This window comes from Dryobates pubescens, chromosome 43, assembly GCF_014839835.1.
Source record: "Dryobates pubescens isolate bDryPub1 chromosome 43, bDryPub1.pri, whole genome shotgun sequence".
Classification (NCBI taxonomy): Eukaryota; Metazoa; Chordata; class Aves; order Piciformes; family Picidae; genus Dryobates; species Dryobates pubescens.
This window is the reverse complement of record NC_071654.1, coordinates 1-71,092: the sequence shown is the minus strand read 5'-3', so window position 1 is coordinate 71,092 and position 71,092 is coordinate 1. Positions and strand designations below refer to the sequence as shown.

Below are 71,092 nucleotides of genomic sequence, written 5' to 3'. Positions count from 1 at the left end.
TAACCACTTCCTTGAACATACGTCGAGAAGCCTTCCCCTCCTTCCAAAGGTGATACAGCCTCTTTTTTTCCCTTAAATCCTTCAGGAGCTGCTTGTCCATCCAGGCCCAGAGTCTTCCCCGCCAGCTCATCTTTCGGCACATGGGGACCGCCAGTTCCTGTGCCTTCAAGAGCTCCTGTTTGAAGTAGGTCCAACCCTCCTGGACCCCTCGGTTCATGAGGGTTGGTACCCAGGGAACTTTACAAATAAGTTTCTTAAAGAGGCTGAAGTTTGCCCTCCTGCAGTCCAAGGTGAAGGTTCTGTTGGTGCTCCTCCCTATCTCCCTGCAGATTGAAAACTTCACTATCTCGTGGTCACTGCACCCTAGGCAGCCTCCCACGGTCACATCTCCCACTAGCCCTTCCCTATTGGAGAGCAGCAAGTCAAGCAGAGCCTGTCCCCTGGTAGGCTCGCTTAACAGCTGCGTCAGGAAGCAATCCTCTATCCGCTCCAGGAATCTTCTGGACTGCCTTCTCTCTGCTGAATTAAGCTCCCAGCAGATATCCGGCAGGTTGAAGTCCCCCACGAGGACAAGATCTGATGATCTTGAAACAGCCTCCAGTTGTTTGTAGAATAATTCATCAGCCTCCTCATCCTGGTTGGGTGGTCTATAACAGACTCCAACCAGGATGTCAGATTTGTTGGGCTGCCCTCTGATTTTAACCCACAGGCTCTCAATTCCCTCATCTTCCACCTCAAGTTCTGAGGCAGAAAGTGTCTCCCTAATATACAAAGCCACCCCTCCTCCTCTCCTCCCTCGCCTATCCCTCCTAAAGAGCCTGTAGCCCCCCAGTGTAGCACTCCAATCGTGCCTGTTGTCCCACCATGTTTCTGAGATGGCAACTATATCATAGTTGCCCTGGTGGATTAGGACCTCCAGCTCATCTTGTTTATTGCCCAGGCTGCGTGCATTGGTGTACATGCACTGCAGCTGGGCTCCTGACCTCTCAATTGACCCTACCTTGTGCCCTACTCTTACCTCTGCAGAGGGACCGATGTCTTCACCCACCCCCTTCAGACCTAGTTTAAAGCCCTCCTAATGAGTCCTGCCAACTCTAGTGCTAGGACTCTCTTGCCCCTTCTAGATAAATGCACCCCATCAGGACCCAGCAGGTCGGGTGTCGTAAAAGTAGCCCCATGATCAAAGAAACCAAAGTTCCTCCACTCGCACCATTCCCTGAGCCACTTGTTGATGGTGTGGGTTCTCCCGTTCCTCTCAGTGTACTCCCCTGCCACTGAGGGAACTGAGCAGAACACCACTTGTGCGCCTGCCCCATCAATCAATTGTCCAAGGGCCCTGAACTCCTTCTTAATTGCCCTGGTGCCCTTCCTGTCGATCTCATCACTCCCAGCCTGTATTACCAGCAGAGGGTAATAGTCAGAGGGACTGATGAGCTCGGGGATTCCCCTTGCAATGTCCTGGTCCTCTTCCTTGTCCTCCTCTGCCTCATCTTTTTCCTGCTCTCCCTGGAGGCTGCCCTTAGACTCCTAGAATCCTGGAGTGGTTTGGGTTGGCAGGGAGCTGCAAAGGTGATGCAGTCCAAGCCCCTCTGCAGTCAGCAGGGACATCCTGCACTAGCTCAGGTTGCCCAGAGCCCTGTCCAGCCTGAGCTTGAACCTCTGCAGGGCTGGGACCTCAAGCCCCTCCCTTGGCAACCTGTTGTAGTGTTCCAGCAGCCTCCTGGTGCAGAACTTGTTCCTCCCCTCCAATCTCAATCTGCTCTGCTCTGGTTGGAAGCCATTGCCTCTGGTGCTGTCCCTGCAGGCTTTGCAAAGAGTCCCTCTGCAGCCTTCTTGTAGCCCCCTTCAGGCACGAGAAGGTCACTCTTAGGTCTCCCCAGAGCCTTCTCTTCTCTGCAGGCTGAACACCCCCAGCTCCCTCAGCTTGTCATGGTAGCAGAGCTGCTGCAAGCCGCTGCTCATTTTTGTGTCCCTCCTCTGGGCCCTCTCCATCAGGTCCCTGTCCTTCCTGTGTTGAGGGCTCCAGAGCTGGCTGCAGTGCTGCAGGGGAAGCCTCAGCAGAGCAGAGCCAAGTGCCAGGATGGCCTCTGTCCATCTCTGGCCCTTCTGCTGTTGGTGCAGCCCAGGCTGCCCTTGGCCTTCTGGGCTGCAGGCTCCCCCTGTCTGTTCCTGTGCAGCTTCTTGTCCAGCAGCCCCCCCCAGTCCTTCTGTGCAGGGCTGCTTCCTATGCCCTCCTCCCCCAGCCTGTGCTGCTTGTGAGGATTGTGCCAGGCCAGAGGCAGGACCATGGCAGGAGTCACCTGAGGTCTCACTCCCACTCTGTCCCCCTTGCTCTCCTCAGTTGCTGCCTGAGGTGTCTACAGGGTCCCTCCCCAGCCCTCATCTGTAACCCCCCCTTGGCTTGGTGCTGTTCTTTCAGCCCTCCAGCTGATCCCAGGCTTTAGTCTCAGGCCCCTTCCATTCTTGTGCTGCTGCTTCCAGCCCAGTTCCTTAGAGGCTTCCTCAACCACAGCATTTCCCACTCCACCCTTCCAGGGGCAGTGGCAGTGGAGGTGGGGGACACAGGGCCATGGGACAGCCAATGCAGCAGGGCCATGGATGGGCTGGGACTGAGGGAAGGGCCTGGGAATGGCCAGGCAGGAATTAGGCCTTGTCCCCCCCAAAAAGGGGAGAGGATGCAGGGCCCAGGTGGCAAATGTGTGTGCAGGGAATGGCAGAATCTGGCAGCATTTGAGGAGGTGAAAGGAGTGAATTGTGCTGCAGCTCTGCATGTGTCAGCTAGGAGATAAACAGCAGCCCCTGGGCACTGTGCCCTCCCATCCAACCTCATTTTCTCTTGGGGCTGTGGAGCGGCAGCTCCAGGACAGGTGCAAGGAGAAAGCTGAGAGAAATGGTCAGGGAGAGAAGGAAGCCAAACCCTTTCCAGTGAGTGTCTTTGGGCTGCAGGTGTGTGAAGGGTGCTGGAGGTGTGAGGTTTGGGCAGGAGGCAGAGACTCCTCCAGCATCCCAGTGAGGGCTGAAGAGGTTTGGCAAGAAGCTGCCCAAGTCCCTTCCCCTTTTGCTGCATCTCCAGAGATCATGAGCTCCCTTTGTGTGTGTCCTGAGGGCTGCTCTGATCTTCTCTTGGGGAGTGGGCAGCAGAAAGGTGTGTGCAGGGCAGAGCTGGGCACAGAGTGGGTGTGTTGGGGGCAGGACCATGGAGGAGAGGTGGGACCAGAGCAAGATGTGCTGTCAAATGCAGCTGCAGGCAGCAGAGCCCTGGGCAGGCACTAAGGGCTGGGAGAGGCTGTGTGGAGGCAGCTGTGTTGTGGTGCTGGCCTGCAGCTGTGTGCTGGAGGCTGTGTGCTGGGCAAGGAGCTGAGTCTGCACTTGTTGAGGCCTCCCATCTTGATCAGCCCTGGCTGTGTGCTGTGACTGTGCTGCTGGGCTTGGGAGCTGCCCCCAGCAAGGCTGAGCTGTGCTGCCTGGTTGTGGGCAGTGCTGAGCCATTCCTTACAGGTCAGTGCTCTCCTCTGAGCCTTTTGCTTCTCTCTGTCAGGGGCTGTGTCCCTCTCTCTATAAGCCTTGCCTGTGTGTGCTGGGGAAGAGCAGAGTTTTCAGATCTGCCCCTTGGACCAGGCCATTAAGGAACTCAGAGTTGGGCAACATCAGGACCCCGGCTCCCAGGGCAGCTCCCAACAGCTGTGGTGGGAGTAGGGGACCCCTCACATGGTTGGGGGTCTGATGTGTGGCAGGAGGCTTGGGATGTGGAGGGTGGTGAGAGAAGGTGGAGGTGGTTTGGTGTTCCTTGTTCCCAGCCCCCAGGGTACCTCTTAACCTCTTCCAGCTCCTCCTGCCCACCACATTTCACCCCTCCAGGGGCTCTGAGGGACATCAGCTGTAGTGGGTGTCTGGGAATTCCCCAGGCTAGTGGGGGTCAGTTGTGTGGCAGGAGGAGATGTTTGGGGTTGGGATGTGGAGGGTGGTAGGAGAAGGTTGGAGGTGGTTTGGTCTTTCATTGGTCAGTGCTGCTACCTCTGTTGTTTGAGCCAGGAGAGATCAAAGGACAGGGCCTGGGCCAGGAACCACCCTGCCTATTGTGCCAGGCTTGAGCTGTGTAGGACAAAACCCCTTGTAAATCCCAGGGTACCTCAGGCTACTGATCACAGGAACCTGGGGTCTCAGCACAGGTATTGGAGGTCTGAGCCCACACTGTGGCAGAAACTGAAGGTTTGAGGTCCCCTCTGCATTCTCTCCTCCAGCTGGGTGTTGGGAGGTGTTGGGAGTCAGGGACTGTTATGACCCACACAGGATCTCAGGGTTTGAGGTCCTGGGCTCAGGTGCTTCCATCTTCCGTATTGCAGAGCTGTGATCCCTTCCTGCCACAGTATGGCCTCACAGAAGGACCCAGACAAGAGCTGGGAGGAGAAGCAGCACCCAGAGATCAAGTTGGAGCAGCCAAAGTTCAGCCTGAAGGGAGAGGAGGAGGAAGAGGAAAAAGAGGACAAGATGGAGGATGATGCTGTGAAGAATGATGACTATGAAGAGGAGGATAATGATGATGATGAAGGTGACCAGGATGAGGGGGAGGAATGTATGGAGGAGGATGAAGTCAGAGCAGGTCCCTCCGTGTCACCGAAACAGCTGAATCAGTGCCTTGAGTGTGGGCAGAGCTTCCCACCTGGCTCAGAGCCAGTGAAGCACCACTGCCCACAGCCTGGCTCCCGGCCCTTCGTCTGTGGTGACTGTGGCAAGAGGTTCAGCTGGAACTCAAACCTCATCCGGCACCGCCGCACCCACACTGGAGAGAAACCAGTCACCTGTGCTGCCTGCGGGGAGAGCTTCACCCAGCGCTCCAATCTCATCCGGCACTGCCGCACCCACACTGGAGAGAAACCATTCACCTGTGCAGACTGCGGCCAGAGCTTCACCCAGCGCGGCCATCTCACCCAGCACTTCCGCACCCACACTGGAGAGAGGCCCTTCTCTTGTGACAGCTGTGGCAAGCGCTTCAGGCACATGGCTCATCTTAGGCAACACCACCTCACCCACACCAATGAGAAGTCCTTCACCTGCAGAGACTGCGGCAAGAGCTTCAAACACAGCTCCACTCTCACCATCCATCGCCGCATCCACACCGGAGAGCATCTGTTCCCCTGTGCTGAGTGCGGCAAGAGCTTCACCACGAGCACTCGACTCATCCGGCACCAACTCATCCACAGCGCTGAGAAGCCCTACAGCTGTGCCGACTGCGGCAAGAGCTTCACCCAGAAGGTACAGCTCACAGAGCACCGTCGTGTGCACACTGGCGAGAAGGCTTTCAGCTGTGCTGAGTGCGGCAAGGCCTTCAGCCATAGGGGCACTCTCATTCACCACCGCCGCACCCACACCGGTGAGAAACCGTTCACCTCACTGTGGCAAGAGCTTCAGCCGCAGGGACACTCTCATTGGTCACCGCCGCACCCACACTGGTGAGAAGTCTTACACCTGTGCTGATTATGGTAAGAGCTACACCCAGACGGTAACCCTCAACAAGCACCGCTGCACCCACACCAGAGAGCAGCCTGCACTGTAGGGGGCATAAATCCACCTAGACTCGGCTGGGTAATCGTGACCCCTCTGAGAGAGCTTTTCCAGCACCAAAATCATCCCTTTTTCCCTTGCAGTTCTCAGGGGCTGGGGACACCAGCAGCAGCAAACACCTCCTGCCCTTCTGAACACCAATTATTGCTAATGAGAACAATTACAGTGCTGAGTCGGCACAGCTGGAGCTCCCAGTGAAGCTGGGCAGGGCTTTGCCAGAGTCTGTCTGGTTCTTCCCCAATGCTTTTTGTCTCCATGGGGTAAGAACCTCCCTGTACATTGACCAATTGTGTCAATAAAACCCAAAAGTTACCCAAATCCTCTCTGTTTGCTTTTACTTCAGATATCCCTGCCTCAATTCCCCAAATTTGGGGGCATCTGCTCTGAAGGGTTGGGGTGGAGATGTGTGCCCAGTTCAAGGAGGGGAAAATGAGGTTCTCAGAGGAGTCTTGAGGTGCATCTCAGAGTCTTTCTTCAGGGGCTTTCAGGTGATCTCAGGTGTTTGGGATTTGGATGGTCCTAGGATTGACTTTAGGGATCTTTGGAGGGTGTAGGGGGAAGCTGATGGAGGTCTTTGGAAGAACTCTGGAAGCTTCTGTTGGCTTTCTACTATGGGGCTGGAACAGGTTGAAGAGCTGAGAAGAGGTTAAGCTGCCTGTTCCCCCCAAAAACAGAAGGGAGGGAAAAATAACACACACACAAATCAAAAAACCCTCTGGGTTGAGATAAGGACTTGAGACAGCATCAAGAGAGCTGAATCCAAAGGAGATCCCATAACGCACACTGACCTGAGGCTGGTTGCAGAAAGCACAGCAGTGAGCAGCAGCAGCCAGGAGTTCGATCCCTACAGCCCTCCCCCTCAGCAAAGAGCCAGCACCTGACAGCCAGGACCCAACAGCAGCAACCAGAACAGGAAGCCTCTGATGTTGCAATCTGAGCTTCAGGTCCTGTAGTACTTGGCTCCAGCCAGCACTGTCCCTGTGAAGGTGGCATGAGGCAGGGTGGAGTAATGGCAGCAAATTTTCAACTTAACCTTTGATATTCCCAAGCCCTCATTCTGTGCCATCTGCACCATGCCCAGCAGCAATCAGCAGCACACCTCAGGCACTGTCCATTCTCACTCCACAGGAGGTGGCTTTGCAGTACCGAGGGCTGCTCACTGCAGGTGCTCTGCAGCTCCACTCTGTTCCATGCCCAGTCCAAATGCTGCACCACCTCTGGGGCAATCGAGTCCAGTGACTCCTTCTACACCTCCAAGTGAAAGCAAACTGTGGCTTGCATCCCAGTACTCAGCTTCCAACACATCCAGGTGTGGGGATCTTCCTGTCACACCAGAAACACAGATGGGTTCCACCCCTCGTGGTTTGATGGTGTCAGAGCACTCTGGGCACCTGTATCTACTAAAGCTTTATCCTCTCATGGGATCAACTTGCCAGGCCATTGCTTCTGTGTGGTCCAACAAACCAATTTGTCTCTCCCCTCCATCTGGTTGGAAGCAGAGCTCCTCTACTGCTGCCTGGGGTCCCTTGCATCTTGTGAAGATGCTTTGGGAGTCCCTTCAGGAGGACCAGAAGCAGTTTCAGCTTCCCTGCTCTTCTTAGGTCATTTCCCACTGGAAACTGAGGCAGCATCTCTGGAGGGACAATTCCCCTGTAAGTCACAGACTCCTGCAGCCAGGACTGGATTGGGTTTTCCCTTCCACTTCCTCACGTCCTCCCCATGGTCACACAAGTAAAGCAGAGGGTGTGCTGTGGTGTGTGCCTCCCAGATTCTCTCCCTTGGACAGGGGAGCAGCTGTTCCTCATGGCTGAAACACAGGGCTGTAAAGGTGGGGAATAAAAGCTTCTTCTAGAGCTGATGGAACTCCTGGGACAGTTCCTTCTCAGCTGAAACACAGGCCTGGAGAGAGGAGCAGAGATTTCCTTTGCCTTGCTGGGGCCTGCTGCTTGTTTCATCCACTGTTTGTCCTTGGCCATCTTCCAAAGCCAGAGATAAGAACCAAGCCAGCAGCCCAGGCTCTTTCTCCTGTTCCCATGGGGACCCTGATCCCTCCTGGTCCTTTGCAGGATCAGCTGCTTTCCTTGTAGGCTTCTTTGTCCCTCCAGGAGTGTTGTAGATGTGCCCTCGGGAATGAGCAGCAAGGAGATCAATGAATAGATATATTGGCAGTCTATTGATATCCAAACTCTGCAGCAGGGGATTCAGTTTCCATTCACAGGCAGCAGGATTGGGTTGGTGGAACCACCTCTACAGAACGTTTGTGCCTGGGCACTTCAGACGACCCAAATGAGTTCTAGAATTTAGAATGGAAACTGATTGGAACAGCAGTGGGGGAGGGGTTGGTCGGTGCCCAGCAAACCCTCAACCCAGGACAGTTTCAGCACTCCCTGAACCAAAATTCTCTAAAGCAAAGGTTTAGCTTCCTCACGAGCTAGGAACATCAGGAAATCTTTCCCTGGTGCTGTGTTTAGAGCCCTGACAGCGCGGCACGGCTGTGCCCTGATCAGGAAATAGAGACCGGCACCGACCGCCTGGCTGTGCCGCGGGGTTGCTGCTTCTCCCAGAGCACAAAGGTCCTGGAGCCTCCCAGGGGAAGCTTCAGAGGCTTTTGCCGCTGGCTCCACGCAGCGCAGCCCCTGGCAAAGGTTCCCCGCTCCGGGGGCTGCGGCGCTTCAGGACTGGCGGTGTGCAGGGGCCGCCATGGTTCCCTCCCGTGGCGATGGCTCACGCGGCAGTTGCCCCCACGCTCCGCGGCACCGCCCCCAGCCGGGCAGCAGTGGCAGTGTGCGGCGAGGCCTTCTGCAGCGCTGCTTCAAGGCCCGGGCGAGGCGGAGCGGAGCGGCACAGAGACGCACACAGGCATAGGCACCGACACCAGCGTGGGGGGCACTTGTGTACCAAACAGCTCCTGTTTCCCATCTGCCCCAAAGAATGCTGCTCCAGTGAGCATCCCCTGCTGACACAATAATTAACCAAGGAGCTGATCCTTTGCCAAATAAGCACAAGCACACGCCCTAAACAGGGCAAACAAACATGTAGCCTGGGCCTTGTTTGCCACAGGGGTGCAAACATGCCCAGGCAGATTGTTTACCTGGACTCAGTGGCACCAAGGTCCCCCTCCAGCGACTCCAGAAGGGAGGGGGGACACAGGGGGGTTGAGTCACACACAGAGAAGCATGTTCTGGTAATATTTGGGGCACAATCCTGGTCATAAGCACCATTCACTATGAGGGGCAGCTGATCCTGGCACAGGCTGCTTCTCTGACACAGCTGCCATGCCTGGGGCACTGTCTGTAGGTCCAGAGACCTTCTCTTGCCCCTGAGCCCTCTGCACAGTGATGAGAAGGGCTCGAGAGGCATGGGCCAGGCCCAAGCACATTGCAGTGATTTCTGTCTCTCAGGAACTCCCAGGCTGACAACAGACTTTGCCCAAAACTTTCCCCAGCTGGGGAGGATTTTGCACGTGCTCAGGGCTGAAATTCCAAAGCACCAGAGGTGACCACCAGCCTAAGAATTTGCCCCTTCCCCCCCCACCCCCTGCCACTCCTCAGTATCCAGCATCTGGGCAGATCTCACAGTGGTTTCCTTGGCAGTGTCCTGTATTGCTCTGGATGAAATCAGAGCAAGCTACCCAGCAGTGGGCAGCACAGCTCTGAGCCATTGCTCTAAGGTAACACTCAGCACCATCAGCAGCACAAACAGGACTGCAGCTCATCAGCCCCCAGAACACACCACAGGAAAGAAAACTTCTGTCAAACTCTGTTGACAAGCCTCAAGCCTTAATTCAATCCTCTTCTCCTCTCTTTTTGTTACCACAATCCTTTTGTCTCCTGCCAAAATCTGTCCTCATTAAGGCAGCTGCTTTCCTGCCCCACACTGGGCTCGAGAAAAGGAATGTACTGGGTTCAGCTGAGCCAGCAGCTTAACCTCTCTGCCTCCCCCAACACAGAACTGAGGGGAAGAGAACACCACACAAAACCTCTTTGTGTTGATACAGAAACAAATGAGAGAAGAGTTTCCTGAGCAAATCAGATCATCAGAATACAAAAGTACAGTGACCTCAGCCTGTGTGCAGAACAGGCACGGTGGAAAGCAGCAGCAAGCAAGGCAAAAGCCCAAAGCAGGGAGCTGCTCCCCTATCCCTCCCTGTCCCACTGCCATAGCATCAGGGCAGCCAACAACAAAAAACCCCAGAACCCAGAAGCAGCAACTGGAACAGGTAGCCTCCCATGTTGCAACCTGAACTTCAAGCCCCATCATCCTTTGCTCCAGCCAGCACTTCCATTTCTGAGGCTGGCATGGCTGCAGCATGGTCTGGATAACAGCAGCAGAATCAACTCGACCCAGGACAATCAGGAGCCCCTCCAAGCAAAATGGAAAGAGCCTCTCAGCTTCTGTGAACAACTTACAGTGCTTTGAAGGCAGCTGGACTTGCCACATGGATGCATTAGCTGAGAGCCCAGAAGAGCCCAAGGGGGCAGTGGAAGGTGACTTCAGAAGAATCCTTGAAGATGAAGCTCAGACTTCATGGTTTGTAGCTGGAACCTTGGTATTTCCTACTGGGATCTCCTTTGGATTCAGAGCCCTGTGACAACTCACAGGGTCACAGGTGACAGGATGTTAGGGGTTGGAAGGGGCCTCTGGAGATCTTTGAGTCCCCCTGCCAGAATAGGACCATAGAATCCAGTGCAGGTCTCACAGGAACACATCCAGACAGGGCTGGAAATCCTCCAGAGAAGACTTCACAACCTCTCTGGGCATCCTGCTCCAGGGCTCTGTCTCCCTTACAGTCAAGAAGTTCTTCCTGCTGTTGAAGTGGAACTTCCTGTGCTGCAGTTTCCATCCATTGCCCCTTGTCCTCTCCCAGAGCACAAGTGAGCAGAGGCTGTCCCTGTCTCTTGCTTCCTGATCCCCAGCGCTCAGATATTGATAGACATTGATCAGATCCCTTCTCAGACTTCTCCTCTCCAGACTAAACAACCCCACGCCTCTCAGTCTCTCCTCATCAGGCAGTGCTGCAGTCCCTTCAACATCTTCACAGCTTCTGCAGCAGATCCTTGTCCCTTTTGAGCCCAGAGCTGGATGCAATATTCCAGGTGGGGTGTCCCCAGGGCAGAGTAGAGGGGGAGGAGAACCTCCCTGGATCTGCTGGCCATACTCTTCCAAATGCACCCCAGGATCTGTGGTAATGGTTGTAATAAGCAGCGTGAGCAATCTGGCAGTGTAGGCCTGGTGGTAGGCCGTGTCCAGCACGGGTGCAGAAGTAGCTAGCAGCACAGCAGAATAGTGCTGTGCCTGCACCGTGTAACCAAAGCAGGACACCAGTAGCTATAAACACAGAGTTATCTCAGAATAACAGGACACACATGTGCATCAACAATCTTGCATGTTATTACTGGTTTAACCAATAATCTATAGCAATAGTGTGTCGTCACTCGTGAGGGGCCAATGAAGCCATGCCAGCAATGCCCTCCGAGTTGATATAAGTTCTAAGGGTTTTCTTACTGCACACTTTCCTCCATGCTTTTCTTGCTAGCCTGTCAGCTCTACTGTCTGCTCTGTACCATGCTTTCACCATAGGCCTAAGCCATGGGCCTGCAATACTGAAGCAATAAAGGACAATACTAGATTACATTGATCAGATGTATTGACTCCATTCTCCATCGTCGCTAAATGTGGCGCCCAATGTGGATTGGGACCCTCAGTCCTGAAGGTGTTGCACGATTCAGCATAAAGAGGTACGTCCGAGGGATACGGAAAGCCGGTCGCATAGCACTGCCCCGGTGCTAAAAAAATAAGCAGCGTGTGCGCTCAAAAAGGAAGTGAATCTCGCCCTGATCTGGTGAGCGGCTGGAGGAGGACATGGGGGTGGCACTTAGCAAAGAAGAAGAGGCTGTGCTGAAGGTCCTCCAAGATATCCTCTCCATGAGAGGTATTACTTATGATTCTGGGACTTTAAAAGGGCTATTAGCCTGGGCCCGGGATCATGGTCTAATCCCCACAGTAAATGAAGCTTTTACTTCCGAAGCTTGGGACAAAATTGGAACCCAACTGTGGGATGAGGTGTCTCGGGGCTCGAAAAGGGCTTTTCGCTATGGCACCTTGTGGCGAATGGTTACAGACGCATTGCAATTGCTGAAAGCAGAAAAATCTGCTCTCGATTCGGCTGCAGCAGCGCTGATTGAACCCGGGACAAAAAAGGGAGACGCAGAATGCTCTGCACCCCCCCCGTTCCCCCTCCCTACACCGTCCGCTGTCGCATCAGCCTCCTTGCCACAAATACAAGCAAAATCACTAGCTATTTCTTCTCCTGCACAAGTTGCGACCTCTTTATTACCGTCCGTTTGCACGGCAAAATCTGCATTACTAGCAACAAATTCCGACCCGACAAATTCCGACCCGACCGCAGAAACACCCACAGACAAGATGGCGGTCACTACGCAGTTAGAATTACAACAAGACTCCTCGTCTGCCATCTTGGTGCACACATCGCGTTCAGCAGATGCTACACCTGCTGTCCATCCCAAACGGTGGAAAAGCAATTCAAAGTCATCGAAGTCCGTGGCTCGGCGTGCTCGATCCCCATCGTTGTCGTCTTCTCCCAACACTGCCAGCAACAGCTCAGATTCAGGAGACGAACGCACTGATGCCAGGACGCGGAACAGCGTCGGCGTTATTCTACAGCTCCTTCTAGAGAAGATGGACTGCTTGGAGGCTCGTGGCTACGGCGTTGCCGCAACCCTAGTGGCCCGGGCAGGCCCTGCTGCCCCCGCAGTTCCGGCTGCTCCCGCGGCCCCCGCAGCTCGGGCTGTCCCCGTGGTCTCAGTGGTCCTGGCGGTCCCGGCCCCAGCGGTCCCAGCAGTCCCGAGCGACGTGATCCGGATCGGTGCACCACAGATGCCAGCATCGACCATGGTGGCGGCGTCGGCGTCAGTGGTCTCCGCCCCGGCAGCTGTGAAGGCCGTCCCCGCCCCGGTAGTGGTCACAGCAGCAGCGACCTCTCTGGCCCCAGCATTTCCAGCAACGGTCGCTCCAGCAACAGCTTCTCCAGCAACGGCCGCTTCAGCGTCTTTGGCTGTTGTACCCTTCTCACCTCGTACATCTCAGTCATTATCGGGAGACGACACCGTCGTGACCAAAAACCAGCTTGTATTACGATGGGCCGATAATGTATGGGATGGGGAGGTGGGAGGATTGGGGGTCGACCCAATATTGAGTCAGTGGAGAGCTATTGTGCAAAGTGCAGCTAAAGAGGGATTAATTGTAGATTTCCCTGTATGTGCATATCCTGTATCACTGCAAGGTCAAGGCAGAGCATGGCAAACTCTGGATTGGAAGCTGCTAAAAGAAGCTAGGCAGGCTATAACCACCTATGGTCTGAAGTCAGGCTACACCTCTGCTTTAATCGATCAATTGTTTTCAACACACTTGTTAACGCCTTTCGACACACGTATGTTGGCAAACACCTTATTAACACCACATCAACGCTTACAATTTCTCGATAAGTGGCAAACTGCCTGCACTGCCACGGAAGCCACGCCCTGGCAGCCAGCAGACCCTTTACACGGTGTTACTCTTCATCAACTCATTGGGTCAGGAGACTTCATTAGACCAGATCAGCAAGTACGACTTCCTGATCAGGTCCTACAGTTAAGTCAGGACCTAGCGGTCAGAGCGTGGTAGAAAATCCAGGACGATAAGTCTGGCCCTACATTTTTCTCCATTCGACAGGGCCCCACAGAGTCGTTTGGCTCCTTTGTGGATAGGTTGCATACAGCATTAGACTCTAATCCGGATTTGAGTGTTGACATGAAGAATAAAATGATGGACATTCTGGCATTTGATAATGCTAATGACAAAACTAAACAGGTTCTAAGCACTGTGCCAAGAGGCGCTTCTACTGCACAGCTGCTGGATGCAGCAGAACGAATGATGCACCAGCACACAGCTACCTATTTAGCCACAGCTGTACAGGCAGCCACAAACCTAGTGTCAAAACCACCTAAAAGAGGAAAGCACCATGGTACCAGGCAACATAATTCTGGGAAATTTAGGCACCCTAAATCTAATTACTCGACTGCTGTGCAGCCTCGAAGGTGCTGTGCTCATTGCCACAGTCCTACTCATTCTACCCAAGACTGTCATCGGCAGGGAAACTTCTCCCGCAGCACGAATGCACCCCGCGCGACTACAGCAAATCAGGGTGCTTGGACCACCACCCCGCGGCCACCTCCGGCAGTGGCAGAGTGGACTTGGCAACAGCAGTAGATGTTACCCTTGAGACCACAGATGTTGCTGTTGTCGAGTCAGACCAACGTGGTCCTCTGGGTCATGGACTTTGTGCTCTGTTAATTGGCAGATCGTCTACCTCTAGACAGGGCATCTTTATAGTCCCTGGTCTAATCGATTCTGATTATGAAGGTGTTATAAAAATTATGCTCTATACTATTGCCCCTCCTGTTAGTATTCCTGCTGGAACAAAAATCGCTCAACTAATTCCATTTGAGTCTCGAGTGGCCGTAGCTTCAGACAGGGTTCGAGGACAAGGAGGCTTTGGTTCCACTGGCATGCCTAATATCTTATGGGCCTTAGATATCCAAAAGGGTAAACCTGAAGAGGTTGTAACATTCAGACACCCTTATGAGCAAACTGTACAACTTTCAATGCTTGTGGATACTGGAGCTGATGTTACCATCATACCTCGTCATAGGTGGAACAGTCAGTGGCCATTGTTGATGGCAAATTCTGGAGTTATGGGTGTAGGAGGTGTGCAAACAACTTGGGTCAGCAAAGAGCCTCTGCAATTTACTTTTCAGGATGGCAAGTCAATCACTCTAAGACCATATGTGTTAACCCTTCCAGTTGCTCTATTGGGCAGAGATGCCTTAAGTCAGCTGGGAGCACGACTTGTTACTGATCCTTTTTTGTAGCGGCCGCTGGTGAGCAGCCAGCCCTCAAATTAAAATGGAAAACAGATGAACCACTATGGGTGGAGCAGTGGCCGCTTAAACAGGATACGCTGCAAATTGTTAAGACCCTAGTGCAGGAACAATTGCAATTAGGGTATATAATTCCATCCACCAGTCCATGGAACACTCCAATCTTTACCATTCCCAAAAAGTCTGGAAAATGGCATTTATTACATGATCTGAGAGCAATCAACTCGATCATGGAGGAGATGGGTGCTTTACAGCCTGGCCTCCCCACTCCTACTATGATCCCCCAAAATTGGGATCTAATCATTATTGATCTGAAGAACTGCTTCTTCACAATTTATTTGCACCCGGAGGATTCAGATAGGTTCGCATTTACTGTGCCATCAATTAATAAGGCAGAACCCGCCCAGCGATGTCAATGGGTAACCTTGCCGTAAGGCATGAAGAATTCTCCCACCCTGTGCCAAATGTATGTGGCTTGGGCTTTATCCCCATTCAGACAGGCATATCATGACTTTCTTGTCTACCACTACATGGATGACATCTTAATTGCAGGAAAAGAGCTAGACTCTAAGACAATATTCCCTGAGCTTCAATCCATGTTAGAAACTAGAGGCTTGAAGATAGCACCTGAAAAAATTCAGCAAAGAGCCCCCTGGAAATATCTGGGGTGGATCATTAATCAAGCCACCAGCCAGCCGCAAAAAGTCACGCTAACTACTAAAATTTCTACTCTAGCGGATGTTCAGAAACTGCTAGGTGACATTCAGTGGCTACGACCTGTCTGTGGTATAACTAATGATGACATAGCGCCTTTAATGCCTCTTTTAGGATCTTCAGTGTATGCAAATGATAGCAGACACCTTGATGAGTGTCAGTGAAATGCACTACAACAAATACTTGACAAAGTGCTGCACGCTTCTACCTGTCGTATCCTAGAAGATAAGGCATTATCCTTACTAATAATCAACCGTAGCAATGGGCGAAAACACATGGCAGGAGTTATTTGTCAAGCCTGCAAGGACTCATTGAACATCATTGAATGGATATTTTTGCCCTATAGACCAGACAAAACCGTACTTTCTCAAGATGCAATTTTTGCTCCGTTGGTTATTAAGGGCAGGCGTCGTATTGTTGAGATCAGTGGAAATGATCCTGACTCAATCTTTCTACCTGTAGCTCAAGAATATCTTTGTTGGTTGCTGGAAACCTCCACTCCTTTTCAAATTGCAATTTCTGACTACTTGGGTCGCATTAGTGTACATCTACCTGCTAGTAAGTTATTACCCTTTTTGCAGAACCAAGAAATTTCTTGTAAACCCCTAATATCTGCAAGACCTGTAGATGGTGATACGGTATTCACAGATGCGGGCCGAAAATCTCAGCGTGCCGCAATTACCTGGAATGTATCAGGCTGTGGTGGTTTGGCATTCACGGCTTATACAAGGCCAGCCAGGAGATTCTCTCCAAACATTAGAGTTAGCGGCTGTCGTTCAGGTATTTCATGACTGGAAATCACTACCAGTTAACATTGTTTCTGATTCTCTTTATGTGGTAGGGATCGTTACTAGGTTAGAAGGCGGTATGGTGAAATCTTTAAAAAATGAACGTCTGTATCGCCTGCTAGTGCAACTCCTATCACTATTGAACCATCGCGCGCACTCATATTTTATCACGCTTATCCGTAGTCACCAGCAATGCGGTGGCTTAGCCATTGGGAATAATAGAGCGGATATGTTGGTGGCTCTGGCCTGGGCTGGTCCACCCACCAATATTTTTCAACAGGCAGTCTTATCCCATGGATTTTTTCATCAGTCTGCTAAGATGCTAGTATGTCAGTTTGGCATTTCTCATTCTGATGTGCAAGGTATCGTTCAATCTTGCTCGTCTTGCCAACAGGCCACTTGTGGTATGGGCCTCGGAGTGAATCCAAGAGGACTACAAGCCCTCCAATTATGGCAAATGGACGTCACTCATATTTCAGAATTTGGTCGTCTACGCTTTGTGCATGTGGTCATAGATACTTTTTCCCATGCCATGTGGGCCACAGTGCAGTCTGGGGAAACTGCAAAACATGTTATCAAGCATATGCACGCAGCTATTGCAGCCTTGGGGGTTCCACAAACCCTTAAGAGTGACAATGGCCCTGGCTACACTTCTTGCCGCTTCAATCGCTTTTGTGCAAATTGGGGTATCAAGATAATCACAGGCATCCCACACTCTCCTACTGGACAGGCCATTGTTGAGCGTGTTCATGGGGTGTTGAAATCGCTGTTGCAGAAACAGAAAGGTGGAGAGGAACCTGACAGCCCTCATGAACGCTTAGCAAAAGCAGTATATGTTATGAATTTCCTGTGGCTCACACAAAATCGACAGGACCCCCCCCATAGTAATTCATAGCAATTCCCTTCGTTTAGGCCTCAAACCTTTACCATCAAAGGTTTTAGTTCGATATCGCAATCTGGCGACAGGAACCTGGGAAGGTCCAGTCGAACTCTTAACAATGGGTCGTGGTTATGCTTGTGTACTAACAGATGGTGGCAGCCAGTGGATCCCCAGCAAGTGGATTCGACCATGGAAGGAGGAATTGCCAGAAGCAGCTCATACTTCTGCCACTTGAGTGCAGTTACAGCATCAGTTGGTTCAAACCCATTTTTCCTTTTATGCCTGCGTGGATTGCCACTTGGCTAATTTAGGCCGATGCATTAGGTAACAAAGCAATGACCTTAGGTCTCCCAAAGATTTTCCTTTGGTTTATGGTTTTCTCTTTTTTTATAGTTTTTTTTGGTGTGCCATGGCATTTTAGGAGATCTCCATAGAACATAGAACATAGATGCATATTGTGTTAAATGGTTTTTCATTTTAAGGGGTATTCCTTCGTTAGCCTACCATTTGTCTTATTGTCCCTTTAGATATTGAAGTCTTAAGGATTTTTGGTAGTAGCATAAGTTAAGAGGTTGATATAAGGGATGTTATAGAATGTAAGTTCTTTTTAGATGTACTCTTTGTGCTCATAGTAGTGATAGGATAAGGATTACCAGGTATTATTGAAAACATGATGAAGACAAACAAGAATTATTAACAAAACACATAAGAGTTACTAACAAAGCTAAGAGTTATTAATAGATATGTAAGGATTACTAACACAAGAAATATAGTTAACCATAAGGATAATTAGCACACATGGACAAAGATTGTTTAGATAGGTATGATTAAGTAAAATAATAGGTATGATTAAGTAAAATACAACATAGATAAGGATTGTTAAGGTAGATATGACTAAGTAGAATATAAAATAGAAAAATAAGAAAATAACAGAAAATAGACCAAAAAAAATTGAAAAATAAGTAAAGAAAATTAACAAAACAAAGAAAAGTTAACAAAAAAATAGATAAAAATTAACAAAAATATTTATGTGGTAAAGTTGACAACAAAGTATATATTGAAGTTTAAAATAAGCGAATATATATAGTAAGAAGCATAAACAGAAATAATACTAATAACAACAAAATAAAACCTAACAAATTATATAGAACATCCAATGCAGCACACATGATTCAAATAAGCAGTTGCAAGAATTGAAGTAGCAACCACTTTACTCAGCTACCACCATTAAACATGAATAAATAGCAGTAAGATTACAACAAAGTGACAGTACAATAATGATCGGCAAAGAATATGCAACAAACCAGCATGAAAACTTCACACAGCCGACAACACAGCTGTTATGAAAATGACAGGCAGCAAACCCACCTAGCACTAACCTCAATAACCCTAATGATAATCCAAGATGTCAACAGGAAGCATCTAGCTCAGAATTGAATGTAGTATTTGAGAGATTTGTATTGTTAGGATGAGTAAAAAGGCATCATTGTGGTTAGTCCAGTTTTAAAATAATGAGTACTCAGAATGTCATCTACAACCCACCAATGGAGCTTTTTCACTCTCATTGCTTGCCTGTAAGTAGTTTCCCTTATCTGTGGAGAAGGAGCCTGGCCAGCTTCATCTTCGTGGACTAAGGAGAGTCTTGCTAACCCTAAGTAGCTTGTGATTCTCAACCATCTTGGAAAAGTAAACATGTGACATACCTTTAGAGTGAATTGCAGAGGATCGTGCTGAGGATTAACTTGCTGTATTTGTGAACCATTTGTGCCTTGATTTTTGTATGCAATGTGTTTAGACCTGACTGGGTCTTCATTGCTGATGTTTCTCTCGTTTTCATTATTTACTCTAAGTCTGTTTAAGTGTTTTTGTGCCTTATAGCTGACAGTGCTGTTAATGTTGTTCTCAGTAATGCACGCAATGATTGATCCATCCCGTATGGGACGGGAACAACTCCCGTGACCAGATTGCTCACAAAAACAAAAAAGGGGGATTTGTGGTAATGGTTGCAATAAGCAGCATGAGCAATCTGGCAGTGTAGGCCTGGTGGTAGGCCGTGTCCAGCACGGGTGCAGAAGTAGCTAGCAGCATAGCAGAATAGTGCTGTGCCTGCACCGTGTAACCAAAGCAGGACACCAGTAGCTATAAACACAGAGAGTTATCTCAGAATAACAGGCCACACATGTGCATCAACAATCTTGCATGTTATTACTGGTTTAACCAATAATCTATAGCAATAGTGTGTGGTCACTCGTGAGGGGCCAATGAAGCCATGCCAGCAATGCCCTCCGAGTTGATATAAGTTCTAAGGGTTTTCTTACTGCACACTTTCCTCCATGCTTTTCTTGCTAGCCTGTCAGCTCTACTGTCTGCTCTGTACCATGCTTTCACCATAGGCCTAAGCCATGGGCCTGCAATACTGAAGCAATAAAGGACAATACTAGATCACATTGATCAGATTTATTGACTCCATTCTCTGTTGTCGCTAAATCTTCCAACCTGGTCTATTCTATTCTATTCTATTCTAAACCAAACAAATAGCTTACTGTGACCGTTTGAGGCTGTGCCTTTAAGACAAACAGTGCTGGGACACACTGGCTAAATGTTTTCAGTACTAGAACCAAAACATTCTGATATTCTAAACGAATTTCATTGGTGTATGGATAAAATGCAACTTTAGATTGTGAAGCAGTTGGATTTTTTTTTTTTTTTCCTCAGTTCAGTTCGGTTTGGGAGTTGGGGGAGTTTGGTGTTTCAGCCTGTTCTCCCTGCCTGCTTCTCTGCGAACTGCTGGAGTTGGCCTTCAGATAAGCAAACACTAATCCTGCATGGGCTTTTGAAGCTTACTAACAACTCTTTTCCTTAGTAACTTGCTTTTCTTTCTCTCTAAACACTTTTTGGGGAAAAAAGGGAGGTAGAGGGGGGAGAGAGGGGGTTACAGGAAGGGGATCCCTCCCTCGGGGAGGGATTTTTGTTGTGTTATTTCTCTTTGCTGTATATTTCTGTGTATATATTGTAAATACCTGTATATATTGTGTTATATATAACCTGCTTTCCATATATGCTTGTAAATATATAGCTTTGCTCTTCGACTGGGTTAGCTGTGGTTTCTTACTCTGTGGAGGAGGGAGAGCTAAGCCCTCTCTCAACCTACCACACTTACATACAATGTAGCTGCTGACCTGGTCAATCAGTGCAGAAACAAACCATTTATACAGCATCACACTTAAGACAGAATATAACAAATGCCACAAACCCCAGAATAGTTTCATTTTTGCTTCCTTAATCTGAGTACTAAATTACTCAACCAATGGAGCAATGCTCCTCGTTGGGTGCCACTTAAAGAATGTGATGGGTTGAAGTTCCCTCCCAACTAACTTGAGAGAATTATCCTCCCAAATAAAACTGCCATACTAGCTCAGTGAAAGCAAGTGAAGCTATATTCATAAGCAAAACTTCAATCTAGAAGTATGAAATGCAACAAATATGTACAAAATAGACAATATTTCCATGCATTTACAATTTATAAACAACACAAGAACTCCCCCAGACAAAACCAGGGGTTTACCTACAGCTTCCTCCTCTCTGCTCCCTTCCCCCTACCCTGTACAGGGGAAAAGAGTAAAAGGAAAAGCCAAGAGGAGCTTCTTAGTACTTAGCCACAAGAAGAACGCAGCCTAGGTCAGCAACAGCCAAGCAAAAGCACCAGCAAGGATCTGCAAGAGCAGAGAACAGAGAAAAAGAGAGAGAGTTAGTTTACACTAATAACTTTTAGTTATCAGAGCACTGGGATTATTTAGACCTCATCATTATTTTTCTTTTGCATCCCATGGTAATTTATTTACATTATACCACTTTCACTCAAGATCTGTGGAAAATATCCTAGGCATCAGACTTAAACTGCCACAGTGAGGCATAGCTGAGCCTTGGCAAGTCCATGCTCATGTTTCTGGAACAGATTCTCCTCTTTCAGGTGCACAGAAAAGCCACCCAAAAGGACTCCCAGGTAGTGGCTCTCATCACTCACCTAGCTGAGCTGGCATAGCCTGGGCTTTCCTGGGCTGCACTTTGGCCTCTCCCAAAGATGGGAGACATTAATTTGTCCTCTCTCACCAGACACCTCTGCCAATGCCAAGAACTTTCCAAAAGGATGTTCCAAAGAGATATTGATCTGCCCCTGGCACTTCCCTGCCACTCTTCTACCTCTTAGACCATCTGCTTAATTAAGCTTTCATGTACTGTCCTCTCCAGGACACAGTGACCATCTCTGGTGTCACCTTTCCAGGTGCAGACTGGACAAGAAAGGCCCTTTCCATTCTTCTCCAATTTGTTTCTGCACTTATTCTTTGTTCATTCAGCTTCCTCTCTCCTATGCTGCTTTGACCTGTAGGGAGGCAAAGCTGCAGTTGTCCCCTGGGCTACTTCTGTGTTTGTTTTTGCTCTCCATCTCTTGTATCTACTTGCCTAAAACTTTGCTTCTCAGGTCATGCCTTGGAGAGAGGCAACCTCCTGGGAGACAGCTTGTGCTGAGCAGCTGGTTCCAGAGGGGTTTGATTACCAATGCAACTTTATCAGACTTTACTTTTATTTCCTTCTAAACAGGAACAATTCTCCTGTGGCTGTGTGCAGACAGAGGTCTACGGAGAGCAGGGGGAATTTGGTGCCATGGAGCTGTGACCTGCAGATGCAGAGAGCAGTGGAGAAGTGATGCAAGCCCCAGGTGGCCAGTGACAGGTATGGGGAAGTTGTGGAGTGGGTGAGGAACAAAGTTGTTCATACAGTGTCAGCTCTTGAGGGAGAGTTTTTTGCCCTAGTCCAGGCCTCCTAAGGAGACTCTGTGGATCAAGATCACATGGAGAGTGCTGCTGCCAGCTCCCTTCTCTCAAATGCAGCTAATTAAAAACAGCCTTTAAAAACTACTCAGGGTTTTATGAGGCCCAGTGGGAACTCTTCCTCATTAACTGCACTGTGAAACAGCTTCAATGAGCTGTGAAAAAGCTCCAATGAGCTGGACAAGTCTTCAGTACCTGAAGGAAATCCCAGGCAGAGCCACAGCTCCTGAGGGACTTCTGTGTTCTAATGAGCCCCATGGAGTATTTGGGGCTGACTCCAGGTATCAGGGACTGAGAGAAGATTGAAGAAACTGCTCCAGAAGTCAGCAGCAAATGCCAAGGTAGCTTGAAGCACTGATTGGCCCCACTGAGGTTTGTTACTGACAAAGCCTCCCCAGGGGATCCTTAGAGTAGATAATTGGAGGCTGTGATTTATAGAGCAAAAAAAAAAAGGTAAAATGCAGGAGTCTGTGATGCTGAAAAACCCTGGGCTTGGTTTATGGAGCAGGAAGGCCAAGCCCTGAGCACAGTCCCTGGGGACAGTAGAGCCTGAAAGCCTCAAAAGAAAGGATCTTCTTCCAGGCCTGGGTGGCAGAGACAACAGCCAGAGCCCAGGGACCAAGACCTTGGTCCTGTTGGGCTTTCAGCCTTGCCAGAGCCCTTGGCCATGGTTTACCAGCAGACTTGTCCAGGGAGGTGGTTGAGTCCTCATCCCTGGAAGTGTTTAAGACCAGGCTGGATAAGGCTTTGGCCAGCCTCATCTAGTGTGGGGTGTCCCTGCCCATGCAGGGGAGTTGGAATTAGATAAGCCTTGTGGTCCTTTCCAACCCTGACTGGTACTATGATACTATGATATTTGGTAGGCTTAGGTAATGGCTGCCCTGGATGACCTTGAAGGTCTTTTCCAACCCCAACAGTTCTGTGATTCTATGTTTCTGTGTAGGAGAAGGATTGTTTTCAGATAGCTTTAGAAGCCTATAGGGAAGGTTTGCCTTTGCTTGAAGATAAGGATCATATATCTATATTAAAAGAAAAACCAAAGAGAGAGAAAAAGAGGGATGCATATTTTGCATATTTTATAACTAAGGCTTTGGTGATACCAGCAAGAAATAGCTAACCCAAGGCAACATCTGGAAACATCAGTTTTGTAGCGCAGTACTGCAATCACCTCAACAAATAACAGCAGAAGAACCAAGAGGATGGGACAAAGAGCACTTCCCATGAAGCTGAAGATCAGCAGCGCTACCTAACACCAATGACAATGACTGCTATGATAATCTGAGATCAAAAGCATCAATTTGAAGAATGTACCAAACCCCATCTGAATTAGGACTGAATATCATGATTTCTTAATTCTTGTGTGATTAGGGAGTATGTTCACATGGATTTATACAGTAACTCACCACTTTGTCCTAATTTTAAAGAGCTAAATTATAGCACAAAAGACATTTTCATTTTAGGTTATAAAAAAAAAAAAAACAAACAAAAAAAGGGGAAGTTACAGTATCACAGTATCATCAAAGTTGGAAGAGACCTCAAAGATCATCGAGTCCAACCTGTCACCACAGACCTCATGACTAGACCATGGCACCAAGTGCCACATCCAATCCCCTCTTGAACACCTCCAGGGATGGTGACTCCACCACCTCCCTGGGCAGCACATTCCAATGACGAATGACTCTCTCAGTGAAAAACTTCCTCCTCACCTCAAGCCTAACCTTCCCTTGGTGCAGATTGAGACTGTGTCCTCTTGTTCTGGTGCTGGTTGCTAGAGAGAGCTTTTGTTGTTGTTGTTGGTTTACTCTTTTTGATACTTTTGTTACCTTGTGTATTGCAATGCTTACAAGGCCTGCTTGATCGTTCTCTTAAGAGGATCCTTGTTGTACAACAGAAAGGGGGAAATGAAGGACTGAATTTAGGGAGCAGAACTTCAAGCACTACTCAGCTGATAGAAGGAAATGTTTTAGCTCTTGTGGGCCACAAACCCTGGGGACAAACTGCAGCTGTGTAGAGAGAAAAAGGCATTTATCTGATTACCAATGGCCATTGTGACTTGGGGAAGTTACACAAGGACCTGAAAATAGGAGCTGGTAAACATTGCAACAGAGTCTTTTGTCTTCTATCTGAACCTAAATAAGAGATGAGTGTTCATTTGTCTTTTGTCTGACACCTGTCTGAGCCTTGCCAAGGGATGTGTGTGCCCTGGCATTTCCTCGGCAGCCAATCACGAATCTGTACCTGTCGCAGGGACACATCTAATAACCAATCACAAGTTGCTTTTGATTATGTTAGCCTATATGAAGAAAAGACTTTGCACAATGAAGTAGACACTTTGCTTGCATCAAGCTTTGTCTCCATCTCTCAATCGCGGTATCTTGTGAGAGCCTTGCTCTCCTGGTGAAGGTGTTTTCCCTCTGGGAAACTGAGTTAGTCTGTTCTACTCCCCCTCCCTGTCCAACAAGCCTATAAACAGGAAGACACTGCAGCCATTTGCTCTCTTTTACTTCTGCCTTGCAGGGATGAAAGAGAGTTGCTGCTGGCTTCCTGGTTCTGTGTGGTCAGGCCTGGTCCTCCTCCTCCCTGCCATATCCATGCTTCTTCAAAGGACTTCAAAGGACTGGTTTTGTATATGTATTTTTTCCCCATCCATCCTTGTTCCTTACCCTTGTGAACCCTTCCTGTTATTGTTTTATGTATATATATAGTTTAAAAGAAAAATTTTACCTGTCTACATCAGACTGACTCCAAATTATTTCTCACTGGATTTGCTCCTTCCCTTTTTTCCTCTCTTTCAGGAAAGTCGAGTCGGGGGAGTGGGGAATGAAGTCTCAACCTTGCACCCCATCTGAGCTCTTAAATCCCAGTTAATGCTCAAACCACCACACTGGTGCAAAACCAGCACACTTCCCATGCAGGAAGAAAGCTGCCAGACACCAATGCCCTGTTCAAATGAAGGGAAATCTGTGGAATGCTTCTCTAAGACTATGTAGAGATAGGAGGAAGCAGGCCAGGGAGAGCCCAGGTTGTTCCTGCAGGTGTAAGCAGAACAGGAAAAACAACCAAGAGAGCAGGCAAAAGGCAACTGAGAGGAAGAGCCTCCCAAGCCCACTGCCAGGGGACACTGTCAGGTATGGCTGGGAGGAGCCAGGCAGAGATGAGTAGGAACTAACATGGATGTGGAGTAGCTAACTGCACAGGAACTGTGTAAAACTTGTGTTCAGATGCAGAGGTTAGGAGGGGAAGCCTCTCCTGTGCCCAGCACTGTGCCCAGCACTGTACAGAAAGGATTAAAGAATACCTCCTGCACAGCCTTAGCTGCTGAGTGTTTCCAGTTCTCTGAATCACTTCTTCCTGTTGTTTTTTTGGAGCACCTTGAGTTCCTCATTCCATCAGCTGGGCAGGAGATCTTCTCCTCACCTTTCACTACCTGTTCTGGAATCTCTTGGGTTTGTCACAGGCCATTGGTTTGGTCACCAGCTGTGTTGAGACTTTTCTCTTCACCTTCTAATCAACAGAGAGAGTTCAAGTGTGAAAACCGAGCACAGGTGAGAAAGAAAGGTTCTGGTACAGTTTGTTTGTCAGGAAATAAAGGTGAGTGAGAAAACCATCAAGGGTGTCCTTGGTGACCATCAAAGGTAATTTGAGGAGGGGGATTGGGAGACCCCAGACTGTTTGCTCAGGCACAGACACACAACTCTCTCAATGAACCATGTCCCATGAAGATGTAATAGGGAGGAGGAATACTTGCATGAGGCAGGGGTGAGTTGGTCACAGCTTAGGTCCAAACAGCCACAAGAGCTCTTCCCTGGGGCTCCTGGGTTCTGGAGCCATCCCCAGTGTGCCCAGTGCTAAGAACACAGAGATGCTGCTGCTTGTGCTCAGTGGTGCCTAAGGAGTGATTCGATTGCAGCATCCTTCTTACCCCTCCCAGTCAAACTGGGCCTGGCTGATGATAAACTTAATCCCCTGGGCCCCTCCCAGGACAGACTAGACCCTGTTCCAGTACAAGCTGGATTCCCTGGCCCCATTCCAATACAGTCTGGACCCCATCCAGCACACACTTGATCTTTGTAACTCCTCCCAGCACAGCCTGAGCCACCTGTTAGTATGACCTGGATCTCTTGAGCCTCACAGCACAGATGTGGTCTCGACCCAGTACCAGCAGCATCACCTCAGCATCTCCCAGTGCAGTCTGGGTCTCATCCCTGTGCCAAGTGCATCCCCTAGAATCTCTGATTCCATTCCAGTAGAGCCTAGGCCCCATTCCAGTGCACACAGGACACCTTGATGCTACCCCAGTTCACACTGGATTCTCCTCCCTACACAAACTGAATCTCTTTGCGCCCTCCTAGTACACACTGGGCTTTGTCCCAGCACAAAGTGAATCCCCAGGTACCCTCCCAGAACATAAACAGCCTCATTCCAGCACAAACTGGATCATCTTGCTCCACCCCAGGGGATGGGTCCCTTTCCAGCACAAAGTGCATTCCCTGGTTCCCTCCCAGTACCTACTGTGTCCCTCCACCTGTGAACTGGACACTCTGATGCCATCTCAGCACAGACTGGGCCACATCCCAGTACAAACTGCATACCCTGAGTCCCTCCCAGTACAAATCAGGCTCCATCCAAATACTAACTGGGGTCCCTGATCCCATCCCAGTATCGACTGGGCTCCATTCCACTACAAGCAGGGTGCCTTAAACACCTTCAAGTACAGCTTCGCCTTGTCCCAGTATAAAATGCTTCTCTTGATGCTACTCCAGTACAATTTCAGACCTGTTCCAGAATAAACTGCTTCCAATGGCATCACCAAGTACAGACAAGGGATTATCCCAGTGAAACCTGCATCTGCTGATTTCCTCCCAGCACAGAAATGGTTTTGTCCTAGAGCAAAGTCAAAGCCTCAACACCCTCACAGTTCCAAATGCAGCACTCCCAGTGCAAATCAGTGAACAGGACTCCTTCCTAGTACAGATTGTGCCCACTCCCAGGAAAGGCTACACCACCTGAAGCCCTCCAACCATTCATCTGGGAATGTGGTCGTTTGAGGCTGTGCCTTTAAGGACAAACACTGCTGGAACACACTGGCTAACGTTCTCGGTACTAGAACCAAAACATTCTGATATTCTAAAGGAATTTCATTGGTTGGTAGACAGAAATGTAGCTTTAGATTGTGAAGCAGTTGGCATTTTTTTTTTCCTCAGTTCAGTTCGGTTCAGGAGTTGGGGGAGTTTGGTGTTTCAGCCTGTTCTCCCTGCCTGCTTCTCTGCGAACTGCTGGAGTTGGCCTTCAGATAAGCAAACACTAATCCTGCATGGGCTTTTGAAGCTTACTAACAACTCTTTTCCTTAGTAACTTGTCTTTCTCTCTCTCTAACCCCTTTTTGGGGAAAAAGGGATGTAGGGGGGGAGAGAGGGGGTTCCAAGGAGGGGATCCCTCCCCGAGGGAGGGATTTTTGTTGTGTTATTTCTCTTTGCTGTGTATTTCTGTGTATATATTGTAAATACCTGTATATATTGTGTTATATATATAACCTGCTTTCCATATATGCTTGTAAATATATAGCTTGCTCTTTGACTGAGTTAGCTGTGGTTTCTTACTCTGTGGAGGAGAGAGAGCTAAGCCCTCTCTCAACCTACCACAGGGAATCATCCCAGTACAACCTGTATCCCCTTATCCACTCCATGACAGACTGAACCCCATGCCAGAACAAACTGGTTCCCTGTTGGTTTGGAGCTGGAGGTTCAGGTGTGTTCCAGCCCCAGGCAGAAAGGCACCACAGGGTCTGGGAGGAACCATTCAAAAGAAACTGGGATGGAGCAAACCCTGAAGAAGTGAAGAAGGCCAACTGCAGCTGGGCTGCCGCAGGAGGAGTGTGGCCACCCAGACACAGAAGTTGACCTCCCTGTGGGCTCAGCACTGCTGTGGTCACATCTGGATGCTTGGTGTCTGGATGCAGCATTCTCCAGTACAGAAGAGCAGGGAGGAACTGGGGAGGAAGCAGAGGAGATCTGCCAGTATGGGGGTTGACATCTCTAGGGGGGGGTGAGGGACCTGGGCTGCTTCAACCTGCTGAATGGAGGCTCAGGGCACTGCCAGAGCAGTGTGCACATGGCTGAAGGGTGGTTTCATAGAGGATGGAGCTCTTCCGGGGAGTGGGAAGAGACTAAAAACTCCACAAAGTGCAGCTTGGAAGATTCAGAGTTGAGATGAAGCCAAAGAAATGTCCCTCAAAGGGCAGAGCTGCTATGCATGAGGCCATCCAGAGGTGTCAGGAAATGACAGGGAGAGCTGAGACAATTCAGGGAAGGGAAGGAAATGGCAGGGGGAGAGCTGGCTGGGGAAGCAAGATTGGTGTCAGCAGCCTGAAAGGAAAGAGCTGCAGGCATGGGACAGTGTAGGACAGGCTGCAGTAGGGATGGCCAAGGGCTCTGGCAAGGATGAGAGGCCCAACAGGACCAAGGCCTTTGTGTCCTTGGCTCTGGCACTTGCCTCTGCCAACAAGGCCTGTGAGGAGGAACTTGGCTTTGAGGCTTTGAGGTTCTTCTATTGCAAGGGCAGTGGTCAGGGCTTGGCCTTTCTGCTTCACAGACCAAAGGCAAGTTTTTCTCCCCTCTACTTTGCCTTTGTCTCCCTGCAATCCTGGCCTCTAACAACCTGCTGTAACGAGTCCCTGGGGAGCCTTTGTCAGTGACAAGCCTCAGTGAGGCCAATCAGTGCTTCAAGGTACTTTGGAGTTTGCTTCTGACTTGGACTTGTTGAGAGGCTTCTTGGCAGTACCTTGGCAGAGTCTTCTGGCAGTACCTGAGGATGATGTAATCAGCCCCAAATCCTCCATGGGGCTCATTAAATACTGCTGAACCTCTAATTATTGCCAAGGTTTCTGCAGCTAATTGGAGAGGTTATTATTACACAAAGCATCAGATAGAAATGATTTCACAGGGTGAATCAGATCCCTGAGCCACAGGTGAGGGACAGGATCTAGCATGCCAGGGGCTGGGGGTCAGGGCATCCCTGGATGCTTTCAGAAGCAATAAACTCTGTCTTCTCCTGCAGAGCAGTTCTGATGTCACTCAGTGCAGGCCCAGCCTGGCTGCTGGGGTTCTGGATGCTGCTGGGGCTGTTCCCCTTGTGAGAATGTTGTTCCCCCACAAATGTCTTTCTTCAGAGCATTTCTGCTTCAGTGTTGTCCTGTCTGCTGTGACCCAGAAGCTGCAGAGATGCAGAGCTGTGCTCCCTGTGTGTTCAACACAATAAAGGACCTTGCCGGGAGTTGTTTCTCTGAGTTCCTTCCATGCTGGATACCCTGACCCCCTTCTAGTTTAGACTCAGTCCAAACATGTTTCCTTTAACCTCTCCCAGTACAGATGTGGCTTCATCCTAATACAAACTGGATCATACTGTCCTTTAGCACTTCAGCCTGGGTCCCATCCCAGCACAGAATGTATCCCCTGTCTCCCTTCCTAGTACTGAATGCATCCATTCCAGTACAAACCACACACCGTCATGCCTTGTCTCAATAATAACTGGATCCTCTTCTGCCCTCCCAGTACATCCTGGACCCTTTTCAGTACAAAGTGGATTCCCTGGGCACATTCCAGTACAGTCTGGTCCCCACATAGTACAATTGGGAACCATTTAACACATCCCTGTACAGACCTGGGCACATCTCAGTACAAACTGCATCTCCTCAACCCCTCCCAGCTCAGTCGTGGTCTTATCCCAGGACAACCTGCATCACTTTGCCATCTCCCATCTCCCATATCCCATACAGTTTCCTGTGCCAGGACAAAGTTCATCCCTTGGACCCCTTCCCAGCCCCAGCTGCACCCAGCACAGCACAAAGTGCATATCCTGATCCCAGTGCAGCTGTGGCCTGATCCTGGTCCAAATGGGATCCCATTGCCATCTCCCAGCACAGTCTGAGTCTCATCCCAGTACAAAGTGCATCTCCTGAAACCCTGATTCCATCCCAGCACAGACCAGGGCCCATCCCTGTGTGGGGAATATATTAGTTATTTGTGTTAAAAGTATAAAATTCAGAGTGCACCAATATTAAGCCTCAGAAGTTTGCAAGTTTTGAGGATGAAGGGAAAGCTGCATATTTTACAGACTTGAACAGAGACTTTGTGTTTGGCTAATTGGAGACACCAAGGCTAAGGAGAAGTTGTATTAAGATAAACACCAGGACTGGGAATTTGTTTTCGTTAGATAAGAAGCCTGGACAACTGAGCCTCGGGAAGACCCTTACCATGCAGAGAGCTCATGAGCAGGGATTTGCCCACCTATTCTGAGAACTCGTTATCATATACCTGCCTTCTAATTAGCATAAGTTCCTTTATGTAGATGATGTAGCTATATAAGAGAAAGCAAGCTATTGTAAAAGTGCTGTGGGGGTGAAGTTTGGTACCCTTGCAAGCCCAGCTCGCTGCTTTGCTTGCTTTTATTGACTACATACATAGAATACATAGAATACATACATAGAATACACCAGGTTGGAAGAGACCTTCAAGATCATCGCGTCCAACCCATCAACCAATCCAACACCACCCAAACAACTAACCCACGGCACCAAGCACCCCATCAAGTCTTCTCCTGAAAACCTCCAGTGATGGCGACTCCACCACCTCCCCAGGCAGCCCATTCCAATGGCTTTTATTGCCTTTTTATGCTCTTCTATTGCCAATAAAATTGTTACCAGAAACCTTTACCTGGAGTCATCTATAACACCTGCAAACTTATCCCCTGATGCCATCCCAGTTCAGACTGGGGCCCCCTCCATCTACAAATGGAACCTCTCTGAGCTCTCCCAGTACAGTTTTGGGCCTTGGTCCAAAACAAGCTGAATCCTCTGGTCCCCTCCCAGAGCAGACATGGCCTCATTCTAGCACAAACTGCATCATCTTGCTCCATCCCTCTATACTCTGGGTCCCATCCCAGTACAATGTAGATTCCCTGGTGCCTTCCCTGTATCTACTGCATCCTTCCACATGTTAACTGTGTATTCTGACTCCAACCCAGTACTGACTGGGCCCTGTCCAGGTACAAACTGGTCTCCCAATCCCATCCCAGTATAGTCCAAGGCCTGTCCCAGAAACCGTGGCAATGGTAGCAATAAGCAGTGTGAGCAATCTGGCAGTACAAGCTTAGAGCCTGACATGGTGGTAGGCCATGCCCAGCATAAGCTCAGAAGTAGCTAGCAGTGTAGCAAAACAGTGCTGTGCCTGCAGCATGTAACTAAAGAAGGGCACTGGTAGCTATAAAAACAGAGAGATATCTTGGAATAAGAGTATGCATATATTGATCAACAACCTCATGTGATATTAGCTTAACCAATGGTGTATAACAGTAGGACATGTGGACAGTTGTGGAGAGCCAATGAACTTGTGCCAACTATGCTCTGTGAGCTGTAGAGGTTCCTTAATTAATCTGAACAATACTTAGATCATATTGGTCGTCCACATTGATTCCATACTCAACAACTGGTACCCAAACTCATGGATGGGAACCTCAGACTACGATGCTGCTCAACCCAGCATAAGAGGTACGCTCCAAGAGGGGACGGAAAGCCGGTTGGATCAGCACTGCCCCGGTGGTGGAGAAATAAGCAGTGTGTGCTCAGAGAAGGAAGAGAATCTCACCAGGATCTGGTGAGCGGACAGGGAGGAAATGGGGGTACAACTCAGTAAAGAAGAAGAGGCTGTGCTAAAAGTCCTCCAAAGTATCCTCTCCATGAGAGGTATTACTTACGATTCTGGGATTTTAAAAGGGCTCTTAGCCTGGGCCCGGGATCAAGGTCTTATCCCCACAGTAAAAGAAGCTTTTACTTCCGAAGCCTGGGACAAAATTGGAGCCCGGCTGTGGGATGAGGTGTCTAAAGGCTCAAAAGGAGCTTTTCCCTATAGCACCCTGTGGCACATTGTCACATACACTGCAATCTATAATAGCAGAGCAGTCTACTCTCGATTCAGCTGCTGCGGCATTGATTCTAACCGAGATCAAAAAGGGAGATTTGGAAGGCTCCACACCCTCCACCCTCCACCTCCCCCCCACCCCTCTCCATACACATTGTCTGCCGCTCCGTCAGCATCCTCGTCACAATTTCAGTTACCCACTATTCCTCCTTCTACACGAATTGGAGGTCCCCAACCTGGTGGCCCCGGTGGCCATCCCCATGGCAGTGGCCCTGGTGGCAGTGTCCCTGGGGGCAGCCCTGGCAGCAGCCATGGCAGCGGCCCCAGAGGTGCCGGCAGCCATCCCCATAGCGGCAGCCCCGACGGTGGCCATGGCAGCGGCCCCAGCAGCCCCAGCTGGCCCCAGCAGCTCGGGCTCCACTTCCCTCCCTGTCTCTTAAATCCCAGACATTATCAGCAGATGCTATCACTGCAACAGGGAATACAATCAAATTCCGAAGGGACGATAGTGTAAGGGATTGGGAGGTTGGAGGACAGGGAACCGATCCGGTGCTGCATCAGTGGAGAGGTATCATGAAAGACATCCGGATGATTCAGATTACTGGGCCATCAATTAATAAGGCAGACCCCACCCAATGATATCAATGGGTAACCTTGCCTCAAGGCATGCAGAATTCTCCCACCCTGTGCCAAATGTATGTGGCTTGGGCTTTGTCCCCATTTAGACAGACTTGTCGTGACTTCTGCATCTATCATTATATGAATGATATTCTAATTGCAGGAAAAAAGTTAGATCCTAAGACAATACTCTCTGAGCTTCAACCCATGTTATAAAGCAGAGGGTTGAAAATAACACCACATCAGACCTTACAACTTCTTGATAAATGGCAAATCGTTTGCAATGCCGCGGAAGCCATGCCTCGGCAGTCAGCAGACCCTTTTAAATGGTGCCACTGCTGACCAACTCGTTGGAGCAGGACCTTTGCTAGATCAGATCAGCAAATACAATTTCCTGATGAGGTTTTACAATTAAGTCAGGATTTAGCGATCAAAGCATGGTCGAGAATCCAGGATGATAAATCTGATCCTGCGCTTCTCACTACTCATCAGGGTCTAACAGCCATTTGGTCCCTTTGTCGATACCTTACATACGGCATTCAATATTAGTCCAGATTTGACTCATGATATTATGGTAAAAATGCTGGATGTTCTGGCATTTGACAATGCTAACAACAAAACTGAACAGGTTCTCAGCATTTTACCAACAGGTGCCACTACCTCACGACTGCTGGATGCACGCAGAACGAATGAAGCACCGACAAACAGCAACATATCTAGCCACAGCCATAGAAGCAGTTCGTGAAACCACCAGTACTGACCACCTGCACAAGGGAAACAACCTGGGTGGAAATCATCATACTTCTGGAAACCTAGATACCTTAAATCAAACTGCCTGACTGCTGGACAGACTCGAAAGTGCTGTGCTTACTGTCGCAGACCTAATCATTTTACTCCAGGTTGTCATAGGCAGGGAAGCTGCTCCTGCAGTGTGAGTACATCCCACGCGACGACACCAAACCAGGGTGCTTGGACCGCCCCACCCATCGCAGCCACCTCTGGCAGCATAGAGTGGACCTGGAAACAGCAGTGGATGTCATTCTTGAGTCCACAAAATGCTGTTGTTGAGTCCAATCAGCACGGTCCTCTGGGTCACAGACCCTGTGCTCTGTTAACTGGCAGATCGTCTACTTCTAGACAGGGCATCCTTATAATTCCTGGTTCAATAGATTCTGATTATGACTGGGCTATGAAAATTATGCTCTAAACCATTACCCCTCCTGTTAGCACTCCTGTTGGGACAGAAATTGCTCAGCTAATACCATTTGAGTCCTAAGTGCCTAAGGCTTCTAACAGGATTTGAGGACAAGGCTTTGGATCCACCGATATGCCTAATATCTCATTGGCCCTAGAAATCCAAAAGGGAAAACTAGAACAGATTGTAACTATCAGACACTCTTGTGGACAAACTATACAACTTTCAATGATTGTGGATACTGGAGACGATGTCACTATTATACCTCACCACAAATGGAATGGTCAGTGGCCATTGCTGATGGCAAATTCTGGAGTCATGGGTTTAAAAGGTATTGAAACAACCTGGGTCAGCAAAGAGCCAGTGCAATTAGTTTTAAAGATGGCAAATCAATTACTGTGAGACCGTCCCTGTTAACCCTTCCAGTTCCTCTATTGGGCTGAGATGCCTTAAGTTAGCTAGGAGCAAAACTCGTTTCTGTTCCTTTTCTGCAGCAGCTACTAGTCAGCAACCCACCCTCAAATTAAACCCTCAAATTCCAGTATGGGTAGAACACTGGTCACTCAAGACAAGATAGGCTGCAAGTTGTTAAGACCCTAGTGCAGAAAAAATTGGAATTAGGGCACACCTTGCTAACCACCACCCCCCACCACTTGCCCCCCCGCCTGCCCCTCCCTTTTCTGGTAAGACACTAGTCTACCAAAGCTCTGCTCTGGTTTAAAGCTACAGTGCTAATTTCATCACTTCTGATTATAATGTCCTTAAGAGAGTTATTATTTAGAGTTTTGCTAAGTTTTCCTAGTAATAGTAAGCATTTGGTATTTACAGGTACTTAGTACCTAGTAATTGCAGTAAGGTGTAAGTACTTAGTAATGAGTTCACCTTGTAAGATTTTCTTTTGGTTCGAACCCTCTTAGTTGTGTGCCTCGGCATTGCAAAGGAGCTCCAGGTAATATAGTTAAGGTTTGTAGCAAATAGGAATTCATTTTAAAAAGTATTCCTTAGCTAATATAACATCTTTCTATTTCTTTCTTAGACATTGACTAGACAAAAATAGAAAATACAAAAAAACCCAAAAAAGTAAAAAAACTCACACACACAAAAATTAAAAAAAATCATAACAAAACAAAAAATTACAACTTAGATACAAAAAATACAATAAAAAACAAAATTTAAAAATTTAGATACAAAAAATAAAGTACAAAATAACAAAATAATAGCTAATAATAATAAGTTAAACAAAGAAAATAAAAAATTAAAATATAAACAACTCAACAAAATAATAATAAAAACCAACAACAATTTAAAAACAAACCCCAAAACATAAGGATTACTACCAAAAATAACTAGTAACAAAACCCATAAGGATTATTAGCAAAAAATAAAGGATTATTAAGATTGGGACTGCTAGATTAAAACAAAAAAAAGTAACAAAAATATTAACATGAAAACTAGAGGAAACAAAAAAGGTTAAAAAATAAAAAGTAAAAAAATAAAAATAAAATAAAAACAATTTAAAATAATGAAAAACTAAAAAAATTTTTAAATTTAAAAATTAGGTTAATTTTTTAAAAATAAAAATCATGAAAAATCATAAAAATAACAATAAATTAAATTTTTAAAATAATTAAAATAAATTTTAAAATTTTAATTAAAAATAACATTAAAAAATAAAAAATAGAAATGGTATAAAATTTAATTTTTAAAAAATGTAAAATAAGGAAAAAATAATATTAAAATTAGATTAAATTTTTTTAAATAATCAAAATTAAATTTTTAAAAAGTTAACATAAAAATAAATTTAAAATTTGTATTAAAAATAAAAATTAAATTAAAAAATAAAGAAATACTAAAAAAGTAAAATAATTTAAATAAATAATTAAAATTAAAAAAAAATTAAAATTAGTTTTAAAATATATCAAGAAAAAATAACCAAAAAAAAGGAGTATATTTTATAGCTAAGGGTTTTAGTGATACCAGCAAGAGATAACTAACTGCTTGTCAACTGCAATCCTCGCAATAAACAACAGCAGAAGAATCAAGAATCTGAAGGAACAGCATTGCCCATGCAGTTGAACATTGATCACAGTAACTGTTATGATAATCTGAGACCAAAAGCATCAATCAGAAGAATGTACCAAAAAAACCCATCTGAACTGGGACTGAATATTATGATTGTCTGATTGTTGTCTGATTGTTGAAAATGTTCATACGGGTTTCTGTGTCACCTCAGCAGCTTGCCATAATTTTAATCAGTTAAAGGGAAAGTCAAAATTAATTTTAACCCAACATGCATTCTCATCTTAGGTTAAAACCAACAACAACAAAACAAAGGGGGTGGTGGAATTTAGGTATGTGTGGAGTGAGAAACGTTCAGTTCTCCCCCCCACCCCAAACCCACAGCTAACTCAGTCAGAGAAGCAAAATGGAAGGGCTTTATTTACAAGCAGAATGAACTGCAATGACCATATACAGAGCATACAGTATTTACAGTATGTACAAAAATATACAGGAAAGACATGTAACACAGAAAAACTGCCCCCGCCAATAGAGGAGGGTCCCCCCCAAAACCCCTGTTCCCCTTCCTCCCTTTTTTCCCAAAAAGGGTTAGAGAGAAAAGTAATTATTAAGGGAAATTCTGTTAGTTCCAAGCGTATGCTAAGGGAAGAAAAGAATTAGTTTCTTATCTCATTAATCCAAGGCCAGCACCAAGCACAGAAGAAAGAAAAACAGCTGTCCAGACCGAGACTGAAACAGACTCGGACTGACTGCACAGAGCAAAACCTTAACGTTACATTCAACTGATCTACCAATGAAATTCGGTTAGAATTATCTTTGTTTTCCTTTTTACACCCAAACATTCAGCCAGAGTGTTCAGTAACTGTCTCTTCTGAAAGGCATAGCCTAAGACTGTCACAGGCAGGCAGGTGGCAAAGGCTTTGTGGCATCCCTGCTGAGAGGGGATCCTCAGCACAGCCCTGAAGCACATAGGACACCACCATGAACACAAAACAGACAAAACTGAGCAGACACCAACTTGCTTAAGGCCCAGGGGAAAGCTCCTGGCAGCAAGCACCTTGTAGCTGTTGTCTCTGCCAGGCCATCTGCCGCTGCAGAAGAGCTTGGCTCCACCACCTCTCCAGGCAGGTGCTGTCTGCCTTGAGACTGCCCTGTGCCTGCCCTTCATCAGGCCAGAGAGGCCCAGCTGCCTCCAGCTTGGCACACAGCTCCTGTGCTGTGGGCCCTAAGCCCTTCATGAGAGAATTTCTCTGCACTTCTCCAGGTTCTCCCCCCTCTTTTAGAAATGGGAACCTCACCATCTGATGTGGCTTCCATCATGACTCCCATGTCCCCCTCCCAGGGACACTGTCCAGCTGGTCACATCACAGCCTGTCCAGAGGCATGAGGTTGTTCTGCCCCAGTGCAGACCTTGCCTGCCTTGGCCTTGTCAAACTTCAGGAGGCCTTTGATGGCCAAATCCACTCACGTGTGGAGGTCCCTGTGGACTGGCATCCCAGCATGACAGCATTTAAGGTTAGAGGGCCAGTGCCTCAAACAAGTTAACAGTGTGGGGGAGTGCAGGAACCTACAGGCATAGAATGGAAACTGTTCCATGGAGTTGCCACCCAAGGGGGTAAATACCACAGGAACCTCAGCAATGCCATCAGAAGGTACAACCCCAGAAGTGCAAGGCCAGGAGGGTCAGAGGTTCTTTGTGGAGTGTATTACAACAGTAACAGAGAAGATCTTGAGTGAAGCAAAGGATGTGGTGAGTGCTGGCTGGGATAACCTGTGAGAAAGCTCTGCACTTGATGTGAATGAGTGCTGTGATCAGGGCGAGTTCCAGAGCTTTCCCTAACTGGAAGCTATGAAGTGCAAGGGAGGACAGCAGCAGTGAGGCTGGAAGGGACTTCAGGAGGTGTCTCAACCAACCTCCAGCTCTAACTATGATCACAGATTCCTCAGGGTTTGAGCCAAACAGGTAGTGGTCACTTCCTGGGGCAGAGCTCCTGCACACTCTCTGAAAAACAGCTTCCAGGGTTTGATTATCCTCATGTTGGACAACTTCCTCTCTCTGTGTAGCCTGAACCTTATCAGTTTCAGACCATTGTCTATTGTCCAAGTGTCCTGAACAATGGACAAGAGCCTGACACATTCTTCCCAGGATCAGAGCCCAGCAACCTCTGTTGAGAGACTACCTCTTAACCTCTGCACACAGAACTGCCCTGCAGCTTCAGAGAAAGCTGTCAGGAAGGAGCTCAGAAAAACAAACCTTGAAGAGTCCTTGATTGTGCTGAAAACACAGGGAAGAGTGCTCCTCATGTCTGCAATTTCTGGGTCACAGCAGACAGAGCAGTGCTGAATCAGAAATGGACTGGAGAAAAACATTGGACTGCAAGTAGGTGCAGTCTGCAATGGGAGGGGGTTGGGGTGTGAAGGCATGAGGAGACCTCCTGTTCTGATGACAGTGCTGCTCTGGAGCACAGCTCTGTCCCACAAGCAGCCCTGGACTCTCCCTGCCTGCAGTCCCAGCACTGCCACACAGCAGCACAGTGCCCAAGCTGCCAGAGCACTCAGGCCTTGCCCAGCACAGAGGCTCAGCAGGAGGGGGCGGATGGGAAGAAAGAGCAGCTGAGAACAGCCCAAGCTCTGGGGCTGCCTGGCACTGCTGCTGTGCTGGGACTCTGCCCCTCCAGCTCTGCACACAGGCACTGCCCTGCAGCTCCACAGAAGCCTTGGAGGAAGGAAATCAGAGAAACAACTCCCTGCAAGTTCCTTTATTCTGCTGAGCACACATGGGGAGCACAGCTCCTCCTGTCTGCAGCCTCTGGGTCACACCAGACAGGACAACACTGAAGCAGAAATGGTCTGAAGAAAGACATTTGTGTGGGAACAACATTCTCACAAGGGGAACAGCACCAGCAGCAGCCAGAACTCCAGCAGCCAGGCTGGGCCTGCACTGAGTGACACCAGAACTGCTCTGCAGGAGAAGACAAAGAGTTTATTGCTTCTGAAAGCATCCAGGGATCAGTTTGCTCAGGGCAGCCTTCAGCTCCTGGTTCCTCAGGCTGTAGATGAGAGGGTTCACTAGCTGGAGGCACCACTGCATACAGAACTGACACCACCAGGTCCCGGGATGGGGAAGAGATGGAGGAGGGCTTCAGGTTGGCAAAGAATGTAGTGCTGAGAAATAGGGAGACCACAGCCAGGTGAGGGAGGCAGGTGGCAAAGGCTTTGTGGCATCCCTGCTGAGAGGGGATCCTCAGCACTGCCCTGAAGATCTGTACATAGGACACCACAATGAACACAAAACAGACAAAGACTAAACAGACACTGGCCACAAGAAGCCAGAGTTCTCTGAGGTAGGATGTGGAGCAGGAGAGCTTGAGGATCTGGGGGATTTCACAGAAGAACTGGTCCACAGCATTGCCCTGGCAGAGGGGCAGGGAAAATGTGTTGGCTGTGTGCAGCAGAGCATAGATAAAGCCAGAAGCCCAGGCAGCTGCTGCCAGGTGGAGACAAACTCTGCTGCCCAGGAGGGTCTCATAGTGCAGGGGTCTGCAGATGGCAACGTAGTGATCGTAGGACATGGTGGTGAGGAGAAAATACTCTGATGAAAACAAAAAGAGGATAAAAAAGACTTGTGCAGCACATCCTGCATAGGAGATGTCCCTGGAGTCCCTCAGGGTATTGGCCATGGATTTGGGCACAGTGGTGGAGATGGCACCCAAGTCAAGGAGGGCGAGGTTGAGGAGGAAGAAGTACATGGGGGTGTGGAGGTGGTGGTCCCAGGCTATGGTGCTGATGATGAGGCCATTGCCCAGCAGGGCTGCCAGGTAGATGGCCAGGAAGAGGCAGAAGTGCAGGAGCTGCAGCTGCCTTGTGCCTGGGAATGGCAGGAGGAGGAAGTGGGTGATGGAGCTGCTGTTGGCCATCTGCTGCCTCTGGCCATGGAGACCTGTCCAAGGAGGGAAAGGCAGTGACAAGTTAGGGCACACTTCTCTCAGCCTCATTGTAACCCCTGTCCCTGAGCTGCATGAGGAATGGATCAGCTCAGTCCCATCACTACCAACCCAATGGCAGAATTCATGACGACTTCAAATGCAGCAGGGACCCAGAATTGCCATGAAGATTCCTCTGATATTAGAGCAGAAAGTGACCAACAGCCCAATCCCAGAGACTTGGAGTCCCATGGAGAGGTGGAGAAACAGGGAGCAGGCCTGCAGTGCTGCAGAGACAGTGAAGGGAAGAGAGAAAGGCAGAGGGGCTGGGGGTGAAGCCTTCTCCTTCCCCAGCTCTGCTCACTGCTGCTCACAGGATGGAACTGAAGGGCTTTGGTCCTCCTGCTGTGTGCACACTTCAGGAGCCTTCGGCTGAGCATCAGCTGCCGAGATGGAGATGCCTTCAGGAGCTACAGCTGCAGTGTCTTGCACCCACAGCCTCACCATGTGTGTGACTGCAGTGACTTCTCCTCCAGTGAGCTCTGAGTCATCCTCCCATTCCTGGAAACCTCACAGGTCTTTCTGCCTTCCTCATCTCCCTGAGATCCTCTGGCAGTGTCCTCAGCCCTGCTGTGCTGTGCAGAGGAGTTGCTCCTGGCCAGAGCTGTCTCCTGCAGTGCTGCCTGCTTGCCAGAAGCAACCTTCAGCCCAGGAGCCTGGCCCAGCACAGCAGCACAGGACCAGCCCAAGGCATTTAAAGGAGCCCTCTGGTGGCTTTGGTGCCAAGTCCATGAACCTCAGAGACTGAGAAGCTGATGAAACCTCTCCAGAAGTCAAAGTCTGATTCAAACTCTGAAGTTTCTTCTACTCTTAATGGGTCCCAATGAAGCATACTGGGAAAGGGTCCCCAGGGTCTGGTTAGAGCAGAAGGAGACAGTGGATGCAAGGGAAACGTCACTGGAGGCACTGAAGCATCTCCAGGCTGTGGGGAGTGCAGAGAACTGAGGTCATGCTGACAGGTCAGGATAAGCAGCTCAAGGTGGCTCTGCTACTGAGTAAACCTGGAGAGGTTTCATTGATGCAATGGACCAAGCCCTGATCCCCAGCCCCTGGCAAGGCAGATCCTGTCCCTCACCTGTGGCTCTGGGCTCTGATTCTCCCTGTGATAACATTTTTATCAGATGCTTTGTGTAATAATAACCTCTCCAATTATCTGCAGAAACCTTGGCTGGAATTAGAGGATAAGTTGTGGCTCAGCAGTATTTAATGAGCCCCATAGAGTATTTGGGGCTGATTACATCATCCTTAGGTACTGCCAGGAGACTCTGCCAAGGTACTGTCAAGAAGCCTCTCAAGAAGTCCAAGGCAGAAGCAAACTCCAAAGTACCTTGAAGCACTGATTGGCCTCACTGAGGCTTGTTACTGCCAAAGGCTCCACAGGGACTCGTTAGAGCAGCTTGTTAGAGGCCAGGATTGCAGGGAGACAAAGGCGAAGTACAGGGCAGAAAACTTTGCCTTTGGTCTAGGAAGCAGAAAGGCCAAGCCCTGACCACTGCCCTTGGAATACAAGAACCTCAAAGCCTCAAAGCCAAGTTTCTCCTCACAGGCCTTGGTGGCAGAGGCAAGTGCCAGAGGCAAGGGGACAAAGGCCTTGGTCCTGTTGGGCCTCTCAGCCTTGCCAGAGCCCTTGGCCATCCCTACTGCAGCCTCTCCTACACTGTCCCATGCCTGTTTCTCTTTCCCTTCAGGCTGCTGACACCAATCTTGCTTCCCCAGCCAGCTCTCCCCCTGCCATTTCCATCCCTTCCCTGAGCTGTCTCAGCTCTCCCTGACAGTTCCTGACACCTCTGGATGGCCTCATGCATAGCAGCTCTGCCCTTTAGAGGGATATTTCTTTGGCCTTACCTCCACTCTGAACCTTCCAAGCTGCACTTTGTGGAGGTTTTGGTCTCTTTCCACTCCCCAGAAGAGCTCCATCCTCTCTGAAACCACCCTTCAGCTATGTGCACACTGCTCTGGCAGTGCCCTGAGCCTCCATTCAGCAGGCTGAAGCAGCCCAGGTCCCTCAGCCTCTCCACAGATATCAACCCCCATCCTGGCAGATCTCCTCTGCAGTTTCTGCAGTTCCCTGCTTCTTCTTCAGACTGCAGAGCCTCACATCCAGACACCAAGCATCCAGATGTGTCCATATCAATTCTAAGTCCAGTGTGAGGACAACTTCTGTGTCTGGGTGGCAAACTGTTGAGGTAACATAAATCCACAGGAACATTTTCTCTACTCACACAACAATCAAACAATCATAATAGTCAGTCCTAATTCAGGACTGATTGATGCTTTTAATCTCAGATTATCATAACAGTTACTGTGATCAATGTTTGACTTCATGTGAAATGCTGTTCTTTCATGTTCTTAATTCTTCTGCCATTGTTTATTGCGATGATTGCAGTTGACATGGGGTAGTTATTTCTTGTTGGTATCACTAAAACCCTTAGCTATAGGTTTTTATGTATTTTACAAAATTTTTTTAAAAAAACTTGATTTTATTTTTTAATTCTTTTTAAAAAATTTTTCTTAGTATTTTAAATTTTTTTAAGTGTAATTTTTAAGACTATTTTTTTAATCGAATTTTTTATTTAATTAAAAAAATTAATTACTTTTTCTATTTTTTATCTTATTTGTTTTTAATTTTAATTAATTTTTAAATTCTGTGTATGTTTGGTTTATATAATATAATTTTTTTATCTATTAAAATTTATCTATTTAATCTATTTTTTAATTTTAAAAAATTTTAATCAATTTTATTTTTTAATTTTTAAAATTTTGTATTAATTTATTTTGATTTTACTTTGCTATGTTTTGATTTTTAAAAAATTTAATCTATTTTAAAATATTATTATTTTATGTTTTATTATATTTTATTATTATTTTATTTTTATTTTTAAATGTAATTTTCATTTTAATTTTATTTTAGTTTTTATTTTAATTTTTAAATTTATTTATTTTATTTTTAATGTTATTTGTATTTTTTCTTATTTTTAATTTAATTTTCTTTATTAGTAGTTTTAATGTAATTTTTTAATGTAATTTTTTATACCTTTTTAATGTATTTTTTAAAAAAATTTAAATTATATATATTTTTAGCTATAATTTTTACTATTCTTTGTATTTTTAAATTTTTATCTATTTTTTAAAATTTTAATATAATTTGATTTTAAAAATTTAATTAATTTTTTAAAATGTTTTAAAGTTATTTTTTATTTTCATTACTTATCTGTTCATTTTATCTATTTTTGTAAAATTTTATTTGTTATAGCTATTTTTTGTTGTTTTAAATCTATTTTTTAATATATTTTTCCTTTTAATTTTTTTTGTTTTAGTTTTTAGTTTTGTTTTTGTTAGCATTGTCAAATGCCAGAGCAGCCAACATTTTTACCTTCGTATCGTGAGTCACATCTGGACTAGTATTGAATGCCATATGTAAGGTATCAACAAAGGAACCAAATGGCCCTGTTGGACCCTGCCAAGTAGTGTTCAGCGCAGGATCAGATTTATCATCCTGGATTCTTGACCACGCTTTGATCGCTAAATCCTGACTTAATTGTAAAGCTTCATCAGCAAGTTGCATTTGCTGATCTGATCTAGCAAAGGTCCTGCTCCAACAAGTTGGTCAGCAGTGACACCGTGTAAAAGGGTCTGCTGACTGCTGAGGCATGGCTTCCGCGGCATTGCAAGCCATTTCCCATCTATCAAGAAATTGCAAGGTCTGATGTGGTGTTATTTTCAACCTTCTGCTTTCTAACATGGGTTGAAGCTCAGAGAGTATTGTCTTAGGATCTAACTTTTTTCCTGCAATTAGAATATCATCCATATAATGATAGATGCAGAAGTCACGATGAGTCTGTCTAAATGGGGACAAAGCCCAAGCCACATACATTTGGCACAGGGTGGGAGAATTCTGCATGCCTTGAGGCAAGGTTACCCATTGATATCATTGGGCGGGGTCTGCCTTATTAATTGATGGCCCAGTAATCTGAATCATCCAGATGTCTTTCACGATACCTCGCCACTGACACAGCACCGGATCGGTTCCCCATCCTCCCACCTCCCAATCCCTTACACAATTGTCCCTTCGGAATTTGATTGTATTCCCTGTTGCAGTGATATCCTCTGCTGATAATGTCTGGGATTTAAGAGGCAGGGAGGGAAATGGAGCCGGAGCTGCTGGGGCTGCTGGGGCCGCTGGGCCACTGCCATAGCCACCGCCGGGGCTGCCGCTATGGAGACGGCCGCCGGGACCTCTGGGGCCGCTGCCATGGCTGCTGCCAGGGCTGCCACCAGGGCCACTGCCATGGCGATGACCGCCAGGGCCACCAGGTTGGAGACCTCCGATTCATGTAGAAGGAGGAATAGTGGGTAACAAATTGTGACGAGGATGCTGATGGAGCGGCAGACGATGTGTGTGGGGGGGGGGCAGTGGTGGAGGGTTGAGGGTGCAGAGCCTTCCGAATCTCCCTTTTTGGTCTCGGTTAGAACCAACGCCGCAGCAGCTGAATCGAGAGTAGACTTTTCTGCTTTCATAGATTGCAGTGTATGTTGACAATGTGCCACAGGGTGCTATAGGAAAAGCTCCTTTGAGCCTTTAGACACCTCATCCCACAACCGGGCTCCAATTTTGTCCCAGGCTTCGGAAGTAAAGCTTCTTTTACTGTGGGGATAAGACCTTGATCCCGGGCCCAGGCTAATAGCCCTTTTAAAATCCCAGAATCGTAAGTAATACCTCTCATGGAGAGGATACTTTGGAGGACTTTTAGCACAGCCTCTTCTTCTTACTGAGTTGTACCCCCATTTCCTCCCTGTCCGCTCACCAGATCCTGGTGAGATTCTCTTCCTTCTCTGAGCACACGCTGCTTATTTCTCCACCGCTGGGGCAGTGCTGATCCAACCGGCTTTCCACCCTCTTGGAGCGTACCTCTTATGCTGGGTTGAGCAGCATCGTAGTCCGAGGGTCCCACCCAGGAGTTTGGGTGCCAGTTGTTGATGACGGAGTACGGAATCAATACGGATGATCAATATGATCTAAGTATTGTTCAGATTAATTAAGGAACCTCTACAGCTCAGAGAGCATCGTTGGCATAGCTTCATTGGTTCCCCACGAGTGACCACACATCCTACTGTTATAGATTATTGGTCACACTACTAATGACACGTGAGGCTGTTGATGCAGGTGTGCGTCCTGTTGTTCCCAGATAACTCTCTGTGTTTATAGCTACCAGTGCCCTGCTTAGTTACATGATGCAGGCACAGCATTGTTTGGCTACACTGCTAGCTACGTCTGCACTTATGCTGAGCATGGCCTACCACCATGTCAGGCTCTAGACCTATACTGCCAGATTGCTCACACTGCTTATTGCCACCATTGCCACATTCATGCAGTGGGAACTTCAGTTCTAAAGCTTGAAAATCTGCACCTTTCTGAAGACAACAGCTTGTAAACAATGTAAGAAGAGTGGTTTTGCTCCTGCTGTCTGTTTCCAGTTCCCCTCCTCCTCTTCTTCTTCTCTCTTATCTCTCTCCCTTGCTTGCAGTCTTTTGCAGCTCTGCTGAATCACAGAATCAGCAAGGTTGGAAGAGACCTCAAAGATCATCAAGTCCAACCTCTCACCAAAGACCTCATAACTAAACCATGGCACAAAGTGCCATGTCAATCTGCCTCTTGAAGACCTCCAGGGCTGGTGACTCCACCACCTCCCTGCCAGCCCAATCCAATGGCTAACAACTCTCTCAGTGATACATAGAATACATACATACATAGAATACATAGAATAAACCAGGTTGGAAGAGACCGTCAAGATCACCGCGTCCAACCCTTCAACCAATCCAACACCACCCAAACAACTAACCCACGGCACCAAGCACCCCATCAATTCTTCTCCTAAAAACCTCCAATGATGGCGACTCCACCACCTCCCCAGGCAGCCCATTCCAATGGGCAATCACTCTTTCTGTATAGATGAACTTCCTCCTCACCTCCAGCCTAAACTTCCCCTGGTGCAGCCTGAGACTATGTCCTCTTGTTCTGGTGCTGGTTGCCTAGGAGAAGAGACCAACCCCCACCTGGCTACAACCTCCCTTCAGGTAGTTGTAGAGAGCAATAAGATCTCCCCTGAGCCTCCTCTTCTCCAGGCTATACAACCCCAGCTCCCTCAGGCTCTCCTCATAGGGCTTGTGTTCCAAAACCCCTCCCCAGCTTTGTTGCCCTTCTCTGGACACCTTCCAGCAAGTCAACATCTTTCCAAACCTGCGGGGCCTAGAACTGGACACAGTGCTCAAAGTGTGGCCTAACCAGTGATTGAGGACAGGGGCAGAATGACTTCCCTGCTCCTGCTGGCCACACTGTTTCCTGATGCAGGCCAGGATGCCATTGGCCCTCTTAGCTGCCTGGGCACACTGCAGGCTCTGTTCAGCCTAACCAGTACCCCCAGGTCCCATTCTTCCTGGCTACTCTCCAGCCACTCTGACCCCAGCCTGTAGCACTGCATGGGGTTGTTGTGGCCAATGTGCAGAACCCGGCACTTGGATGTGTTCAATCTCATGCCCTTGGCCTCTGCCCATCTGTCCAGCCTGTCCAGGTCCCTCTGCAGAGCCTCTCTACCCTCCAGCAGATCAACTCCTGCCCCCAGCTTGGTGTTGTCATCAAATTTACTGATGATGGACTCAATGCCCTCTTCCAGATCATCAATAAAGATATTAAAGAGCTTGGGGCCCAGCACTGATCCTTGAGGCACACCACTAGTGCCTGGCTGCCAGCTGGATGTGGCACCATTCACCACCACTCTCTGGACTCGGCCCTCCAGCCAGTTCCTAACCCAGCTCAGAGTGCTGCTGTCCAAACCAGGGGCTGACAGCTTGGCCAGAAGTTTGCTGTGGGGACAGTGTCGAAGGCCTTGCTGAAGTCCAGGTAAACTCCATCCACAGGTACCATTAGCCAAACACCAAACTCAGGTGTGAGAGACAATGCACCAAAATGGACTCTCCAGACTGTCTATTAGCTGAGAAAGGAGGTGGATGGGGAAAATTTAATACATCTGATTGGTGCCTAAAGATTGAGGACAACGGGGAAGCAGCAATAAATATAGCCACCAACAGCAGGGAAATAGCTCATGGACCAGTCCAAACCTGGCAAGGACTGGAATGGGACACATTGTCTTGGTTGCCTGGTGGGCCATGGGTCAAACGAGTGTCATTCTTCTCTCTTTGTGCAACAGCAGCTCTAATCTTTCTACCATGTCTGATACCCTGCTTTGTATGGCTTATCCATCCTGCAGTCAGGCAGGTGCAGGGTGTAGCCATCTCAAGTGAGCCAGAAAAGGCTACAAAAAAGAGCAGTATGATGTATCTGCAAATAAGACCAACATCAGAAATAAGCCAAGAGGAAAGGATTAATGATGAATGAATTTTGTAAAGACAATTATTAAAGCAAGAAGAGGAGGGATTGATGGGATCAAAAGGAGGGAGTGTCTTTACAAAGGAAGAACTGGCTAAGAGGGAGTTGGAAGAGAAAGGGAGGACCCAGACAGTTCACCTTCTCTGTGTGTATGTAAATCACAAAGGGGCCTCTGCTAAGGTCCCTTCCTTGAACCTTGCTGTAAATCAGTAGGGGTCTGTCCGAACATAGCAGGCACTGAACACAGCCTGAACTGCTGAACTTTTAGGCCAGAGCACAGCCTTAACAGACTGCTGAATATTAACTTCTCCACCCAGAGAAGTGGAGAACCTAATTTAAATGAGCATAGGATGTATGAAGCAGGGAGGGTTCGTGTGAAGGGGGACATGTAGCAGGGGGTTGGCGAAAGACTAAATCCTGAGTACCTCAGCCAGTGGGGAAAGGGAGAGGGAAATCTGCACCCAGAAATGGAGGATGAAAGGGGAGCTGTGCCTTCAGCAATGAGAGAGACCCCACAGGGAATTGTCCTGTGGACTCTCCCTTTATTCAAATAAAGTTTTACCAGACTCCTCTGTCTCTGTTATGAACTTCTTGATGGGAAGAATTTTCCTTGCATGTTGCTATACCCAGGGAGCACAGCTGATCCTCTCTGCAGTCTCTGGGTCACAGCAGACAGGACAGCACTGAAGCAGAAATGGTCTGAAGAAAGACATTGTGTGGGAGCAACATTCTCACAAGGGGAACAGCACCAGCAGCAGCTGAAAAGAGAGAAACAGACTGTGAGTGACATCAGAACTGCTCCGCAGGAGAGGACAAAGAGTTTATTGCTTCTGAATGCATCCGTGGTCATTTTCCTCAGGGCATCCTTGAGCTCCTCGTTCCTCAGGCTGTAGATGAGAGGGTTCACTGCTGGAGGTACCACTGTGTCCAGAACTGCAAGCACCAGATCCAGAGATGGGAATGAGATAGAAGAGGGCTTCAAGTAGGCAAGGATTACAGTGCTGAGAAACAGGGAGACCACAGCCAGGTGAGGGAGGCAGGTGGCAAAGGCTTTGTGGCGTCCCTGCTGAGAGGGGATCCTCAGCACTGCCCTGAAGATCTGCACATAGGACACCACAATCAACACAAAAAGGACAAATAATAAACAGGCACTGGCCACAAGAAGCCAAAGTTCCCTGAGGTAGGATGTGGAAGCAGGAGAGCTTGAGGATCTGGGGGATTTCACAGAAGAACTGCTCCACAGCATTGCCTGGCAGAGGGGCAGGGAAAATGTATTGGCTGTGTGCAGCAGAGCAGTGAGAATCCCACAGCCCCAGGCAGCTGCTGCCAGGTGGAGACAAACTCTGCTGCCCAGGAGGGTCTCATAGTGCAGGGGTCTGCAGATGGCAATGTAGCGATCATAGGACATGGTGGTGAGGAGAGAAAACTCTGCTGAAATGAAAAAGGCAAACAGAAAGACCTGAACAGCACATCCTGCATAGGAGATGTCCCTGGAGTCCCTCAGGGAATTGTCCATGGATTTTTGCACAGTGGTAGAGATGGCACCCAGGTCAAGGAGGGCGAGGTTGAGGAGGAAGAAGTACATGGGGGTGTGGAGGTGGTGGTCCCAGGCTATGGTGCTGATGATGAGGCCATTGCCCAGCAGGGCAGCCAGGTAGATGGCCAGTGTTGCAGTTTGAGCTGGGTGCCCCCCTGGTGTATTCACTTCCTGTGTCCAGAAGTCCAGCCCAGAGGGATGGACACAGGAAATTGTGTGTATTTTCCTACCATGATTCTTTGCACCACTATAAGATCCAGTGCGGGGTCTAGCACTCTCTCTTTTTCTTCCTCCTCTGCCAGCCGGTAACTGGGGGAGATGTCTGCTGGCTTTGGGCCTTGCTAGGCCCAAGGCCACGGGGGGATGGCAGTCTCAGACCTGGCCAGCTGAGACTAGCCCAGCAAGAGGGAGGGGAAGAAGGGGCCCTGAGGGTCTCGGGTGTACCCTCAGGTGGGGATGGGATGCCTCTGGGTTTGCTTTGGGATCGTTCTTTGTCACTGTGCTTTGGGTTTTCTGTAACATTCACTGCTTCCTATTTAAACTTTCATCACTTTTGCAATCCGTTTGTCTGAGTGTTTTATTCCTGCCCGTGGTGGGGAGAGGGGGGGCTGCCTCAACCCAGCACATTCTTGGTAGCAGAGGATGGTTGTTGTGGGGAAGGGGGTCTCCCTCTAACCCACCACAGCCAGGAAGAGGCAGAAGTGCAGGAGCTGCAGCTGCCTTGTGCCTGGGAAATGACAGGAGGAGGAAGTGGGTGATGGAGCTGCTGTTGTCCATCTGCTGCCTCTGGCCAGGAGGCACTGTCAAAAGAGAAGGACACAGTGAGAGGAGACTTCTCTCAGCACAGCCAAAACCACTCCCCACAGACCGTCCCCTGTCACACAGACACCTGCTGCTTCTTCTCAGGGGACATTCCTTCAGCTCCAAGGCTGGTGCACTGCTTGGTCATGGCTTAGGGTAAAAGGCAAGAGTGTGAGTGCTCCCCATGGACTCTAAGTCACCCTGCTCTGCACCTCAGCTGCAGGGTGACCATGCTCCCATGTCACCCTGAGCAGCCACCAGAACACTGCTGAGAGCAGAGGGATCCACCACACACCACTCAGTGTCTCAGGGTCTCAGCATCCCACTTCTAGTCCAGGAAACACTTGCTCAGTGTCCCCTGGAAGGCAGCACAGCCTGGATGGACACCTCAAGGACACAGCCAAGGCATGACCATGGCAGCGCCTCCAGTCAGCTCATTGCCAGCCTCACAGCTTCTGCACTGCCCAGAGCTTCCCAGGCTGGAGGACAGCTGGGACACCTCATTGCTGTGGCTCCACCCTGCACAGGAGAGCTCACAGTGTCTGTGCCTGACTCTGCAGCTGAGGCTGTCCATGCCCAGAGAGCCATGACAGACACTCAGGAAAGCCCTCAGGTGAGGAGTGTAGGCACTTGGTGAGGTTCCAGTAAAGCTCTGTGTGATGGTTTCAGAGGCCAGCCCCTGCTCTAAAGGCCCAGCTCAGTTTTCTTCCTCACCAGCCAGGCCAGAGACAGTGGAAGCAAAGATTCAGGCGAGCAGAGACTGAGTCAGGAACACAGTCATGAAAAGTCCCCCTGGAAATGATCTGGGCATGAGCTGGAGCTGAGAGCAGGCCTGACCCAACACAGCAACCTCTCCACAGCAGAAGGACCATGCCCTGCCCTGCCCTGCCCTGCCTTGCCCTGCCAAGGGTGACTCCTTCCAACCACAGCTTCTCCCCAAAGCAGCATGAAGAGCTCCCTGGGCTGCTTGAGACCTGAGCCTGACAGGCAGCAGAGTCCCTGCCCCAGCACACAACCCCAGCTTTAGGAGATGCCTCCAGGAACTGCAGCTGCACTGCCCTGCAACCACAGACTCACCCTGTCAGCAACTGCAGTGACTTCTTCTCCAGCTCAGGCTCTCAGCATCCAGATTGAAGCTCTTTTTGCCTTCCTCATCTCCCTGAGATGCCCTGGCAGTGTCCTCAGCCCTGCTGTGCTGTGCAGAGGAGATGCTCCTGGCCAGAGCTCCATCATGCCAAGGAGCCTGGCCCAGCTCAGCAGCAGCAGACCAACCCAAGGCATTTAAAGGAACCCTCTGGTGCTTTGCCTGCCGAGTGCATGAATCTCAGAGAAGCTGATGAAACCTCTCCAGAAGTCAAAGTCAGATTCAAACTCTGAAGTTTCTTCTACTCTTAATGGGTCCCAGAGAAGCATACTGGGAAAGGGTCCCAGGGTCTGGTTAGAGCAGGAGGCTGGATGCAAGGGAAGCATCAGTGGGAGGCACTGAAGCATCTCCAGGCTGTGGTGAGAGGGCACTGGTGGAGGCTCAGAGGCCCAACAGGAACAAGGTCTTTGTCCCCTTGGCTCTGGCACTTGCCTCTGCTACCAAGGCCTGGAAGGAGAAAACTTGACTTTGAGGCTTGAGGTTCTTCTATTGCAAGGACAGCAGTCACGGCTTGGCCTTTCTGCTTCCTAGACCAAAGGCAAGCTTTTCTGCCCTGTACTTGCCTTTGTCCTCCCTGCAATCCTGGCCTCTAACAAGCTGCTCTAACGAGTCCCTGGGGAGCCTTTGTCAGTAACAAGCCTCAGTGAGGCCAATCAGTGCTTCAAGGTACTTTGGAGTTTGCTTCTGACTTGGACTTGTTGAGAGGCCTCTTGGCAGTACCTTGGCGAGAGTCTCCTGGCAGTACCTAAGGATGATGTAATCAGCCCCAAATACTCCATGGGGCTCATTAATACTGCTGAACCTCTAATTCTTGCCAAGGTTTCTGCAGCTAATTGAAGAGGTTTTTATTGCACAAAGCATCTGATAAAAAGTATTTTTAAAGGTACATTTCATTCCTTTTCAGCAGGAGTTGTCTCTTTGCAAGAAAACCACAGCAAAAACCTGACAAGGTCCTACCCTGCTCACTGCTCAATCCTCACTCCCCATTGCCCCCAGCAGAGCCCTGAGCCAACAGGTGAGGGACAGGATATGCCTTGCCAAGGGCTGGGGGTTAGGGCTTGGCCCTTTGGATCAATGAAACCCCTCCAGGTTTCCTCAGCAGCAGAGCCATCTTGAGCTGCTGTCCTGACCTGTCCAGCACTGCCTCAGTTCTCTGCTCTCACCACAGCCTGGAGATGCTTCAGTGCCTCCAGTGATGTTTCCCTGGCATCCACTGTCTCCTTCTGCTCTAACCAGCCCCTGGGGACACTTTTCCCAGTATGCTTCACTGGGACCCAATAACAGTAGAAAAACTTCAGATTGTGGGTCTGACTTTGACTTCTGGAGAGGTTTCATCAGCTTCTCAGTCTCTGAGGTTTACAGGGAGCCTAAGGTACCAGAGGAGTTATTAAAAGACGTTGGTCTGGTCTTCTGCTGCCCTATTGGGCCAGACTCCTGGGCTGGAAGGAGCTGCAGGCAAGCAGGCAGTGCTGCAGGAGACAGCTCTGGCCAGGAGCAGCTCCTCTGCACAGCACAGCAGGGCTGAGGACACTGCCAGAGGATCTCAGGGAGATGAGGAAGGCAGAGAGAGCTTCAACATGTCCAGGACTGGGAGGGTGACTGAGAGCTCACTGGAGGAGAAGTCACTGCAGTCACTGACACAGTGAGGCTGTGGGTGCAGGACACTGCAGCTGTAGCTCCTGGACGCATCTCCATCTCGGCAGCTGATGCTCAGCTGAAGGCTCCTGGAGTGTGCACACAGAAGGAGGACCAAAGCCCTTCAGTTCCATCCTGTGAACAGCAGTGAGCCGAGCTGGGGAAGGAGAAGGCTTCACCCCCAGCCCCTCTGCCTTTCTCTCTTCCCATCACTGTCTCAGCAGCACTGCAGGCCTGCTCCCTGTTTCTCACCTCTCCATGGGTGTGTGGTTTTAGGCAATGCCTTTAAAATTAGTTACAGATTTTGAGCAGAAGAAAGTGGAACAAAATAAATACATCACTCTTGGGTGTGAAAAGGAAAAGAAAAGATTCTTCTAAACAAATTGATTGGATAAATATCTGGGAATCAGAGGAGCGTGTACCATAACAATTCTCTCTCTTCTCTTCTCATCTCAGCTGTTCTGCTTCACTCAGGAGACATCACCTGCTTTGGCTGCCCTTGGATAAGTCTAACCCCACTGGTTTTTTTTCTCTCTCCACTCCTTCTTTGTCTCTTGGAACAGGGGGTAGAGGTTAGGGGCAGTGGAACAGCTTCACTGGCCTCTGACCAGAGGGGTTTCATGTCATTTGCTAATTGTAAATACCTGTCTAATATTGTCACTCCTGGATGTAACTTGGGGATGTAGCTCAGTGGTAGAGTGCACACTTTGCATGTGTGAGGTCCTGGGTTCAATCCCCGGCATCTCCAGAGGCTTTCATTTCTGGAGGTGTTCAAGAGGGGATTGGACGTGGCACTTGGTGCCATTGTTTAGTCATGAGGTTTGTGGTGACAGGTTGGACTCGATGATCCTTGAGGTCTCTTCCAACCTTGGTGATTCTGTGTGTGATTCTGTTCATTGCATTCCATTGCAGAGTGTAGCTCTTGCTTGTCAATACAGCTTCATTTGCTTTTAACTGAGCTGCTCTGGCAAAGGCTACTGCTGGGGGAAATTTCAGCCCACCACAATGGGACTCTTGTTCTCTGGGATTGGGCTGCTGGTCACTTTCTGCTCTGGCACCAGAGGAATCTTCATGGCAATTCTGGGTCCCTGCTGCATTTGAAGCTGTGATGAACTCTGCCATGGGTTGGTAGTGATGGGGACTGAGCTGATCCATTCCTCAGGCAGCTCAGGGAGGGAGGTTACAATGAGGCTGAGAGAAGTGTGCCCTAACTTGTCACTGCCTTTCCCTCCTTGGACAGGTCTCCACGGCCAGAGGCAGCAGATGGCCAACAGCAGCTCCATCCTCACTTCCTCCTCCTGCCATTCCCAGGCACAAGGCAGCTGCAGCTCCTGCACTTCTGCCTCTTCCTGGCCATCTACCTGGCTGCCCTGCTGGGCAATGGCCTCATCATCAGCACCATAGCCTGGGACCCACCACCTCCACACCCCCATGTACTTCTTCCTCCTCAACCTTGCCCTCCTTGACCTGGGCTGCATCTCCACCACCGTGCCAAAATCCATGGCCAATTCCCTGAGGGACACCAGGGACATCTCCTATGCAGGATGTGTTGCTCAGGTCTTTTCTGTTTGCCTTTTTTATGTCAGCTGAGTATTTTCTCCTCACCACCATGTCCTACGATCGCTACGTTGCCATCTGCAGACCCCTGCACTATGAGACCCTCCTGGGCAGCAGAGTTTGTGTGTTACCTGGCAGGAGCTGCCTGGGCCTGTGGCTTTCTCACTGCTCTGCTGCACACAGCCAATACATTTTCCCTCGCCCCTCTGCCAGGGCAATGCTCTGGACCAGTTCTTCTGTGAAATCCCCCAGATCCTCAAGCTCTCCTGCTCCACATCCTACCTCAGGGAACTTGGCTTATTGTTCTTAGTACCTGTTTATACTGTGTCTGTTTTGTGTTGATTGTGGTGTCCTATGTGCAGATCTTCAGGGCAGTGCTGAGGATCCCCTCTCAGCAGGGATGCCACAAAGCCTTTGCCACCTGCCTCCCTCACCTGGCTGTGGTCTCCCTGTTTCTTCAGCACTGGCTTCTTTGTTTACCTGAAGCCCTCCTCCATCTCCTCCCCATCTCTGGACCCTGTGGTGTCAGTTCTGTACTCAGTGGTGCCTCCAGCAGTGAACCCTCTCATTTACAGCTGAGGAACCAGGAGCTCAAGGCTGCCCTGAGCCAACTGAGCCCTGGATGCTTCAGAAGCAATAAACTTAATGCCTGGCTGCTCATTTTCTGGTTGCTGCTGGGGCTGTTCCCCTTGTGAGAATGTTGTTACCACACAAATGTCTTTCTTTTAGACCATTTCTGTTTCAGGTGTTGTCCTGTCTGCTGTGACCCAGAGGCTGCAGACATGAGGAGCTGTGCTCCCTCTGTGTTCAACACAAGAAAGGACCCTGCAGGGAGTTGTTTCTCTGAGTTCCTTCCTCCAAGGCTTCTGTGGAGCTGCAGGGCAGTGCCTGTGTGCAGAGGTGGAGGGGCAGAGTCCCATCACAGTAGCAGTGCCAGGGAGCCCCAGAGCTTGGGCTGTCCTCAGCTGCTCTTTCTTCCCTTCCACCCTCTCCTGCTGAGCCTCTGTGCTGGGGCAAGTCCTGAGTGCTCTGGCAGCTTGGGTACTGTGCTGCTGTGTGGCAGTGCTGGGACTGCAGGCAGGGAGAGTCCAGGGCTGCTTGAGGAACAGAGCTGTGCTCCAGAGCAGCACTGCCATCAGAACAGGAGGTCTCCTCATGCCTTCATACCCCAAGTCCCTCCCACTATGGACTGCACCTACTCAGAGTCCAAACTGGATACCATGACCAGCTTCCAGTATAGACTCAGTGTATATTGTCCCTTTAACCCCTCCCAGTACAGATGTGGCCTCATCCTAGTAGAAAAAAGTAGGAAGTTTACACAGAGAGAGTGATTGCCCACTGGAATGGGCTGCCTGAGGAAGTGGTGGGGTCGCCATCGCTGGGGGTGTTCAGGGCGAGGCTTGACAGGATGCTTGGTTCCATGTTTAGTTGATTGGGTAGTGTTGGATGATAGGTTGGACATGAAGATCTCGAAGGTCTCTTCCAACCTGGTTTATTCTATTCTATTCTGTTCTATTCTGTTCTAAACTGGATCCTACTCTCCTCTAGCACTGCAGCCTGGGTCCCATCACAGCACAGAATCTATCCCCTGGCTCTCTTCCCAGTACCATCTGCATCCATCCCAGTGCAAACTGCACACCCTCATGCCCTCCCAGTACAGTCTGGACCCTGTCCCAGTTACAAGCTGCATTCCCTGGGCACATTCTAGGACATTCTGGTCCCTACACAGCTCAGATGTGGTCTTATCCCAGGGACAAACTGCATCCCTTTGCCATCTCCCATACAGTGTCCTGTGCCAGTACAAAGTGCATCCCTTGGACCCCTTCCCAGTCCCAACTGCACCCAGCACAGCATAAAGTGGATATCCTGATCCCAGTGCAGCTGTGGCCTGATCCTGGTCCAAATGGGATCCCATTGTCATCTCCCAGCACAGTCTGAGTCTCATCCCACTACAAAGTGCATCTCCTGAAACCCTGATTCCATCCCAGCACAGACCAGGACCCATCCTTGCTAAAGTGAGCCCCTGATGCCATCCCAGTTCAGACTGGGGCCCCCCCAGCTACAAACTGAACCTCTCTGAGCTCTCCCAGTACAGACTGGGCCTTGTTCCAAAACAAGCTGAATCCCTGGTCCCCTCCCAGAGCAGACATGGCTTCATTCCAGCTCCAACTGCATCATCTTGCTCCATCCCAGTGCACACTGGGTCCATCCCAGTACAAAGTGGATCTCCCTGGTGCCTTCCAGTACCTACTGCCATCCCTCCACATGTTAACTGGGTACTCTGATTTCAACCCCATACAGACTGCATCCCCTCCCAGTACAAACTGCATCTCCTGACTCCTGCCCAGTACAGACTGGGCCCTGTCCAAGTACAAATTGGTGTCCTGATCCCTGAGCTTTATTCTGCCTAGAGTGCTCACCTAGAGTACTACATCCAGCTCTGAAGCCTCAATATAGGAAGCACATGGAGCTGATGAAGAGGGTCCAGAGGAGGCCCAGGAAAATGATCAGGGGGTTGGAGCATCTCTGCTATGAGGACAGAGTGAGAAAGCTGGGGGTGTTCAGCTTGCAGAAGGCTCTGGGGAGACTGAAGGGTACCTGGATGGAGGGAGACTATTTCCAAAGTCCTGCAGTGACCGGACCGGGACAATGCTTTAAAGTAGAGCTGAACAGATTTAGATTGGATGTGAGGAGCAAGTTCTGCACCGTGAGGGTATTTGAGCACTGGAACAGGTTGCCCAGGGGATGGTGAGTCTCCATTCATGCAGATATTCAAGGAGAGTCTTGACAGGGCCCTGGGCAGCATGATCTAGTGGAGGATGTCCCTGCTGACTGCACAGGGCTTGGGTAGATGACCTTTGGATGTCCCTTCCAAACCAAACCTTTCTATGATTCTGTGATTCTATGATCCCAGTGGCAGACTGGGCCTCAGTGAAGTAAAACTGGATCCCCTTACCCCTCCCAGACTGCCCAGGGAGGTGTTGGAGTCACCATCACTGGAGGTGTTTAGGAAGAGACTGGATGGGGTGCTTGGTGCCATGGTTTAGTTTGATTAGATGGTGTTAGACTCATAGGTGGGACTCAATGATCTCAAAAGGTTCTTTTCCAACCTGGTTAATTCTATTCTATTCTAAAAGGCCCAAAGAGTGGTGGTCAAAGGAGTTCAGCCCAGCTGGTGACAGGTCACAAGTGGTGTTCCTCAGGGCTCAGGGCTGGGACCACTTCTGTTGAACATCTTTATTGATGACCTTGATGAAGACACAGAGTGTCTCATAAGTAAGTTTGCAGATGACACCAAGTTAGGTACAGAGCTGATCTTCATAAGGGTAGGGAGGCTCTGCAGAGGGACTTGGATAGATTGGATCCATGGCCAACATCACCAGGAGGAGCTTCAGGAAGGCCAAGTGCCAGGTCCTGCACTTGGGGCACAACAACCCCAAGCAATGTTACAGAGGTAGTGTGGCTGGAGAGCTGTCTGGCAGAAAGGGACCTGGGGGTGCTGATGGACAAGCAGCTGAATAGGAGGCAGCAGTGTGCCCAGGTGGCCCAGAGAGCCAAATGGCATCCTGGCTGGGATCAGAAATGCTGTGTCCAGCAGGAGCAGGGGAGGTGACTGTGCCCTGGGACTTCAGCTCTGGGAGGCCACACCTTGAGTGTTGCATCAGTTTGGGGCACCTCCATCCAAGAGAGATGTGGAGGAGATGTGGAGGAGCTGGAGCCAGGGCAGAGGAGGGCAAGGAGCTGGGGAAGGGCCTGGAGAAGAAATCTGATGAAGAGCAACTGAAGGAGCTGGGGATGGTTAGTTTGGAGCAGAGAAGGCTGAGGGGAGACCTCATGGCTCTCCACAAATACCTGAAGCCCCCCTATGGAGGTTCTGGTTTCTGGTTGAGTCATTTGCTGTATATTTCTGCTATATATTGTAAAATTTCTGTATTTGTGGTGTTAATATAATATGCTTCCTATATGTGGTTGTAAAATATAGTCTACTTTTTCTCCGACTGGGTTTAGCCGTGGCTTCTTACTCAGTGGGGAGGGAAAGCGGAGCCTTTCCTTCAACCCACCACAGTGCCCCATGAGACGGCCCCTTCATAAAGAAACTCACCCAGGGTGCCCCTCACAAACATGCTCCACATTAGGAGGGATACTCCTGACTGGACAGGAGTATCAAAACTGTCTGTGAGTGTGCACAATGATTTAAGGGAATATGAGGACAGTGTCAATCAGAAAACCCCTGATCTCCAGCCATAGAAACTATGGCTAAAGACATTGTCAAGGAGATCAAGACCTCCCATGTCTGAACTGCAAAAGGGGAGCGATGCCTCCTTTGCCCCTTCTCCTTCAGAATGGGTCCAGGTTCAGCCATCAGGAACAGGAGACCTTCCCCTAGGAGATCACCCCAAGCCAATCAGGGGATGTCAAGGGGGGTCCTCTGTGGAGGTTCCTCTGGAAACCATGGAGAGGACATGGACACCTGGCATGGCCAACCCACCTCTGCCCTCTGGAACAGACGTGCAGGAACTGCAAGGTGGCCACACTGGGGATAAACTCATCCAGGAGAAGGGCTGCCCCAGTTTCCCTGAGGGGTCCCTCTCGCTCAAGAGACCCCTTCCCCTAGCAACACAGGACCCTGTGACAAGTGTGGCATCGCCACCAGCATTAGAGGTGCCCTACCTCCAGCCAGGTAGAGGCCAGGGACGACAGAGTGTCCTAGGATGTGTATGTGAAATGGCCTGGCACTTCAGAAGCCCTGAAGTACCCAGCTCTGGTGGACACAGGGGCCCAATGCACCCTGATACCATCGAGCTACAAAGGGGCTGAGCCCATAAGCATTCAGGGAGTCACAGAGGGCTCACAAGACCTGACTGTACTGCAGGCTGAGAGAAGCCTGACCGGGAATGAATGGGGAAAGCACAACATAGTGACTGGTCCAGATGCACCTTGCATTCTGGCATTGAGCTGCGGGAGGGATGCTTCAAGGACCCCAGGGGGCACAAGTGGGCGTTTGGGGTGGCAGCTGTGGAGACTGCAGGCAAAGAACAGCTGTCCACCATGCCCGAGCTGTCGGATGAGCCCTCCGTAGTGGGCAGCCATAAGATTTGAAGTTCCCTCTTGCCTCTGGCATAGTACATGGCAGGCAATCCAGGACCAACAGAGACTCTCTGCACCCCATACACCAACTGATTCAATGACTGGAGAGCCAGAAGGTGATCAGCAAGGCTCACTCCCCCTTCAACAGCCTGATATGGCCAGTGTGGAAGGCAAATGGGGAATGGAGACTGACCGTGGACTACCGTGGCCTGAATGAAGTGACTCCTCCGATCAGCGCTGCCGTGCCGGACATGCTGGAGCTGCAGGACGAGCTGGAATCAGAGGCGGCCAATGGCATGCCACAAGTGACATTGCTAATGCCTTTCTCTCCATTCCCATTGCAGAAGAATGCAGGCCACAGTTTGCTTTCACCTGGAGGGGAGTGCAGTACCAATGGAATGGGTTGCCTCAGGACTGGGTCCATAGCTCAACCATCTGCCATGAGGCAATCCAGACTGCCTCAGAGAAAGGTGGAGCCCCAGAGCACCTGCAGTTCATTGATGACATCATTGTATGGGGGGAGACAGCAGAGGAAGTTTATCAGAAGGGTGAGCGGATAATCAATATCCTGCTGGAGGCTGGCTTTGCCATCAAGAGAAGTAAGGTGAAAGGTTCTGCCAGGGAGATCCAGTTCCTGGGTGTTCAATGGCAGGGTGGCTGTCGCCGCATCCCTCAGGAGGTGGTGAACAGGATAGCCACTATGGTGCAGCCCATGAACAAGAAAGAGACACAGTCCTTTTAGGGGCTTGTGGGCTTCTGGGAAATGCACATTCCTGGCTACAGTCATATTTGAATCCTCTCTTCCATGTAACATGGAAAAAGAATGATTTTGTGTGGGGACCTGAGCAGCAGGTAGCATTCGAGCAGATCAAACGAGAGGTGGTCCAAGCTATGGCTCTGGAACCTGTTTGAACTGGACCAGAGATCAAGAATGTGCTGTACAGTGTGGCCAGTGAGAATGGTCCAACATGGAGCTTGTGGCAGAAGGCTCCTGGTGAAGCCAGGGGCAGGCCCCATGGTTTCTGGAAGAAGGGCTACAAAGGCTCCGAGGCCAACTACACCGTGACAGAGAAGGAAATCCTAGCTGCCTATGAGGGTGTCCGGGCTGCCTCTGAGGTAATTGGGACTGACTCACCTCTATTTCTAGCTCCAAGGCTTCCAGTCCTGTCCTGGATGTTCAAAGAGAGAGGCTCAACCCCACATATAGTGGTGCAAGGGATTATGGTAGAAATACCTAATTTCCTGAGTCCACCCACTGGGATGGACTTCTGGACACAGGAAACACCCCTGTAGCAGAGGGCACCCAGCCCAAACTACGACAGGAGCCACCCCTTATTTCATACCATAATCCCTGCACCCAAACGCATCATCAGATCAGAAAACTCCTGTTGACATGTCCGGCAGAGTCCATATCTTCATCTGGGCGTCCACTCAAACAGTCTCTCATTCAGGCTTAAGCATCGGTCCATTCCAGTGGTTCTTCCTCATGTGATGGAACCTCCCAGCGACGCAGTCCTTCTCCTGCAGTGTGAATTCCTTGTGGACTCCTTGGGACATCCTGGTCACCTGGAAATACCTCACAACTTCTCAGCCAAGCCTTTACTCTCCTATTCAGCGGCAAATTCTCCACCCCTGGGGCAGGCCAGTCGGAACAATCCGGCCCACGACTGCCTTTTTCAATCCATCCAGGGTGCCGCAGCCAACCGCTTTCACGCGGACCAAAGCTACACGGATGCATGTCAGAGGCACTCCGCACCCCCCGGCTGGGCGCTCGCGTACCGAGGCAGGACAGCATCCGGCTGCACAACCTCCACCCCCGGAAGAGGGAGGAGCTGCGCCACAGCCCACTGAAGAAGCAGGGAGGCGGAGCCAGGTGCTCGGCGCCATTTTCGGAGCACGTCCGAAAACACCAGGGAAAGATTTACAGCTGCCGCCGCCGCCTGAACGCAGCCCGGCTCGGGCGGTGCCGCCGCCGCCGCCACTTGAACGCGGCCCGGCCCGGCCCCTGCCGTCTCTGTCGCCGCGATGCAGAGTCCGAGTCACCTCCAGCAGTCGCTTGCCCGCTCGCCGCGGGTGTCGGCCCCCCGCAGCGGCCGCGGGCCGACCACGCTCTGCTTGCCGCTGCCCCTCCTCCGCTCCCTGCCACTCCGCAGAGAACGAGGAGAAGGCAGGTCTCGCCTTCTTAGGCTACTCGAGCATTCTTAAGCCACCCTGGGCAGAAAGTCACAGAAAGAACCACCCCTCGCTGTTCCCAAGCAACAGGAGGGACTTCCATGCCATCAGCCACGCACCAGCTATCCTTCTGCAGTCCACAGGAGTTCACACAGTCGCCCCAGTAACACAAAACCTGAGCCCCAACTTTCCAAACCCAAACCGATGCCCAGAACTAAATTTAAACTCTCCATCTTTTGCAATCCGAGCTGCAGTTGGCCCCACGTTGGGCGCCAAAAAAAAAGCGTGTGGTGGTTTGAAAGGAAAGGCTCTGCTTTCCCTCCCCCACTGAGAGAGAGACCACGGCTAAACCCAGTCGGAGAAATGAGAGTATATTTTACAAGGAAACAGATTCTATGTAACACAACAAATACAGGGATTTTACAATATATACAGGAATATACAGCAAATGAACTCAACCAGAAACCAGACCCCCCACAGAGGGGGCTTCCCCCTGTGCCCTCTTCACCCCCTACCTCCCTTCTCCCCCAAAGAGGTAGAAGAAGAGACGAGGATGGTTAGCAGGACAAGGAAGAAGCGGACAGGCCTGTTACAGGGAGGGAGTTAGTTCTTATCTCTTGGCAAGAAACCCAGAAGCAGATCCAGCTGAGAGGGACAGTGAAGGAAGGAAGACTGAGAGAAAGTTCCCAGCTCCCCCTGGGTCCAATCTGACCTCCCACAATCCTTGGCCAATGAAATTCGTTTAGAATACCAAAATATTTTACAAACATTTAGCCAGTGTGCCCCTTTCTTAAAGGCACAGCGTCAAATGGCCAAAGAGGCTTTGAGATTCTTCTATTGCAAGGACAGCAGTCAGGGCTTGGCCTTTCTGCTTCCTAGATCAAAGGCAAGTTTTTCTGCTCTGTACTTTGCCTTTGTCTCCCTGCAATCCTGGCCTCTAACAAGCTGCTCTAACGAGTCCCTGGGGAGCCTTTGTCAGTAACAAGCCTCAGTGAGGCCAATCAGTGCTTCGAGGTACTTTGGAGTTTGCTTCTGCCTTGGACTTCTTGAGAGGCTTCTTGGCAGTACCTTGGCAGAGTCTGCTGGCAGTACCTAAGGATGATGTAATCAGCCCCAAATACTCCATGGGGCTCATTAAATACTGCTGAACCTCTAATTATTGCCAAGGTTTCTGCAGCTAATTGCAGAGGGTTTTGTTACACAAAGCATCTGATAGAAATTACTTTTAAAAGTACAGTTCATTACTTTTCAGCAGCAAACCACAGCAAAACCTATCAATGTCCTACCCTGCTCAATGCTCATCCTCACTCCCCACTGCCCCCAACAGAGCCCTGAGCCACAGGGGAGGGACAGGATATGCCTTGCCAGGGGCTGGGGGTCAGAGCTTGGCCCTTTGGATCAATGAAACCCCTCCAGGTTTCCTCAGCAGCAGAGCCACCTTTAGCTGCTTGTCCTGACCTGGCAGCACTGCCTCAGTTCTCTGCTCTCCCCACAGCCTGGAGATGCTTCAGTGCCTCCAGTGATGCTTCCCTTGCATCCACTGTCTCCTTCTGCTCTAACCAGACCCTGGGGACCCTTTCCCAGTATGCTTCACTGGGACCCATTAACAGTAGAAGAAACTTCAGAGTTTGAATCTGACTTTGTCTTCTGGAGAGGTTTCATCAGCTTCTCAGTCTCTGAGGTTTACAGGACACCTAAAGGTACCAGAGGAGCTATTAAAAGACCTTGGGCAAGTCTTCTGATGCCCTATTGGGCCAGACTCAAGGGCTGGAAGGAGCTGCTGGCAAGCAGGCAGCACTGCAGGAGTCAGCTCTGGCCAGGACCTGCTCCTTTGCACAGCACAGCAGGGCTGAGGATACTGCCAGAGGATCTCAGGGAGATTAGGAAGGCAGAGAGAGCTTTGAGGTGGCCAGAATTGGGAGGGTGACTGAGAGCTCACTGGAGGAGAAGTCACTGGAGTCACTGACACAGTGAGGCTGTGGGTGCAGGACACTGCAGCTGTACCTCCTGCAGGCATCTCCATCTCGGCTGCTGATGCTCAGCTGAAGGCTCCTGGAGTGTGCACACAGAAGGATGAGCAAAGCCCTCCAGTTCCATCCTGTGAGCAGCAGTGAGCAGAGCTGGGGAAGGAGAAGGCTTCACCCCCAGCCCCTCTGCCTTTCTTTCTTCCCTTCACTGTCTCTGCAGCACTGAAGGCCTGCTCCCTGGTTCTCCACCTCTCCATGGCTGTGGTAGTTTTAGGCAATGCCTTTAAAATTTAGTTACAGATTTTGAGCAGAAAAGTAGAAACAAAATAAATAGATCACTCTTGGGTGTGAAAAGGAAAAGAAAAGATTATTCTAAACAAATTGATTGGATCAATATCTGGAATCAGAGGAGCTGTACCATAACAATTCTCTCTCTTCTCTTCTGATCTCAGCTGTTTTGCTTCACTCAGGAGAGATCACCTGATTTGGCTGCCCTTGGCTAAGTCTAACCCACTGCTTTTTTTCTCTCTCCACTCCTCCTTTCTCTCTTGGAACAGGGGGTAGGGCTTAGGGGCAGTGGAACAGCTTCCCTGGTCTCTGACCAGGGGGGTTTCATGTTGTTTGCTAATTGTAAATACCTGTCTAATATTGTCACTCGTGTATGTTTTGTACCTGTTCATTGCATTCCATTACAGTGTAGCTCTTGCTTGTCGATACAGCTTCATTTGCTTCCAACTGAGCTGCTCTGGCAAAGCTAATGCTGGGGGAAATTTCAGCCCACCACAAAGGGACTCTTGTTCCCTGGGATTGGGCTGTTGGTCACTTTCTGTTCTGACTCCAGAGGAATCTTCATGGCAATTCTGGGTCCCTGCTGCATTTGAAGCTGTGATGAACTCTGCTATGAGTTGGTAGTGAGGGGACTGAGCTGATCCATTCCTCCTGGAGCTCAGGGACAGGGCTTACAATGAGGCTGAGAGAAGTGTGCCCTAACTTGTCACTGCCTTTCCCTCCTTGGACAGGTCTCCATGGCCAGAGGCAGCAGATGGCCAACAGCAGCTCCATTACCCACTTCCTCCTCCTGCCATTCCCAGGCACAAGGCAGCTGCAGCTCCTGCACTTCTGCCTCTTCCTGGCCATCTACCTGGCTGCCCTGCTGGGCAATGGCCTCATCATCACCACCATAGCCTGGGACCACCACCTCCACACCCCCATGTACTTCTTCCTCCTCAACCTCGCCCTACTTGACCTCGGTGCCATCTCTACTACAGTTCCCAAATCCATGGCAAATTCCCTGAGGGACATCAGGGATATCTCCTATGCAGGATATGTTGCTCAGGTATTTCTCTTCCCTTTTTTCATGTCAGCAGAGTTTTCTCTCCTCACCACCATGTCCTACGATCGCTATGTTGCCATCTGCAGACCCCTGCACTATGAGACCCTCCTGGGCAGCAGAGTTTGTGTCTACATGGCAGCAGCTGCCTGGGCCACTGGGGTTCTCTATGCTCTACTGCACACAGCCAATACATTTTCCCTAATCCTCTGCCAGGGCAATGCTGTGGACCAGTTCTTCTGTGAAATCCCCCAGATCCTCAAGCTCTCCTGCTCCACCTCCTACCTCAGGGAACTTTGGATAACTGTCATTGCTGTCTCCTTAGCATTTGTCTGTTTTGTGTTCATTGTGTTGTCCTATGTGCAGATCTTCAGGGCAGTGCTGAGGATCCCCTCTCAGCAGGGACGCCACAAAGCCTTTGCCACCTGCCTCCCTCACCTGGCTGTGGTCTCCCTGTTTGTCAGCAGTGGTGTCTTTTCCTCCCTGAAGCCCTGCTCCATCTCCTCTCCATCCCTGGACCTGGTGGTTTCAGTTCTGTACTCAGTAGTGCCTCCAGCAGTGAACCCTCTCATCTACAGCCTGAGGAACCAGGAGCTCAAGGCTGCCCTGAGCCAACTGATCCCTGGATGCTTTCAGAAGCAATAAACTCTGTCTTCTCCTGCAGAGCTGTTCTGATGTCACTCAATACAGGCCCAGCCTGGCTGCTTGAGTTCTAGCTGCTGCTGGTGCTGTTCCCCTTGGGAGAATATTGTTCCCACACAAATGTCTTTCTTCAGAGCATTTCTGGTTCAGTGTTGTCCTGTCTGCTGTGACCCAGAGGCTGCAGACATGAGGAGCTGTGCTCCCTGGGTGTTCAACCCAATAAAGGACCTTGCAGGGAGTTGTTTCTCTGAGTACCTTCCTCCAAGGCTTCTGTGGAGCTGCAGGGCAGTGCCTGTGTGCAGAGGTGGAGGGGCAGAGTCCCAGCACAGCAGCAGTGCCAGGGAGCCCCAGTGCCTGAGCTGTCCTCAGTTGCTCTTTCTTCCCTTCCACCCTCTCCTGCTGAGCCTCTGTGCTGGGGCAAGTCCTGAGTGCTCTGGCAGCTTGGGCACTGTGCTGCTGGGTGGCAGCACTGGGACTGCAGGCAGGGAGAGTCCAGGGCTGCTTGTGGGACAGAGCTATGCTCCAGAGCAGCAGTGCCATTAGAACAGAAGGTCTCCTCATTCCTTCATACCCCAACCCCCTCCCATTACAGACTGCACCTACTCAGAATCCAAGCTGGATACCCTGACCAGCTTCCAGTATAGACTCAGTCTAAATATTGTCTCTTTAACCCCTCCCAGTACAGATGTGGCCTCATCCCAGTACAAGCTAGCACATATTATCTTCTTCCCCTGCAGTCTGGATCCCAGGGTCCCTTCCTCTGCAGTCAACCCACCATAGTCCTATCCTGGCTCCCTTCCCAGTACCATCTGCATCCATCCCAGTACCAACTGCACACCCTCCTGCCCTCCCAGTACGGTCTGGGCCCTGTCTCAGTCCCAAAAGCATCCCTTTTCTCCTTCCAAGTATACCTTAAGCCTTGTCTCAATAAAATCTGTATCCCCTCAGGCACTGCCAATACAGCAGTCCCAGTCTGTCCCAGTACAAGTTGCACTCCCTGACCACATTCTAGGATATTCTGGGCCCTGCACAACACAATTTGTGTGGGCGAAGGAAATGGAGTCAATACAAATTCTCCAGTATTGTTCGTTTGTTAAGGGAACCTCTACAGCTTATATAGATGCGGAGAGCATCGTTGGCATAGCTTCATTGGCTCCCCATGAGTGACCACACATCCTACTGTTATAGATGGTCTTGATTCTTCTGCTGCTGTTTGATGCGATGATTGCAGTTGACATGGGGGAGTGATTTCTTGCTGGCATCACTAAAGCCCTTAGGTATAAAATAGATATCCTCTCTTTTTTTGTTGATTTTTTCTTGATATATTTTTAAACTATTTTTTCTTCTTGAATTTTTTTTTATTATTTTTATTTTAATTTTGACTTTAATTATTTTTTAAAAATTTCTTTTAGTATTTCTTCTCAATTGTAATTTTAAAAATATTTTTTAAAAATCAATTTATTTTTAAATACAATTTTATATTTAATTATTATTTTTTATTTTTAACACTTTTTAAAATAAAGTTTTTTGTATGTTTGTTTTGTGTAATCTATTTTTTAAAAATTCTAATATTTTTCATTTCCATTTTAAAAAAATTATAATCAGTTTTTTAAATGTCTTAATTTTTTATGTAATTTTTTTATTTTTTAAATTTTATTTTGTTTTGGTTTTATTATTTTTATTTTATTTTTAAGTCTAATTGTAATTTTACTTTTTTATTCTTTTTATTTCAGTTTTTAAATTTTTTTTTATTATTTAATTTAAATTTTTAATATAATTTTTAATTCAATTCTTTTAAAAAATATTTTCTTTTGTTGTTATATGTATTTTTAAAAATCTAACTTTTTATTTCTTTATTTTTAATGTTTCTTAATATTTTCTTGATTTTTATTTAATATAATTTAATTTTAAAATTATTTTTTAATGTTATTTTGTGAAGTAATTTTTTTAAAAATTTCATTTAAATTTTTTTTGCCTTTTCTGTTGTTTTTTAAACTTTTTTTTGCATTTAATTTTTTGTCCCCCACCAGGGTGGGGACCTCTGATTCATGTAGAAGGAGGAACAGTGGGTAATTGAAATTGTGACGAGGATGCTGACGGAGTGGCAGAAGATGTGTAGGGAGAGGGGTGGGGAGGGGTGGAGGGTGGAGGGTGTGGAGCCTTCCAAATCTCCCTTTTCGATGTTGGTTAGAATCGAGAATAGAGAGTAGACTGCTCTGCTTTCATAGATTGCAGTGTATGTGACAATGTGCCACAGGGTGCTATAGAGAAAAGCTCCTTTTGAGCCTTTAGGTGCCTCATCCCAGAGCTGGGCTCCAATTTTGTCCCAGGCTTTGGAAGTAAAAGCTTCTTTTACTGTGGGAATAAGACCTTAATCCTGGGCCCAGGCTAACAGCCCTTTTAAAATCCCAGAATCGTAAGTAATACCTCTCATGGAGAGGATACTTTGGAGGACTTTTAGCACAGCCTCTTCTACTTTGCTCAGCGCTTCCCCATGACCCTCCCCAATCGCTCACCTGATCCTGCTGAGATTCTCTTCCTTTTCTGAGTGCACACTGCTTATTTCTCCAGCACTGGGGCAGTGCTGGTTCGAGCAGCTTTCTGTAGCTCTCAGAGCATACCTCTTATGCTGGGTCAAGCAGCATCATAGTCCAAGGATCCCATCATGAGTTCGAGCGCCAGATGTCAGCAATGGAGAATGGAGTCAATATGAATGACCAATATGATCGAGTATTGTTTGTTTATTAAGGGAACCTCTACAGCTTATATAGACTGGGAGAGCATCGTTGGCATAGCTTCATTGGTTCCCCACGAGTGACCACACATCCTACTGTTATAGATTATTGGTCACACTACTAATGACACATGAGGCTGTTTGATGCAGGTGTGCGTCCTGTTGTTCCAGATAACTCTCTGTTTATAGCTACCAGTGCCCTGCTTTAGTTACATGCTGCAGGCACAGCATTGTTTTGCTACACTGCTAGCTACGTCTGCACTTTTGCTGAGCATGGCCTACCACCATGTCAGGCTCTAGACCTATACTGCCAGATTGCTCACACTGCTTATTGCCACCATTGCCACATTCATGCAGTGGGAACTTCAGTTCTAAAGCTTGAAAATCTGCACCTTTCTGAAGACAACAGCTTGTAAACAATGGAAGAAGAGTGGTTTTTGCTCCTGCTGTCTGTTTCCAGTTCCCCTCATCCTCTTCCTTCTGTCTCTCTTATCTCTCTCCCTTGCTTGCAGTCTTTTGCAGCTCTGCTGAATCACAGAATCAGCAAGGGTGGGAAGAGACCTCAAGATCATCAAGTCCAACCTCTCACCAAAGACCTCATAACTAAAACCATAGCACCAAGTGCCATGTCCAATCTGCTCTGAAGACCTCCAGGCTGGTGACTCCACCACCTCCTGCCAGCCCATCCATGGCTAACAACTCTCTCAGTGATACTGAGTGCTGATTGACACCCGCCTAAACATGAGCCAGCAGTGTGCCCAGGTGGCCAAGAAGGCCAATGGCATCCTGGCCTGTATTAGGAATAGTGTGGCCAGCAGGAGCAGGGAGGTCATTGTGTCCCTGTACTCTGCATTGCTTAGGCCACACCTTGAGTACTGTGTCCAGTTCTGGGCCCCTCAGTTTAAGAAGGACATCGAGACACTTGAACGTGTCCAGAGAAGGGCAACAAGGCTGGTGAGAGGCCTTGAGCACAAGCCCTATGAGGAGAGGCTGAGGGAGCTGGGATTGTTTAGCCTGGAGAAGAGAAGGATCAGAGGCGACCTCATTGCCCTCTACAACTACCTGAAAGGTGGTTGTAGACAGGAAGGGGTTGGTCTCTTCTCCCAGGCAACCAGCACCAGAACAAGGGGACACAGTCTCAAGTTGTGCCAGGGGAGGTTTAGACTCGAGGTGAGGAAAAAGTTCTTCACTGAGCGAGTCATTCGTCATTGGAATGGGCTGCCCAGGGAGGTGGTGGAGTCGTCGTCCCTGGAGGTGTTCAAGGGGAGATTGGACGTGGCACTTGCTGACATGATCTAGTTGTGAGGTCTGTTGGAACAGGTTGGACTTGATGATCCTTGGGGTCTCTTCCAACCTTAGTTACTGTGATACTGTGATACTGTGATACATAGAATACATACATACATAGAATACGTAGAGTACACAGGTTGGAAGGAGACCGTACAAGATCACCGTGTCCAACCCTTCAACCAATCCAACACCACCCAAACAACTAACCCACGGCACCAAGCACCTCATCAATTCTTCTCCTGAAAAACCTCCAATGATGGCGACTCCACCACCTCCCCAGGCAGCCCATTCCAATGGGCAATCACTCTTTCTGTATAGATGAACTTTCTCTCACCTCCAGCCTAAACTTCCCCTGGTGCAGCCTGAGACTATGTCCTCTTGTTCTGGTGCTGGTTGCCTAGGAGAAGAGACCAACCCCCACCTGGTTACAACCCTCCCTTCAGGTAGTTTGTAGACAGCAATAAGATCTCCCCTGAGACTCCTCTTCTCCAGGCTAAACAACCCCAGCTCCCTCAGTTTCTCCTCATAGGGCTTGTGTTCCAAACCCCTCCCGAGCTTTGTTGCCCTTCTCTGGAGAACTTCCAGCATCTCAACATCCTTCCTAAACTGAGGGGCCCAGAACTGAACACAGGACTCAAGGTGTGGCCTAACCAGTGATGAGGACAGGGGCAGAATGACCTCCCTGCTCCTGCTGGCCACACTGTTCCTGATGCAGGCCAGGATGCCATTGGCCCTCTTGGCTGCCTGGGCACACTGCAGGCTTATGTTCAGCCTACCATCAACCAGTACCCCCAGGTCCCTCTCAGCCTGGCTACTCTCCAGCCACTCTGACCCCAGCCTGTAGCTCTGCATGGGGTTGCTGAGGCCAATGTGCAGAACCTGGCACTTGGATGTGTTCAATCTCCTGCACTTGGCCTCTGCCCATCTGTCCAGCTGGTCGAGGTCACTCTGCAAAGCCTCTCTACCCTCCAGCAGATCAACTCCTGCCCCCAGTTTAGTGTCGTCAACAAATTTACTGATGATGGACTCAATGCCCTCATGCAGATCATCAATAAAGATATTAAAGAGCATGGGGCCCAGCACTGATCCCTGGGGCACACCACTAGTGCCTGGCTGCCAGCTGGATGTGGCACAATGGTGCCACCACTCTCTGGGCTCAGCCTCCAGCCAGTTCCTAACCCAGCTCAGAGTGCTGTTGTCCAAGCCAGGGGCTGACAGCTTGACCAGGAGTTTGCTGTGGGGGACAGTGTCGAAGGCCTTGCTGATGTCCAGGTAGACTACATCCATGGGTACTATTAGCCAAACACCAAACTCAGCTCTGAGAGGCAATGCACCCAGATGCACTGTCCAGACTGTCTGTTAGCTGAGGAAGTAGGTGGATGTGGAAAGTTTAATACATCTGACTGGTGCCTAAAGATTGAGGACAATGGGGAGGTCACCAACAGCAGGGAAATAGCTCATGGACCAGTCCAAACCTGGCAAGGACTGGAATGGGACACATTGTCTTGGTTGCCTAGTGGGCCATGGGTCAAACAAGTGCCATTCTTCTCTCTTTGTGCAACAGCAGCTCTAATCTTTCCACCATGTTTGATACCCTGCTTTGTATGGCTTATCCATCCTGCAGTCAGGCAGGTGCAGGTTGTAGCCATATCAAGTGAACCAGAAAAGGCTACAAAAAAGAGCAGTATGATGTATCTGCAAATAAGACCAACATCAGAAATGAGCCAAGAGGAAAGGATTAAGTTAATGGGGAATTAATTTTGTAATGACAACTACTAAAGCAAGAAGAGGAGGGATTGATGGGATCAAAAGGAGGTAGTGTCCTTACAAAGGAAGAATTGGCTAAGAGGGAATTGGAAGAGAAAGGGAGGAACCAGACAGTTCACCTTCTCTATGTGGATGTAAATCACAAAGGGGCCTTTGCTAAGTCCCTTCCCTTGAACCTTGCTGTCAATCAGTAGGGGTCTGTCCAAAGATAGCAGACACTGAACACAGCCTGAACTGCTGAACTTTCAGGCCAGAGCACAGGCTTAACAGACTACTGAATATTAACTTCTCCACCCAGAGAAGTGGAGAACCTAATTTAAATGAGCATAGGATGTATGAAGCAGGGAGGGTTCGTGTGAAGGGGGACACGTAGCAGGGGGTTCAAGAAAGACTAAATCCTGAGCACCTGAGCCCGTGGTGAAAGGGAGAGGGAAATCTGCACCCAGAAATGGAGGATGAAAGGGGAGCTGTGCCTTCAGCAATGAGAGAGACCCCAGAGGGAGTTGTCCTGTGGACTCTCCCTTTATTCAAATGAAGTTTTACCAGACTCCTCTGTCTCTGTTATGAACTTCTAGATGGGAAGAATTTTTCCTTGCATGCTGC

At 49.1% G+C, this 71,092-nt stretch overlaps 3 protein-coding genes and 1 non-coding gene across 4 annotated transcripts in view; 3 read left to right on the top strand and 1 right to left on the bottom strand.

Moving 5' to 3' along the window:
• The window catches only part of LOC128899309 (zinc finger protein 721-like), a 586,691-nt gene extending 572,755 nt beyond the window's left edge, over window positions 1–13,936 (top strand). Inside the window, 6 exon segments of the mRNA XM_054177689.1 lie at window positions 4,697–5,384; window positions 5,386–5,500; window positions 8,034–8,456; window positions 11,410–12,537; window positions 12,670–12,732; window positions 13,922–13,936. Coding sequence (XP_054033664.1) covers window positions 4,697–5,384; window positions 5,386–5,500; window positions 8,034–8,456; window positions 11,410–12,537; window positions 12,670–12,732; window positions 13,922–13,936 — 2,432 coding nt within the window.
• A 24,599-nt stretch (window positions 13,937–38,535) lies between these two features.
• Window positions 38,536–38,994, bottom strand: LOC128899321 (olfactory receptor 14A16-like; the record flags this gene model as incomplete). The annotated part of the gene is made up of 1 exon (XM_054177702.1): window positions 38,536–38,994. A coding segment is annotated over one exon (459 nt), but the record flags the coding sequence as incomplete, so codon positions are not given.
• A 13,624-nt stretch (window positions 38,995–52,618) lies between these two features.
• On the top strand, window positions 52,619–52,690 carry TRNAA-UGC (transfer RNA alanine (anticodon UGC)). The gene has a single exon. It is a non-coding gene; the product is annotated as a tRNA-Ala (tRNA).
• Window positions 52,691–63,768: 11,078 nt separating this feature from the next.
• LOC128899322 (olfactory receptor 14A16-like) lies at window positions 63,769–64,668 on the top strand (the record flags this gene model as incomplete). The annotated part of the gene is made up of 1 exon (XM_054177703.1): window positions 63,769–64,668. A coding segment is annotated over exon 1 (900 nt), but the record flags the coding sequence as incomplete, so codon positions are not given.
• Window positions 64,669–71,092: the final 6,424 nt, after the last annotated feature.